The sequence below is a fragment of the Ornithorhynchus anatinus genome, chromosome 2 (assembly GCF_004115215.2).
Source record: "Ornithorhynchus anatinus isolate Pmale09 chromosome 2, mOrnAna1.pri.v4, whole genome shotgun sequence".
Lineage (NCBI taxonomy): Eukaryota > Metazoa > Chordata > Mammalia > Monotremata > Ornithorhynchidae > Ornithorhynchus > Ornithorhynchus anatinus.
The window spans coordinates 62,031,717-62,102,227 of NC_041729.1; the positions used below are offsets into that span (position 1 = coordinate 62,031,717).

Below are 70,511 nucleotides of genomic sequence, written 5' to 3' on the forward strand. Positions count from 1 at the left end.
GCTGAACCCTTCTCTTTCCACTTTTGGACTGCCAGCCTTTCCCTTCCAGACCTTGCTCCCCAGACTTTTCCTTCCAGTCCTGGCCCCGAATCCTTAACTTTTCCCAGTTTTGGATCCCCAGTCTTTCCCTTCTGGGCCTTGCACCAAACCCTTATGTTTCCTATTTTGTGCCCCCAGTCTTTGCCTTCCAGGCCTAGCCCCAAACCCTTCTTGTTTCAGCTTCCCAGCCTTTGCCTTCCAGTCCTGGCCCCCAGCCTTTGCCTTCTAAGCCTCACACCAAACTATTCTCATTCTACTTTCGGGGTTTGCTCTCCGAGTCTTGCCCTGAACTCTTCTCGTTCCTGTTTTGCCCACCACAGCTTATGCCTTCCAGGTCTGGCCCCTAACCATTTCATTCCAGTTTTGGTGCCCCTGCCTTTGCATTCCAGGCCTGGCCCCAAACCCTTCCCGTTCCAGTTTTGTCCCACCTGCCTTTGCCTTCCAAGCCTGGCCCCGAACCCATCTCTTTCCAGTTTTGGCTCCCGAGCCTTTGCCTATTAAACCTGGCCCAGAACACTTCTCGTTCCAGTTTTGGCAAGCCAGCTTTTGCCTTCCAGGCCTGGCCCCCAATCCTTTGCCTTCCAGGCCTGACCCCTGAGCCTCTGCCATCTGGGCCTCGCCCCGAACCCTTTTCGTTCTAGTTTTGGACCTTCGGCCTTTGTCTGACAAGGCTGGCCATGAACCCTTCTCTTTCCAGTTTTGGCCCCCCCAAGTCTTTTCCTTCCAGGCCTGGACCCGAACCTTTCTTATTCCAGTTTTGGCACCCCAGCTTTTGTCTTCCAAGCCTGTCCACGAACCCTTCTCCTTGCAGTTTTGCCCCCTCCCCCAGCCTTTTGCTTCGAGGCCTGGACCCATACCCTTCTCTTTCCAGTTTTGTCCCCCCAGCCTTTGTCTTCCAGGCCTAGCACCGAACCCTTCTCATTTCTGTTTTGTCCCCCCAGGCTTTGCCTTCCATGACCATCCCTGAACCCTTCCCGTTCCACTATTTATCCCCCAGCCTTTGCTTTCCATACCTGCACCTGAACCCTTCTCATTCCAGTTTTGTCCCCCCTGCCTTTGCCTTCAAGGCCTAGCCCTGAAACCTTCTCTTTCCAGTTTTGGTTCCTTTGCCTTTGCCTACCAGCACAGGCCCGAATCCTTATTTTTTCAGTTTTGGCCACCCAGCCTTTGCCTTCCAGACCTTGCCCCCCAGGCTTTGCCTTCCAATCCTGGCCCCAAATCCTAATCTTTCCACTTTTGCCCCCCAAACCTTTGCCTTCCAGGCCTGGCCCTGAACCCTTCTCTTTCCAGTTTTGGTGGCCCAGTCTTTGCCTTCCAGACCCGGCCCTGAACCCTCAGGTTCCAGTTTTGGCGCGCCAGCCTTTGCCTTCCAGGTCTGGCCCTGATCCCTTCTCTTTCCAGTTTTGGCCTCCCAGCCCTTACCTTCCAGACCTGGCACCGAATGTTTCTCGTTCTGGCATTGGACCCCAGCATTTTCCTTCGAAGCCAGGCCCTGTTCCCTTGTCTTTCCAATTTTGCCCCCCCCAACATTCTTTGTCTTCCAGGCATGGCTTCAAACCATTCTCGTCCCAGATCTGGCCCCCAGCCTTTGCCTTCCAGGCCTGACCCCCCAGGCTTTGCCTAACAGTCCTGGCCCCGAACCCTTCTCATTCCAGTTTTGCCCCCTAGTCCTTTGCCTTCTAGGTCTGTCCCCAAACCCTTCTTATTACAGTTTTGGCCTCCCACCCTTTGCCTTCCAAACCTGGTCTGGAATCATTCTCGTTCCAAGTTTTGGTCCCCCAGCCTTTGCCTTCCAGGTCTTGGCCTCTAGCCTTTGCCTTCCGGTCCTGGCCTCGAACCCTTCTCGCTCCAGTTTTGCCCCCCTGCCCATTCTTTGCCTTCCAGGCATGGCCCCGAACACTTCTCTTTCCAATTTTGTCCCCCTATTCTTTGCCTTCCAGGCTTGGCCCAGGAACCATTCTCGTTCCAGATTTGGCCCCCTAGCTTTTTCCTTCTAGGCCTGACACCCTTGTCTTTGCCTTCCAGACCTGCCCCTGAAGTCTTCTCTTTCCAGATTTCACCCCCCTAGTCTTTGCCTAACAGTTCTGGCCCCAAACCCTTCTCAGTACAATTTTGGCACCCCAGCCTTTGCGTTCCAGGCCTGGCCCCAAACCCTTCTCGTTCCAGTTTTGTCCCCACAGCCTTTGCCTAACAGGCCTGGTCTCGAACACTTCTCTTTCCAGTTTTGCTCCCCCAGGCTTTGCCTTCCATGGCTGGCCCCAAGCCCTTCTCGTTCCAGTTTTGTCCCCACAGCCTTTGCATTCCAGTCTTTGCCCCCTCGACTTTGCCTTCCAACCCGGGCCCCGAACCTGTCTCAATACAGTTTTGGTGCCCCACCCTTTGCGTTCCAGGCCTGGCCACAAACCTGTCTCGTTCCAGTTTTGACCCACCAGCCTTTGCTGGACAGGCCTTGCGTCAAACCTTTCTCGCTCTAGTTTTGGCCCCCCAGCCTTTGCCTTCCAGGTCTGGCTCTCCAGCTTTTACCTTTCAGGCCGGGCCCCGAACCCTTCTCTTTCCAGTTTTGCCCCCCCCCCCCCCCCCCCCGTGGCCCATCTTTGAGTTACAGGCCTGGCCCACCAACCTTAATCACCCATGCCTTTTCCTGAACAGTTCTCCTTCCACTTCTGGCCTCTCAGCCTTTGCCTTCTAGGCCAGGCTCCCCAGCCTTTGCCTTCTAGGCCTGGCCCTGACCCCTCATGTTCCAGTTTTGGCCCCCCAGCGTTTGCCTTCCAGGTCTGGCCCCGAACGCTTCTCTTTCCAGTTTTGGCACCACAGCATTTGCCTTCCAGGACTTGCCTCCCAGCCTTTGCCATCCTGGTCTGGACCTGAACTCTGCTCATTCCAGTTTTGAGCCCCCCAGCCCTTACCTTCCAGGACTGGCCCCAAGCACTTCTCGTTCCACTCTTGGCCTCCCAGCATTTGTTCTTCAAAATCTGCTCCTAATCCCTTCTCTTTCCATTTTTGACCCCCCAGCCTTTGCCTTTAATGCCTGGCCCCCCAGCCTTTGCCTATCAGTCCTGGCCCTGAACCCATCTCGCTCTAGTTTTGTCCCCCAAGCCTTTGCCTTCAAGACCTGGGCCTGAACCCTTCTCGTTCCAGTTTTGTCCCCCATCTTTTGCCTTCGAGGCCTGGCCCTCCAGCCAATACCTTCAGGTCTGGGTCTGCATCCTTCTCTTTCCAGTTTTGGTCCCCCAGACTTTGCCTTCCAGGCCTGGCCCCGAACACCTCTATTTCCTGTTTTTGCATCCCAGCCTTTGTCTTCCAGGCCTGGCCCCTGAGCCTTTGCCTTCCAGGCCTGGCCCCAAACCCTTCTCGTTTAAGTTTTGGCCCCCCAGCCTTTGACTTTCAGGCCTGGACCCCCAGTCTTTGACTTCCAGTCCTGGACCAGAACCTGTCTCTTTCCAGTTTTGGTCCCCCAGACGTTGCCTTCCAGGCTTGGCCCCGAACCCTCCATGTTCTAGTTTTCCACCCCCATTCTTTGCCAACCAGGCCTGGCCCCGATGCCTTCTTGTTCCAGTTTTCACCTCCCCCCCACCAAGCTCCCCTCTCCAGCCTTTGCCTTTCAGGGCTTGTCCCCTAGCCATTCCCTTCGAGTCTTGGCCCCAAACCCTTCTTACTCCATGTTTTGCCCCCCAGCCTTTGGCTTCCAGGCCAGGCACCCCAAGCTTTGCCTTCCAGGCCTGGCCCCAAACCCTTCTCATTCCAATTTTGGGCCCCAGGCTTTGGCTTCCAGGCGTGGCCCCGTACCCTTCTCTTTCCAGGCCTGCCCCCCCAGCCTTTGCATTCCAGGCTAGCCCTGAATCCTTCTCTTTCGAGTTTTGGCCCCCCAGCAATTGCTTTCCAGGCCTAGCCCCGAACCCATTTCATTTCCCGTTTGGCTCCCCCAGGCTTTGCCTTCCAGGCCGGGCCCCGAACCCTTCTCTTTCCAGTTTTGGCCACCCAGACTTTGCCTTCCAAGCCTGGCCCCCAAACTCTTCTCGCTCCAGTTTTGTCCCCCGAGCCTTTGTCTTGTGGGCCTAGGCCACCACCCCTTGCTTTCCAGGCATGGCCCCAAACCTTTTTTTTCCAGTTTCTGCCCCTCAGGCTCTCTCTTCCAGGCCTGGCCCCAAACTCTTCTTGTTCAGTTTTGGGCCACGAGAAAATGCCTTGCAAATCTGTCCCCCCAGCCATTGCCTTCCAGGCCTGGTCCCAAACATTTCAAGTTCCATTTTTGGCCCCCCAGCCTTTGCCTTCCATACCTGGCCCCAAACACTTGTCTTTCCAGTTTTGGCCTTCTACCCTTTGGCTTCCAAGCTTGACCCGAAAACTTCTTGTGCCAGTTTTGGCCACCCAGCCTTTGCCTTCTGGGCCTTTTCCCAAACACTACTCGTTCCCGTTTTGCATCCCCAGACTTTGCCTTCCAGGACTGGCCCTGAACCCTTCTCGTTCCAGTTTTGGTCCCCTAGCCTCTACCTTCCAGGCCTGGTCCTAAACCCTTCTCTTTCCAGTTTTGGCCTTCCACTCTTTGCCTTCCAGGCCTGGCCCTAAACCCATCTCGTTCCAGTTCTGGCCCCCCAGCCTTTGCCTTTCGGGCCTTGTGCCAAACCCTTCTCGTTCCTGTTTTGCCCTTCCAGCCTTTGCCTTCCAGGCCTGGCCCTGAGCCCTTCTATGTCCAGTTTTAGCCCCCCAGTCTTTGCTTTCCATAACTTCCCAGGCTTTGCCTTCCAGGCATGGCCCTGAACACTTCTCTTTCCAGTTTTGGCCCCCCAGCCTTTGCCTTCCAGGCCTGGCCCTGAACCCTTCTCTTTCCAGTTTCCACCCACCAGTCTTTACCTTCCTAACCTGGCCGACCAGCCATTAGCTTCCAAGCCTAGCCCCGAACCCTTCTTGTTCCAGTTTTGGTCCCCAAGATTTGCCTTCCAGGCCTGTCCCTGAACCCTTTTCATTCCAGGCCTGCCCCCACAGTCTTTACCTTCCAGGCCAGGCCCTGAACCCTTTTCTTTCCAGTTTGGCCTCCCAGCCTTTTGCTTCCAGGCCTGGCCCCAAACCCTTCTAGTTCCAGTTTTGGCCCCCCAGCCTTTACCTTCCAGGCCTGGCTTCCCAACTTTACCTTTATTGCCTGGCCCCGAACCCTTCTGATTCTAGGTCTGTCCCCCCAGCCTTTGCCTTCCAGGCCTAGCCCCCCAGGCTTTGTCTTCCAGTCATGGCCCCGAACCCTTTTCTTCACAGTTTCAGTCCCCCAGGCTTTGTCTTCCAGGCCTGGCCCCGAACGCTTCTCATTCCAGTTTTGGCCCACCAGGCTTTGCCTTCCAGTCCAGGCCCCCCTGAACACTTCTCTTTCCAGTTTTGGCCTCCCAGTCTTTGCCTTCCAGGCCTAGCCAACCAACCTTTGCATTCCAGGCATGGCCCTGAACCCTTCTCTTTTCAGTTTCAGCTCCCAGGCTTTGCCTTCCAGGCCTGGCCCTGAACGCTTCTCATTCCAATTTTGGTCCACCCGCCTTTGACTTCCAAACCTGACCACCAGCCTTTGCCTTCCAGGCCTGGCCCTGAGCCCTTTTCTTTCCAGTTTTGGCCTCCCAGACTTTGCCTTCCAGGCCTGGCCCCCCAGCAATTGTCTTCCAGGCCTGACCCTTAACCCTTCTCATTCCAGTTTTGGACTCCAGGCTTTGCCTTCCAGCCCTGTCCCTGAACACTTCTCTTTCCAGTTTTGGCCTCCCAGCCCCTTCCTTCTAGGCCTGGCCCTGAACGCTTCTCGTTGCTGTTTTGACCCCCCAGCCTTTGCCTTCCAGTCCTGTCCTCCTAACTCTTTATGCTAGCATTGGGCATGGTGCTCAACTTTATTTTATATTTAGTGTTAGGGTTTGGGTTAAGATTAGGGTTACTGTTAGAGCGATGGTTCCAGTTAAAGTTAAAGCTAAGCCTGTGGTTTGAGCTAAAGTTCGAGTTAGGTCTAAGCCACTGGTTAAAGTTAAAGCTATGCCTGAGTTTAGCTTTAGGGCTATGTATACGTTTTGGGTTAGGATTATGATAAGGGCTAAGGTTAGGTTTAAAGTAGAGTAACTGATGGGTTTAGGTTTGAGTTAAGGTTAAGATTCAGGTTAGGAATAGGGTTATAGTTAGGTTTAAGGATACGGTTAAGTTTAAGATTATGGTTGGGGTTAAAGTAAAGTTTAGATTTAAGGGCTAGAGCTCCTGGTTTAGGCGTAGTGCTAGGAATGGGCTTTGGGTGAGGACTTAGTCCTAGATTTAACAGTGATGCTAAGACTAGTGTTAGCCTGTTAATTTAGAATTAAGGTTTAGGTTAAGTTTAAGAGTAGAAGTGGGTTAGGGTTAGGTCTTGGTTGAGGGTTAGGTTTAGGGTTAGGTATAGATGCATAGCTAAGGTAGAGTAAAGTTAAGTTGAGGTTTAAGACTGGAGCTGTGTTATAAAAGTTAAGGTTAGGTTTGGGATTCGGCTTTAGACTAGATCTTGTTACCTGAGATTGTATTAAAGTGTTTGGGTATTGGAGCAACCGAGGGAATGATCACCACAACTTTGTTAGAAATGAGATATTTTAATATACAACATGCAATCTACAGGAAATCAGAGATTCAGCTAAAAGTGTAGTCCACCTAAATCCAGGGAAGAGTTTCCTGTGTCAACAAAGCAGACTGGCAAGGCTTAGGGTTAAGGTTAAGAGATAAGACTTGATTAGGCCTGGATTTAGAATTAGGTTTAGGGTTAGAGTTGGATTAGGTATAGGGTAAGGCTAACACTAGGGTTAGAGTTGGGGTTAGGGAGAAGGGTTAGGACTAGGTGTAAGTATGGAGTTAAGGTTAGGGTTTGGGGATTAACCCTACCCAGCCTGGTCATGACCCTCCTGCTCCTGGTTCTGGTCTTCCTCATCCTCCTGGTCCTGGCCTTCCTCCTCTGTCTAGTCCCAGCCCTCCTCCTCTGTCAAGTCTAGGCCTTCCTCCTCTTTCCACTGGTCCTTGCCCTCTACTACCTCCTCCTGGTCTTGACCCTCCTGCTCCATCTTGTCCTGGCCATCTACCTACACTTGTTCCTGTTTCCTCTCCTCCACCTGGTCCCGACCCTCCTCATCCACCTAATCTTGGCCCTCCTCCTTTGCCTGATCCTGGCCCTCCTCTTCCCTCTTTTTCTAGCCCTCCTGCTCCACCTTGTCCTGGATCTCCTCTTCTGCCTGTTTTTGGTCATTCACCTCTGCCTGGTCTGGTCCTGGACATATGCCTATTCCGGGTCCTGGTCATCCACCTCTGCCTAGTCCTGGCCATCCTTATCGGTCTGGCCCTGGACATAGGCTTATGCCTGGTCCTGGTTCTCCTCCTCCACCCGGTCCTGTCCCTCCTCCTCCGCATAGTCCTGACTTCCTCTGGCCTGCCTCCCTCTTCTTGTCCTGACCTTCCTTTTTTGCATGGACCTAGCACCTTTCCTCCACCTGGTCATGGCCCTCCCCCTCTCTCTGGTCCTGACTCTCCTTCTCTGCTTGGTCTGGGCACCCTTCTGCCGCTTGGTACTGATCCTTCTCTTACTACCCGTCTTTGCCTTCCTCTGTCTCCACTTGATTCTGGCCTTCTTCCTCCATTTGATCCCAGCCATCCTCCTCCACCTGGTGCTCACCCTCCTTTTCCATCTGGTACTGCTGGTCCTCCTCTGCCTTGTTTTGGCCTTCCTCTTTTTCCTGGTCCTGGCTCATTGCCTTTGCCCAGAGAATCCTAGCCTTCCTTCTCCTCTGTTTGGTCTTTGTCCTTCCTCCTGGGCCTGGGCCTGGCCCTCTGCCTCCGTCTTGTCCTGGACCTCCTCTCCCTCCTGCTCCTGGTCATCCTCCTTTAGCTTGTCCTGGTCCTACTCCTCTGCCTGGATTTGGTACTCCATCTCTGCCTAGTCCTGGTCTTCCTCCTCCTCCTTCTGGTCCTGGCCCTCTTCCATTTGGTCCTCACTCTCCTCCTCCACCCTGTCTTGGCTTTTCTCCTTCACCTGGTCGTGGTCCTCTTTCTCTGCCTTATCCTGACCCTCCTCTCTCTCTTGGTCCCGGCCCTCCTCCTCCGCCTAGTCTGGTTAAGCTTCCTCTGCCTGGTCCTAGCCATCATCCTTGGTCTGGTCCTGGCCCTCCTTTTCCGTCTTGTACTGGTTCTCCTCCTCCAACTTGTTTTGGCCTTCCTCCACTTGGTTCCGACCCTCTTCATCCACCTGGTCTTGGCCTTCTCCACCTGGTCCTGGCCTTCTTTCCCCACCATCTCCTGGCCCTTCACCTCTGCCTGGTCTTGGTAAATCTCTTCCGTCGAGTCCTTGCCCACGTAGTCCCATCTTTCCTCCTCTGCCTTGTCCAGGGCTTCCTCCTCCTCACCCTGGTCCTTGTCCTTCTCTTGCCTCCACCTGGTCCTGGCCCTTCTGCTCGGTCTGATCTTGGCCCTCTTCCTGTGCCTTATCCTGACCCTCCTCCCCCTCTTGGTCCCCATCCTCTTCTGCGTTTTCCCTGCCTTCCTCATCCATCTGGTCTTGGTCACACTCTTCTGCCTGGTCTTGGTCTTCCTCCTCCACCTGGTCTTGGTCCTGCTTTTCCACCTATCCTGGCCTTCTTCTCCCTCCTGGTCCAGACCCTCCTATAGCTGGTCCTAGCTTTTCTCCCCCCACTATGTCCTGGCCCTCTTCTTCCACCTGGTCCTGATAATTTTCTTCCTTTGATTCCTGTCCTCCTCCTCAGCCTGGTCCTGGCCCTTTGTCTAAATCTGGTCTTGGTCCTTTTCCCCAGTTTGGTTCTGGTCCACCTCCTCCACTTTGTCCCGGCCATCCTCATCTACCTGGCCCGACCCTCCTCTACCAAGTTCTTGTTTTCCTCATACTCCCCTGGTCCCGGACCTCCTCTGTCTTTTCCAGGCCTTCCTCTTCTTCACCCTGGTCTTAGCCCTCTTCTGCCTCCACTTGATCTTCGTTCTAGTCCTCCAACTTGTCTCGACTCTCCTCCTCCAGCCGGTTCCAACCCTTTTCATTCAGTTAGTCCTGGTCTTCCTCCTCTACCCTGACTGGACCTGTGTAAATCCCATTCTGTGTCTATGTTGATCTTTGTCCTGCTTATCAGGTATCTAGTTTTCTACATGTACTCTACACGTACTCTTTCCCTTCTATCCTGCTAGTTAACTGAATGTGTGAGTCTGTCCATTTTCTCATTCATTCAATAATATTTATTGAAAACTTTCTTCTTTAGAGCACTATAATAAGCACTTTAGAGTGCAATACAACAATGAATAGACAATAACCTAAATAAATTACAGATTTGTACATAAGTGCTGTGTTGCTAGGCTAGAAGAAGAACAAAGGGAACAAGTCTGAGTGATGTAGAAAGAAGTGGAAGAAGAGGAAGCAGAGGTTTAAGAAATGTGTCTTGGAGAAGAAGTGTCTTCAATAAGGCTTCGGAGAGGAATTAATTTCAGGAAGGAAGGCGTTCCATTCCATCTTTTCTTCATTCATATTTATTAATCGCTTACTGTGTCCAGAGCACTGTATTCATCACTTGGGAAAGTAAAATACAATATACGGTAACCAGAAGCAATAAACTATAGCATTTCCTGCCCACAGCCAGCTCACTGTTTAGAACAGGGGAGACAGACATCCATATGATAAAATAAGTGCTATGGGGCTGGGGGGTGCAGCAAAAAGGAGGAAGTCAGGACAATGCAGAAGGGAGTGGGAGATGAGGAAAGGTAGGGTTTAGTCTGGGAAGGCCTCTTGGAGGAAATGTGTTTTCAATAAGAATGAGGGGGAGAGTAATTGTCGGATTTGAGGACAGAGTGCATTCCAAGCCAGAGGCAGGATGTGAGCCAAGGTCAGTGGCAAGACTGGTGAGACCGAGGCTAAGTGAGGAGGTTAGCAATAGAAAAGGAAATTATGCAGACTGGGTTGTAAGAAGGAGAGTATAGAAGTAAACTACAAGGGGGGACAAGGTGATGCAGTGCTTTACTACCAATGGTGAGAAGCTTCTGTTTGACACGGAGGTGGATGGGCATTACTGGAGTTTCTTGAGGAGTGAGGAAACATGTCCTGAATTTTTTTTTTTTGAAAAACGATCTAGTCAGCAGAATGAAGAATGGCTTGGAGTGGGGAAAGGAACAGATTAAGGATGAAGGGGAGTTTACCCATAATGGAGCGGGAGTTCCATAGGCCACACTTGGCAGCAGTTGTGAGGGAGGGGAGAGAGAGGGGAAGGGCGAGGGGGATGGGGAGGGTTTAGATGGGAATGAGTTGGCGGGCGTCTGGCGAGGAGAGGGGTATGAGGGGTTGCGTTGAGACAGGAGAACAGGGGTGGGATGGGGGAGGGGGTGAAGGTAGGAGAGGGGTTGGAAGGGAGGGGTTTGGCAGTGGGGGAGGCGGATGAGGGTTGGCAATGGTACAGAGGGAATCTAGGGAGGGGGTGGGGAGGAGGGGTAGTGGTGGAGCAAGAGGAGAGAAAGAGCTGGGTGGAAGAGGGGAAGGGGAAGATGAGGACTGGGATAGGCAGATGAGAGCAGGGGAATTGATAGGACATGGTGAGGTCAGTGAGGTAAGCGACAATACTAAGAGCAGTTAACAATTAACATGCAATAGCAACATAATCGGGTGATGCCGAGAGTAGAAGGTTGAGTGGTCCATGGGTCGATTAAATCAAAAAAGCTAATGGCAAGAAGAGTCCAGGGGGTCTTAGCTGATTTGTCTCTGAGGCAGTGGAGGAGGGAGTCCTGTGGATGCCAGTTCTGGAGAAGGGTGAAACTGTTATAGGGGACATGGGAGAGGAAACGCTTGGGAAGAGTAAATAACTAAATAGCATGGGTGGGCTGAGTAAGTGATAATGCAGGTAGTTGCTAAAAGAAACACAGTGAGAACAAGGCCATTGTTACCCGGGGAGGAGGGTGGGTGGGAGTCAGTCACATCCGATCCAAACACAGGGAAGGGGGGAGTGAGGGCTCCCCAAAGATAGTCGCTTTGTGGGGGGAAGTTGGAGAACACAGTGTCCCACTGCCCTAACTGGCGACCTAGACGGACTGGAGGTCCCTTTGAGGGGTGATTCTAGTGATCACGGGAAGGGTTCCCAGCCCAGGGAATGGATGGTCAGCAGAGTGCTCGAGGGTCATCTGGGATGTAGACGAGCTTCTGACCGGCTGTGGGGCCTGCGGAAGGCATGGGGCGGGGGGAGGGGGAGGGGTCGCTGTCGTAGGGAGGGGATATAGGTGTCCGGGAGGAGGACAAACATAAGCCCGGTCAAGGGTCATTGGGGCCCGACCGTGGGCTTCTGAGGAAGGGAGATCTCAGTGCCCCCACGGCAGCATCCGGAGAGGAAAGATCCTTCCGGGAGAAAGGAGGACTCGAGGCCCAATGGCAGACTCCTCAGGAACGGAGATCTCAGCGTCCTTATGGAGGCATCTGGAGGGAAAGATCCTTCTGGGAAAAGGAGGACTCGGGGTCCGTGCTAACTGTGTGCAAAGAACTGTACTAAGCGCTTGGGAGAGCGCTTACAATACAATAACACCTCCCAAATGTTTAATAATGTGCTCTGGTCACAAAGAACCGTTAGCATCTAGAGGTCAGGAATCATGTCCTCTACTCTATTTTACACTCTCAAGTGCTTAGTTCAATGCTCTGCTCACAAGGGAACCCAGCTTCTTGAGGACAGGAATCATGTTTATTGATTCTACTGTACTTTCCCACTGTCTATGCAGTGCTCTGCTCACAAAACAGTGGGTAAGTTCCTTGAGGGCAGGAGTGATGTTTGCTAAGTCTAATCTATTTTCCCTGGCGCCTAGTGCAGTACCCTGCTCACAGAGGACTGTAAGCCTCTTGAGGGTAATAACAATAATAATAATAATAAATTGTAGTATTTGTTAAGCACTTTACTATGTGCCAAGTACTGTACTAAGCGCTGGGGTAGATACAAGCAAATTAGGTTGGACACAGTCCCTGTCCCACAGGAAGCTCACAGTCTCAATCCCCTTTTTACAGACGAGGGAACTGAGGCACAGAGAAGTGAACTGACTTGCCCAAGGTCACACAGCAGACAAGTGGAAGAGCCAGGATTAGAACTCATGACCTTCTGACTCCCAGGCCTGTGCTCTATCGACTATTGGGTGTCAATGTAGGAACTGTGAGGACTTATTGTGTCTACTAATTTTACTCTCCCAAGGGTTTAGTGAAGTGTTCTGCTCCCAGAGAACTGTAAGCTCCTACGGGGAAGAATCAGGTCCACTAGTGTTCTTGTACTCTCCTGGTGTACTGGGTTGAGGCTAATGAGGGAGAGGAGTCACACATGAGGACAAGGGGATGGGGCCAAGGATGCTGAGGGAGTATGTTGATTGATGGGTGGATCTGAGGAAAATGAGAGAGAGGGTTTACAGCTTGGAACTGTTTGGAGGGGCTGAGCCTGATAAGGAACAGTGTCTACACCATGGGACTAGTGGGTGGGGAGAAGGATAATGGGAAAAAGTGCTCCAGCTGGGGACTAGTAGGTGGGGCCAAGGACAATTAGTCAGAGGGGTTAGAGCGGTGGACCAGTAGTGGGGGCCATAGATGTTGAGGGAGAAGGATTTCAGCTGGGAACATGTGGGTAGGGCCAAGGATAATGATGGAATGGGGTTACACCTGAGGACTGATGATTTGGGCCTAGAATAATACGGGAGGAGTGTTACCATTGGGGACCCATTAGTGGGTGGGGTGGGTGATGATGAGGGAGAGGGTTACAGCTTGGTACTGATTCATTCATTCAATCATATTTATTGAGTGCTTACTGTGTGCAGAGCACTGTACTAAGTGTTTGGAAAGTACAATTCAATAATAAAGAGAGACATTTCCTTCCCACACTGGGTTTACGGCCTAGAAGGGGGGAGACAGACATCAAAACAAGTAAACAGGCATCAAAATAAATGAATGGAATTATAGATACATACACATCAAAACAAGTAAACAGGCATTAATATAAATAAATAGAATTATAGATACATATACACAAGTGCTATGGGGTTGGGGGGTAGAACAAAGGGAGTGAGTTGGGGTGACACGGAGGGGAGGGGGAGCTGAGGAAAGGGGTGCTTAATTTGGGATGTATGATGGATGGGGCAGAATGTAATTTAGGCAGAGGCAACAAGCTGGGAAATGGTTACTGAGACCGAGAATTCTGAGGGAGAGGTGTTACACCTGTAGACTGGTGAGTGGGACGAAGGATAATGAGGAAGAGGACATTGTTTAGAGCTGAGGATGCTGAGGCACAGGGGTTGCAGATTGGGACCGGTGGTTAGGGCTGATGATAATGAGGGGAAGGGGTTATACCTAGGGACCAATGGGTGGAACTGAGTATACCTAGAGACAGCAGTTACACTCTGGGACTGCTGGGTGGGGCCGAGGAAATGAGGGAGAGGGTTTACAGTTGAGGACCAGTGGGTAGGACTGAGGATAATGAAAGAGACGGGTTACACCAGGGGACCGGTGGTTGGGGCCAAGGATAATGAAGGAGAGGGGTTATACCTGGGCACCCGTGCTTGGGACCGAGGCTACTAAAAAGGGAGAGGGGTTGCAACCTGGAACCGATGGATGAGACTGAGGATAATGAGGGGGAGGTATTATATCTGGGGACTGGTGGTTGGGGCAGAGGATGCTGAAGGAGAGGTGTTACACTTTGGCTCACTGGGACCGATGATAATGAGGGACTGGGGACAGGTGTGTGGAGATGAGGATAGTGAGGATGAGGGGTTACTATCCTGGACCGAGGATAATGAGGGAGAGGGATGAAAGCTGGGAACCACAGGATGGGGCCTAAAATGATAGAGAAGCAGCATGGCTCAGTGGAAAGAGCCCTGGCTTGGGAGTCAGAGGTCATAGGTTCGAATCCTAGATCTGCCACTTCTCAGATGTGTGACTGTGGGCAAGTCACTTAACTTCTCTGTGCCTCAGTTACCTCATCCATAAAATGGGGATTAAGACTGTGAGCCCCACATAGGACAACCTGATTACCCTGTATTTACCCCAGTGCTTAGAACAGTGCTCTGCACATAGTAAGCACTTAACAAATACCAATATTATTATAAAGGAGAGAGGTTGGATCTGGGGACGGATGACTAGGGCATCTGTTGCTGAGCAAGAGAGGTAACAGCTGGGGACACATGGGTGGGGCCGAGAGCTCCCATCACAGGTCAGAAAAGAGGCACCAGAGTCCCCATCATTGGCCACACCAGAGACACTAGACCTTGCTGTTTTGAGCACAGGCTTCAGAGCTCTGATCAGAGCTTCTACAGAAATGTATGTGATGTCACATGAGCTACACCAGGTCCATAGAATAACACAGTGAAATGACATGTGCCATTTTGCAGAAGTATTTCATGTTGGCCTGAACCTAGAACACTTCTCCAGGGGGACTCATACAGCCCTTCCAAATTTCTCCAGAATATCCTCGCCCTCTTCCAGATTCCTCTGAGCCGGGATGCCATGGCGGAGGGAGGACAGGCTCTGGAAATAATTTCCTGGTCCTCCTACTATCTCTGGTCGCTCATTCTCAGTCTCTTTCACGGCCTCCTCTTCTCTCTACCACACCCTAACTGTGGATGTCCCTCAGAGTCAGTTCTCTGTCCCCTCCTAGTCTCCATCTACATCCACTCCCTTGGAGAACTCATTTGCTCCCGTGGCTTCAACTACCACCTTTATGCTAATGCTACCCAAACCTACATCTCCAGCCCTGATCTCTTTCCATCTCTACAGTCTCACGTTTCCTCCATTTCTACTTGGATGTCCTCCCGCTACCTCAAACTTAGTATGTCTAAAATTTAATTTATCTTCCCACCCAAACCCTGTCCTCCCTGAAAATTTCCCATTACTGTACATGGCACCACCACCCTCCCTTTTTCTCTTGAGAGAATTGGCATTGCTCTGACTCCTCTCTCATAATAATAATAATAATAATGTTGGTATTTGTTAAGCGCTTACTATGTGCCGAGCACTGTTCTAAGCGCTGGGGTAGACACAGGGGAATCGGGTTGTCCCACGTGGGGCTCACAGTCTTAATCCCCATTTTACAGATGAGGGAACTGAGGCACAGAGAAGTTAAGTGACTTGCCCACAGTCACACAGCCGACAAATGGCAGAGCTGGGATTCGAACTCATGAGCCCTGACTCCAAAGCCCGTGCTCTTTCCACTGAGCCACGCTGCTTCTCCAACCCATCCAACCCATCCATCTCTCATCCAACCCATATATTCAATCCATCACTAAATCTTGTCGATTCCATTGTACAACATCTCTAAAATTTGCCCTTTGCTTTCCATCCAAACTGCTCCTACATTAATCTAATCACTTATCTTACCCCACCTTGATTACCGCATCAGCCTCCTTGATGACTTCCCTGCCTCCTATCTCTCCCTACTGCAGCCCATACTTCACTCTGCTGCCTGGATCATTTCTATAGAAACGTTCAAGATATGTCATCCCACTCCTCAAAAAACTCCAGTGTTTGCCCATCCAACTCCACATCAAACAAAAACTCAATAATAATAATCGTAGTTGTTAAGTGCTTACTATGTGCCAAGCACCGTCTTAAGCATACAATCTAATCAGGTTGTCCCATGTGGGGCTTGCAGACTTAATCCCCATTTTACAGGTGAGGTAACTGAGGCACAGAGAAGTTAGATGGCTTGCCCAAGGTCACACAGCAGGTAAGTGGAGGAACCGGGATTAGAACCCACATCTTCTGGCTCTAATCCACTAAGACACGCTGCTTCTCTCCACTGACTTTAAAACATTCAATCACCTTGCCCTCTCCAGCTCATTTCGCTAGTCTCCTACTACAACCCAGCCCACAGATTTCGTTCCTCTATTGCTAACCTCTTCACTGTACCTCGATCTCTTTTATCTTGCGGCCGACCTCTCTCCCGCATCCTACCTCTGATCTGGTATGTCCTTCCTCCTCATACCCAACAGACTATTACTCTCTCCCCCTTCAAATCTTTACTGAAGGCCCAGCTCTTCCAAGAGGCCTTCCCTGACTATGCCCTCATTTCCTCTTCTCCCTCTCCCTTCAGCATCGCACTGACTTGCTCCCTTCATTCATCTCTCCCTCCCAGCCCCAAAGCACTTAGGTACATATCTGCCATTTATTTGTTTATATTAACATCTGTCTCCCCGCCCTCTAGACTGTAAGCATGATGTGGCAGGGAATGTGTCTGCTTATTGTTTCACTGTAGTATACCAAGCGTTTAGTACTGTGCTCTGTGCTCAGTAAGTGTTCAGTAAAAATGATTGAATGAATGGAAAATCAATATTGGACACACAGTTGTGTCGCTCCCTCCTAACCCCTGCTCTTTCTGCCCATCCCATACCTCCACACTCTCCTCACACCCCCTCCCCCAGGAATCGCCCCACCATAAATTTGTCCCCTCCTCATCCCCACTCATTGATCTGGTCCTCCCACCTACTCATGGCATTTACTGAACATTATATCATCTCCAGTGGGTTTTCAATAAATACCTCTTCTAGCGCTACAACCTCTCCTACTGTTGCTATTTAGTCCTGCTGATACTCCTGCTACTTCTGTTGCTGCTACTACTGTTACTACTGCTGCTACTCCTACTGCCATTATTACTGCTACGACTGTTGCTACTACTGCTTCTACTGCTGCTAATACTCCTCCTCTTCCTCCTCCTACTGCGGTAATTTTAAAGCACTTTTTATGGTATTTGTCAAGCACTTACTATGTGCCATGCATTGTATTACATGCTGAGTTAGATATGAGCTGATTGGGCTAGCACTCTTAAACTCCATTTTTTATAGACGAGATCACTGAGGCATAGAAAAAGTTTAAGGTCCCATAGCAGGTATGTGGCAGAGACAAGATTAGAACCAGGCCCTTCTGACACCCAGGCTCATGCTCTTTCCACTAGATTATGCTAGTGCATAGTAGCACATTGCTACTGAGAAGCAGTATGGTGCGAGAAGCAGCATGGCGTAGTGGATGGAGCCCGGGCCTGAGATGCAGAAGGTCATGGGTGCTAATCCTCACTCCTCACTCTAGGCTTCAAGGCTCTACATCACCTTGCCCCTTCCTACCTCTCCTCCCTTCTGTCTTTCTACCACCCACCCCGCACGCTCCGCTCCTCTGCCGCCCACCTCCTCACCGTCCCTCGGTCTCGCCTATCCCGCCGTCGACCCCTGGGCCACGTCCTCCCGCGGTCCTAGAACGCCCTCCCTCCTCACCTCCGCCAAACTGATTCTCTTCCCCTCTTCAAAACCCTACTTAAAACTCACCTCCTCCAAAAGGCCTTCCCAGACTGAGCTCCTCTTCTCCCTCTACTCCCTCTGCCACCCCCCCTTTACCTCTCCGCAGCTAAACCCTCTTTTCCCCCTTTCCCTCTGCTCCTCCACCTCTCCCTTCCCATCCCCACAGCACTGTACTCGTCCGCTCAACTGTATATATTTCCATTACCCTATTTATTTTGTTAATGAATTGTACATTGCCTTGATTCTATTTAGTTGCCATTGTTTTTACGAGATGTTCTTCCCCTCGACTCTATTTATTGCCATTGTTCTTGTCTGTCCGTCTCCCCCGCTTAGACTGTAAGCCCGTCAAACGGCAGGGACCGTCTCTATCTGTTGCCGACTTGTTCATTCCAAGCGCTTAGTACAGTGCTCTGCACATAGTAAGTGCTCAATAAATACTATTGAATGAATGAATGAATAATCCCAGCCCCACCACTTGTCTGCTGTGTGACCTTGGTCAGGTCACTTCATTTCTCTGTGCCTCGGTTACCTCATCAGTAAAATGGGTATTGAGACTGTGAGCCTCACGTGGGACAAGGACTGTGTCCAACCTGATTTTCTTGTATCCGTCCCAGTGCTTAGTAACAATAATAATAATAATGTTGGTATTTGTTAAGCGCTTACTATGTGCCGAGCACTGTTCTAAGCGCTGGTGTAGACACAGGGGAATCAGGTTGTCCCACGTGGGGCTTACAGTCTTAATCCTCATTTTACAGATGAGGGAACTGAGGCACCGGGAAGTTAAGTGACTTGCCCAAAGTCACACAGCTGACAAGCAGCCGAGCCGGGATTCGAACCCATGACCTCTGACTCCAAAGCCCATGCTTTTTCCACTGAGCCACGCTGCTAGTACAGGGTAAGCACTTGACAAATACCATAACAATAATATTACTGCCCCTACTATTATTACTGCTACTACCGGTACTGCTACCAACACTACTGGTACTACTCTGGTACTCTGGTACTCTGGTACTGCCACTACTGCAGGTACTGCTACTATTGTGATGACAGCAACTACTCCCAGTGGCATTGCTACCACTGCTGCTACTATTACCATTACTGTTTCCACTACTACTGCTAATGCTACTACTTGCTGCTGCTACTAATAATAATTATACTGCCGCCACTACTACTGCTACTACTGTTCTAAGCTCTTGGTTAAGTACAACAAAAAAACATTCGCTATCCACAAGCAAGTTACACGCTAGTGATAATAATAATAATAATAACTACGCTACCTGTTAAGTGTTGACTATGTGCCTAGTACTGTGCTAAGCACTGGGTTAGATCGACGATAATCCGGACAGATGCGATCCTGAAAACAGTCCCTATGCCACATGGGGCTCACAGTCTAACTAAGCAGTATTGAATTCCAGTGTGAGCTCTATGAAGGTCAGGGACTATGTCCAACCTGATCAACTAAGATCTATCCCAGCACTTAGAGTAGTGCTTGACAAATTTTGATTAAGACATGACAATAATGTGTCATTGGTTTATTTAATCAATCGATAGTATTTATCATTTGTAGTCCACAGAGCACCGTGCTGAGTGCTTGGGAAGGGAGTTGGTGGACGCAAACAGTCCATAAGGAGAGCATCTCCTCTTGGATGTCCCACTGTCAACTCGAACTTAACATGTCCAAATAAGAACTCCTCATCTTCCCACCCAAATTCTGTTCTCCTACTGTTTTCCTTTCACTGAAGTCAACACCACCATCCATCCACCTTGGGTCTCCAAGCCAATATCCTCGGCCCTGTACTTGACTCATCTCTCTCATTCGACTCACATACTTAATCTGTCACCAAATCCTGTCAGTTCTATCTTTATATTATCATGAAATTCCACCCTTTCCTCCCCATCCAAACTGCTGCCATGTTAATCCACTATTTTACCTTGACTCCTGCATCTGTTTCTTTGATTTACCTCCCTTGCTCCTATCCCTCCCCTCTCCTGTCCATATTTCATTCTCTTACCCGAATCATTTTTCTAAGACTAGTTCGGTTCATGTTTCCCCACTCCTCAAGAATCTCCAGTGGTTTGCCACTCTCCAAGAACATCAGAAATGTTCACCTCCGCATCCAGCAAAAACCCTTTTCCATTGATTTTAACACAATCAATCATCTTCCCGTAATCCTACTTTAACTTGTTACTCTCCTACTACAATCCAGCCTGCACACTTCGCTCTTAATGCTAACCACTGTACCTCGAGATCATCTATCTCACTGCTGACCTCTTGCTCAAGCCCTGCCTCTGGCCTGGAACTCCCTCCCTTTTCATATCCAACAGATGATCACTCTCCCCATCTTCAAAGCCTCCTTCATTCATTCAATCATATTTATTGAGTGCTTACTGTGTGCAAAGTACTGTAGTAAATGCATGGAAGAGTACAGTATAATAATAAACAGACACATCCCTGCCCACAACAAGCTTATAGACTCAAGATGGGTTTACAGTCACTTCTCCAAGATGTCTTCCCCAACTAAGTCCTCATTTCCCCTACTCTTTCTCCCCAGACCTCAGCCCCGCAGCATTTACATCTATATCCATAGTTTATATTAATGTCAGTTTCTCCCTTAGACTGTAAGTTGGTCAGGGACAGGGAACATGTCTTCCAACACTTTCGTCTTCTCCTCCCCCAAGCACTTAGTCCAGTACTTTACACACAGTAAGTGCTCACTAAACCTCATTGTTGGACTGATGCTACCGGACTGATGTGGATCACTGCAGATGAATGGGCAGGCTGACTGACTGGAGAGGGCGGCGTGCTTGGCGGAGAGAGTGGGTGCAGGGTCTCGGAGCCTGCTGAAGGTATCTGTGGGAGGTGTGGGGTCTGGGTTTTCCCACCGGGCCCCCCTTACCCCATGGCCCCAGGGTCCCTGTCCCTCACACGGACTTCAAGGACCCCCTTGGCTAATAATAATAATAATGATAATTTTGATATTTAGGTGCTTACTATGTGCCAGGAACTGTACTAAGCACTGAGGTAGATAGAGGTGTATCAGGTTGGACTAATCCCTATCACAGGTGGGGTTCACAGTCTCAAACTCCATTTTACAGATGAGGTAACTGAGGCCCAGAGAAATGAAGTGACTTACTCAAGGTCATACAGCAGACAAATGACAGAGCCAGTATTAGAACCCATGATCTTCTGACTCCTAGGCCCGTGCTCTATCCACTACCCCATGCTTGAACATCTACATCCCAAAGATTCATTCATTCATTCAATTGTATTTATTGAGTGCTTACTGTGTGCAGAGCACTGTACTAAGCCCTTGGGAGAGTACACTACAACAATAAACAAACACATTCCCTGCCCACAGTGAGCTTAAACCCTAGAAGGAGGAAGAGAGACATCAATACAAATAAATTACAGATGTGGGGCTGGGAGCAGGAAAGAGCAAAGAGAGCAGGTCAGAGTGATGCAGAGAGAGGGGAAGATGAGAAAAGCTGGGAATTATTCTGGGAAGGTCTTTTGGAGGAGATGTGCCTTCAATAAGGCTTTGAAGAGGAGTAGAATAATTGTCTTTCGGATCTGAGGAGGGAAGGTGTTCCAGGCCAGAGGCAGGAGGTGGGCTAGGAGTGGGCCATGAGATAGGTGAAATCGAGGCACAGTGAGAAGGTTAGCACTAGAGTGTGGGCTGGGGTGTAGGAGAGAAGCGAGGTGAGGTGGCGGGTGAGTGAGGTGGTGTCAAGGTGGTAGAGTGCTTTAAAGCCAATGGTGAGAAGTTTTTGTTTGATGCAAAAGTGGAGGGGTAACCATTGGAGTTTTTGAGGAGCGAGGTGACATGTCCAGAACTTTTTCATATTAAAAAAAGCCAGGCAGCAGAGTGAAGTATGGCCTGGAGTGTGGAGAGACAGGAGGCTGGGAGATCAGCAAGGAGGCTGATGCAGTAACCCAGGCGGGATAGGATGAGTGATTGTATTAACGTGGTAGTAGTTCGGATGTGGTGGAAAGGGCAGATTTTAGCGATGTTGTGAAGGTGGGACCAACAGGATTTAGTGATGGGTTCATTCATTCATTCAATCATATTTATTCATTCAATAGAATTTATTGAGCGCTTACTATGTGCAGAGCACTGTACTAAGCGCTTAGAATGTACAATATGGCAACAGAGACAATCCTTGCCCAATGACAGGCTCACAGTCTAATTTACTGAGCGCTTACTGTGTGCAGAGCAACAACGGGCTCACAGTCTAAAAGGGGGAGACAGACAGCAAAACGAAACAAGTAGTCAGGCATCGATACCATCAAAATAGATAAATAGAATTACATATATATATATATACACATCATTAATAAAATAGAGTAATAAATAATCTATACAAATATAAACAAAAGTACACTAGTTGGATGTGGTCACCCTGGGAGGCAGGGAAGGACAGTATCACCATTTCTCCAATAAGGAAACAGGGGTCCAGGGAGTCTCAGGGGTGGGCCCGAGGGCAGAGGTTGGGATGAGAAGCCGAGACTCCCACTTCCACTAGGAGAAGTCAGCCATCCCAGGGGCCACTTCAGAGTTCCGAGAAAAGGAAGGGTCGTCAATTCAATGGATGGTGAGTCGGTTTTGGTGCCAGGTGGGCAAAATAACAGGGAGGTCAGTGTGGTCTAGCGGAGAGAGCTCAGCCTGGGAGTCCAAAGACCTGGGTTCTTGTGCCAGCTTTGCTGCTGGCCCACATGTGACCTTGAGCACGTCACTTCACCTCTCTGGGTCCAAGTTCTCCTCCGGGCTATGGGAACAATCTCATCTCGTCGGGGAGATGGGGATTCAATTTCCCTTCTCTCTCCACCTTAGCTGTGAACCCCATATGAGACAGGGACTGTGTCCAGCCTGCTTATCTCATATCCACTCGGCACTTGGTATGGTGCTTGGCACACAGTAAAGTGCTTAACCAATACCATAATAATTATCCCTGTTCTCCCTCCCTCAGCCTGGGAGCCTGGCATAGGACAGGAACTGCAACCTATCTAATGACCCTGTATTCACCTGGTGCTCAACACAGAGCTTGACACCCAGAAGGTGCTTTATATGGGCCACAATTATTACCTTGAAACAGTGGGGCGTTTTGATTTTCCCGGAGCACTTTCACATGAAAAGTCTCACTTTCCCCTCAACATCTGGGTGACATCCAGGGAGATCTGTCTCCCAATTCCCATTTTACAGCTGGGCAAGTCGATGCTTAGAGGGGTGAGTGACTTCCCCAAAGCCATAGAGCAGATGAGTGGCAGAGATGGGATAAGAACACAGGGCCCCTGGCTATTGAGGTAGTACTTTCCATTAGTGTCCATCTTTCTCTGCTGAACAGGAAGATCTCTGAGGATGGGGTGGTGTCTACCATCACTGAAGTACTCTCCCAAGTGCTCAGTCCAGAGCTCTGCCCACAGTGGGCATTTGGCACATCTCACTGATGGTTAGATGGGAACTCGCCATTTTGGGGCACCTTTGCTGGGTGCCCTTCTGACCACTGGCCCCCACCCTGCACGCTCCCCAGTGATCCGGGAGCCCCAGACTTGGTGGGAAGGGATACTAATGGCGCAAGGACTGCCTGTTGCATGTCTCCAAGCAGCCCATGTGAGATTGGACTTCGTGCACCTGCCTGGCAGACAAAGAAAGAGAGAAGGGAACAGGAATGTGAGGGGACAGAGCCACAGCTGGGTAGGCAGATGTGACCTCCGGGCAGGGCAGCAGCTGTACCTCTCCACCAACCATGCTCAGCACAACTTGCAGCACAGCCTGGCTCGGACCAGTAAGCTGCACTCCGCTTGGGACCCAGGCCAGGCCCTCTGCCCCTGCCGTCATTTCCGCCTTCTTGACCGCAGCCGATGGCAGCCCTTGACTCGGTCCCCTTACCCCTGCCTCTCTCAGACCAGCTCTATGTGCTTTTTTGTGGATCCAAGTCAGACGTCCTGTTCCCCTGCTCCCTACCACCATCAAGGCCTCCTTGACAACAGCCAACTGCAGCCCGGATTCACACCCCTCACCCCAGCTCCTGCTACCACTTCCGGCCCTCGTCAGGCTGCTTCCCAGCAAGGGGAGGACCTGTTTCCTGCCACCGACAGAAGGTGGCTAAGGCCTGGGCCGGGCCGGATAGTCACTTGAAGGTCTGAAAGAGCCTGGGCTTCGGAGTCAGAGGTCATGAGTTCGACTCCCGGCTCTGCCGCTTGTCAGCTGTGTGACTGTGGGCAAGTCACTTAACTTCTCTGTGCCTCAGTTACCTCATCTGTAAAATGGGGATTAACTGTGAGCCTCACGTGCGACAACCTGATTACCCTGTATCTACCCCAGCGCTTAGAACAGTGCTCTGCACATAGTAAGCGCTTAACAAATACCAACATTATTATTATTATTATCTGTCTCACCACACCTGCCACAAAATCTGCTGCAGGCCCACGTCGACAACTGGGGTGGGGCCTCAGAACTGGAGGCCAACCTGGCTGCCCTGGACCACACCCAAAACATCCACCATAGGCAGGATGCTCAGATAAATTTTGCCACAGTCACCATGGTGGAGGGGCCAAAGGGGTAACACAAAAGGGGAGGGGAAGGAGGGCGTCTTCCACTTTCCTACCGACACCAGAGAAGAAGCAAAAGATGACCAAAAACCAAACAACCCAAAGGAGCTGCAACAGCAGAGACCCTCAGGCAACCCCAACACAAACAAGACATCCCAGAATCAAAAGCCAGCGGGGACCTAGGGACCAGCAGCACAGGATCAGCTGCTTCCGGGGCCTCTCCCACAGCCAAGTCTCTGTGCTCTCAGGGCCCCCAGTCCAGGGAGGCAGAGGGGGAGCAAAGGGGCGGAGGCTTCGTCCTTGCTCGCCACTGCCAGAGCGCAGGGCAGGTGGAGACTGATGAGCCGGTTTGGACTACGGGGGCCATCGACTGGGGTGGTGTGGGCACTGGACCATTCCCTCCCAGCGGGGATTTGCAGGTTGTCTCTATCGCTGTGGTATTTATGATGAGCGCCGGGAGTGGTTCGAGACATCCACATCTCCTGCTGCTTCTCAAAAGGCACCTTCTCTTCCTGCTCCTCAGACCCCATCCTTTCACACATCATTGAAATACTTGATCCCTCCTTGACTGCCACCTTCAACCATTTACTCTCCAATGGCTCCTTTCCCACCTCCTCCAAAAAAGCTCGTTCACTCAATCGTATTTACAGAGCATTTACTGTGTGCAAAGCACTGAGCTAAGTGCTTGGAAAGTGCATTTCAGCAAGGAAGAAAGACATGCCCATGTCTCATGTCTCCCTTATCCAAAAATAAAACAAAACAAAACAAAACCCCCTCTATTACCCCTTGGCTCCCTCTAGTTATCACTCATGTCCTTCCCACATGTCCTCTCTAAACTCCTTGAGCAAGTTATGTACACCTGCCACCCCCACTTCTGCTCTTCCAATTCTCTCTTTGACCTCCTTCATTCTGATTTTTGTCCTCTTCACTCCAAGGAAACAGCCTACTCCAAGGTCGCCCAAATAGCACTTAGGAATATAGCCTTTACTTATTTTAATGTTTGTCTCCCTGATTAAATAGTAGGCTCCTCGAGGGCAGGGATGGTGTACTCCCACTGTGTTGCAGCATCCTCTCGACCAATAATCTCTTCCCTGCCAAATCCTCTATTCCATCCTAATCCTCCTCCACCTCTCAGCTGCCTTCGACATTGTGAACCAGCCCCTTCTCCTGGAAATATTACCCAACCTTGGCTTCACTGACACTGTCCTCTCCTGGTTCTCCTATCTCTCTGGCTGCTGCTTCTCAGTCTCCTTTGCAGACTTTTCCTCCACCACCCACCCTCAAACTGTGGGAGTCCATCAAGGGTCAGGTCTGGGTCCTCTTCTAGTTTCCATTTATACCCACTCTCTTGGAGAACTTGGTGCCTCCCCACAACTTCAACTACCTTCTCCATGCAAATGATTTCCCAAATCTACATCTTCAGTCCTTCTCTGCAGTCTTCCATTTCCTCCTGCCTTTGGGACATCTCTACTTGAATGTCCCACTGACACCTCAAACTGAACATGACTCTTTCTTTTCCCGCCCAAACCCTGTCCTACCCTTGACGTTCCCATCACTATAGACAGCACCATCATCCTCCCTGTCTTACAAGCCCACAACTGTGGCATTATCCTGCAAAATCACAAAGGCCTTGGACGAGTCAAATTTAGGACTGCAATTTGCCTACGTCACTCCTGCACAAAGAGACTGCTCCTTTGGCCCCTAACCCCACACTCCACCCAGCCTGCGGCAGAGACCACAAACGGTTCAAGGAGGTTTTGGAAAAGTGAATGGGACAGGAGAAACTGAGGAAGCAACATCCTTAGACCTGAGGATGGACTGATCAAGGACTGTAAAGAGCAATCAATCGTGTGTCTTACATCCCATAGTTCCTCCACGCTTCCTTGAATGAACCGATCAGAGGTATTTGTGGAATGCCTACAGTGTGCACAGCCCTGCACTAAGTGCTTAGGGAGAGTACAGTCAAAAGTTCCTTTTGGGCAGTGATCATGGTCACCAACTCTATTATAGTGTCCTCTCCCAAGCACTCAGTACAGTGCTCTGCACACAGTAAATGTTCACTACATCCTACTGATTGAATGAAATAGAAGACATGTTCCCCACCCTCAGGAATCTTATACTCTAGTGAGTTGGGTGGGGGTGGGGAGGAAGACCCCAAACAATTTCCAGTTGGGAGGTGGAAGGGCCTAAATAGTAGAGCATGAAAAATAAGGATGAGAGCAGCAGTGGGGCGAGGAAGGGGAGGAGAGGGCCATAGTGCCAAAATGGGAGGCCATGACCCAAGGGGAATGAGTGAATCGGGGAAGGCCTCCTGGAGGAGGTGGGGTTCCTGTAGGGCTTTGATGTCAGGGAGAGCAGTGGAATAGTGGACCAGGGTGGAGAGTTCCATGCTGTGGGATCTCTGGTCACTCCCATGGCCCTCCGTCAACACCGGCCACCCTGGAGAGAGCAGGGAAGCAGGGTGGGGTGGCGGCTCCTGCTGCCAGACAACCCTCATCATGAGCAGGGAAAATGTCTTCCAATTCTGTTGTATTGTCCTCCCCCAAGCACTTAGTACAGTGTTCTGCACACAATAAGTGCTAAATAAATACGATTGATTGATTGAAATCTTCACCTCCCAAAGTCGAAGGCAGAGGGGCGGGCATGCTCCCAGTTCAGTCCCACCTTCTATGTCCCCACCAGCGGTGCAGGCCCAGGGCCTCCTACGAAAGGTGGCCTCACCTTCAGTGTTAGCCTCTGAGCTCTCAGTCCCTCCAAGATGCTGTGGCCGCCGCCAATGAGGTCATCCATGCCATGATGGGCTTTCTGCAGGGATGAGTTCAGTTGCAGCGTCTCATCCATGGGGATGGCGGTGGCGGCACAGTCCTGTGGATGGAGAGATCACTGAGCCCCGACACCTCGGACAGTGAGCTCCGACACTTCGGACTGTGAACTCCGACACAGACTGAGAGCCAGGACATCTCAGACCCAAGAAAAGACCCCAGAGCCCCCACACCTCTCAGACACCACAAGCATGTCTCAAGCTCAATGAGCACCCTCGGCCCGTTTTCCACCCCTCCCCCCTCCCCAATTCTGGTTGAAGCTCGAGGGTTCCAGCAGGGACTCCCAGCCCTTTGGGAAGGCTGAGGGATAGAGGACAACTGGGAGTAGGCTGTGGCCAGGAGACACTACCACCATTCTTCCTGTCACACAAGCCCCTGACATTGGCATTTAACCTTGAGTCCTCTCTCTTACAACTCCCATATTCAGCCCATCATCAAATTCCGCCAGTTCACAATGTCTCCAGAAGCAAACCTTTGCATTCCATCCAAACTGCCACCACCCTGATCTAAGCACTTCTATTATCTTGTATATTCTCCAGAGCTTCAAATAGGGCTTGACAGTAAGTAGAGAAGCAACATGGCCTAGTGGAGAGTGGCTTGGGAGTCAGAAGATCATGGGTTCTAATCCTGTTCTGCCACTTGTCTGCTGTGTAACCCTGGGCAAGTCACTTCACTTCTCTGTACCTCAGTTACCTCATCGGAAAAAATGGGAATTGAGACTGTGAGCCCCACGTGAGACAGGGACTGTGTCCAATGTGATTTGCTTAGAACAGTGCCTGCCACACACTAAGCACCCAATGAATTCCATAATTATTATTACTAACAATTGCTTAAGAAATATCACATTTACTATTATCATTATTATTGTATCCAACTCAACTACTCTAACAGCCTTTTCACTGATCACCAGTCTCTCTTGCCTCCGGTCCATACTTCATTCTGCTGCCTGGATCACTTTGTTAAAAAAAAAAAAAAAAACACAACACTGTTCCAGCCACATCTCTACACTGCTCAAGAACCTCCTGTGGTTGCCCACCCACCTCTGCCTCAAACAGAAACTCCTCACCATCTGCTTTAAGACACTCAGTCAATTCTCCCCCTCCTAACTCCCCTCACTCCTCTCCCATTATCACCCAGCCACACCCTTCGCTCCTCTAACACTGTGCCTCATTCCCATTTCTCCCACCACCAACCTCTTGCTCACGCCTTCCCCTTTCTTATCCGACAGATCATGCCTCTAGCCCATCTTCAGAGCCTCCCTGAGATGCATGCCTTCTCCAAGAGGCCTCCCCTGACTAAGATCTCTAAGTCCCAGTTTATATTCCTCTAAGTGCCACTTCAACCCTTCCTGGCCGCCTAAGCCCTTGGGGATTCACAACCTCTGTCCCTCAGCCTATCACTTAGGTACATTTCTTTATACTCTTCCTCCTCTCTGTAATTTAGTCTAGTGTCTGCTCCCCATGCTATATTATAAACTCCTTGGGGGCAGCGCCTGTGCTTACTAACTCTACTGTGCTTCTCGCAAATGCTTAGCAGAGTGCCCTGCACACTGTACAGATTGATGATTGCTTGGAAAGGCAGCATGGAGAAGTAGGATGGCCTTCTGAATAGAGTCCGGGCCTAGAATCAGAAGCATCCTACTGTGTGGCCTTCGACAAGTCATTTCATTCCTCTGTGCCTCAGTTACCTCATCTGTAAAATGGGGATTAAGACTGTGAGCCCTATGTAGGGCAGGGACTTTGTCCAACTTGATTGGCCTGTATCTACCCCAGTGCTTAGTACAGTCCATGGCACATAGAAAGTGCTTAACAATTACCAAGGGAAAAAAAAAAGATAAGGAGCAGGGTGAGGTTGGGGTGGAGAAGTAGCAGTGTGTTTGAAGGGACCTTGTGTCCTCCATTCTGAAGCCCCAGATTCCCCTGGGACCAAAGTCTTCCAAAGATCAGCTGCTTGCAGAGCAGCCCTGGCCCTCCCCATTGCTGTATGAGGCACACCTGCTCTCTGAGGGTTGATAAGGTCGGGAGTAGGCTGTGACCAGGAGACACCAGCACCATTCTTCCAGCCAGCCTTTCGACAACCGTGTGTGCACAAGCGATCACACACATATCTAGACATATTTCTACATAACAGTTGCCCTTCACTGGCAGGTAAGTTTGCCAAGTGCTCCTCTCCTAAGTGTGTGGCACAGTGTTCTGCACGTGGCAAGGCCTTGGTAAATCACATCGGTCGGCTGATTGAGGGACCCTGGTGCCTCCAGACTGTGGCGGTGGGACCACCTGAAGGTGTGGTCCAGGTCTCCCTCGAGGATGTGCTTGAGATCAGCACCTACGGCTATAACCCCACATGCCCTGTCACTTCTGACCGGCCAGACTGCTCAACCTGTGGAAGGCCAGAGAGGGAATCTAATAATAAAAATAATGTTGGCATTTGAAAAGCACTTACTATGTGCAGAGCACTGTTCTAAGCGCTGGGGTAGATGCAGGGAAATCAGGTTGTCCCATGTGGGGCTCACAGTCTTCATCCCCATTTTACAGATGAGGTAACTGAGGCACTAAGAAGTGAAGTGACTTGCCCATAGTCACACAGCTTACAAGTGGCAGGGCTGGGATTCGAACCCATGACCTCTGACTCCCAAGCCCAGGCTCTTTCCACTGAGCCACGCTGCAATCTGCCCGCCCACCCCACTCCCACCTGGCTCACATTAGTCGTGAAGGTCTGGGCCAGGAGCTCCTCCCGCTGCCTCTCCTGCTGCTCCCGGGCATAACGCCGGTGTTGGAAGTTCCGCAGTGCCGTCTGCAGGTGTTGGACATCATACTTCAGCTGGTCTACACGGCTGTAATGAATGAACAGACCGGGGGAGGGGAAGAGGGGAAGAGGAAAGGAGAGAAGGAAGAGAAACCCGAGGGGATAAAGGAGGGAAATAGAGGAGGGGAGAGAGACAAAAGAGGTGAAAGGGAGAGAGAGGAGGCAAGAGAGGAGAGGATAGAGGAGGAGAGGTAGAGAGAGAAAGAAAAATAGATAGAAAGAAAAGCTTGACACAGATTGCAGACTCGCCAGACCTTCCCATTCCAGATCGGAGTATTGGACCCACCACCCATGCTACAGACCACCTGGCAGAGGCTGCGGAGGCACCCACTTGACCCTCCCCCTTGAGCGCAGGGAAGGGAGCCACAAAGACACCTCCTCCCACTCCCCCCAGTGTCAATTCAGTGACAACCCCAGAGCCAGTGGAGGGGGCAGTGTCCCTCGGGGCAGCTGGAAGCAGTGTATGGGCCAGGTAGGGGCACACTCTATGCAATCCAAATTTCTGCCCTTTGGGGTCGGGCCCTGGTCGAAGGAATCTGGAGGTAAGAGGGCCAAGGGTGGAAAAGGAAGATGCCGGCTGGACTTCTCTGGTAGCCTGGGGATACATCAGGAACTGTGAGATCTCGCTTCCTTGTGTTCATTGAAACCCCAGCTTGGAAAGGGCCCAAAGACTGAAGGGGAGAGAAGAATTAGTCAGGATTCCCAGGACCTTGGGGGAGGTGGCTGGGAGGAGGTTGGAAGCTTGCACTTCCGTGTCGCAACTGAATACTGAACCAGAGTTTGGTATGTCCTGATGAGCTCACTAGCCCAAATTCAAAGATGGAAATGACATTTTGGGTGGAGTACGGAACATGGTGGGAACCACTGTGGGGACTAACAAATAAAATTTACTGAGCACCACATTAAACGCTTGGGAGGGAATGACAGAGTTAGTAGACAAGACAAGATTCCGGTCCTCAAGGAGTTTACAGAGAAACAGCATGGCCTAGTGGAAAGAGCCTGGGCCTGGGAGTCAGAGGACCTGGGTTCTCATCCTGGCTCTGCCCCATGCCTGCTATGTGGCCTTGGGCAACTTGCTTCACTTCTCTGGGCCTCTGTTTCCTCAATCTATAGAATGGGGATTCAATACAGTTTTCTCTCCTGCTTAGACTCTGAGCCAGCCCCAGGTAGGACATTGACTGTACCTGGCCAATTACCTCAAATCTACCTCAGTGCTTAGAACAGTGCTTTGGCACATAGTAAGCTCTTATCAAATGCCACAATTATTATTATTAATACAATCTAGCAAGGGAGACAAACACTAAAATCATTTGCAGATATGTAGAAGACGGCAAGTGGCTAGGCGGGGGTGAGACAATACGTCCACAAGTGCCCCAGGAGGTTGTGTAGGCCTGGCTTGGATGTGCTGGAGTGGTCAGTGGGGAGATCCAGCCTGGGGATAAGAGAAATGAACCTGGGAAGTTAACCATGACTGAGTACCATGGCAGCCCTGGGTCTCCTTCACACTACAGCTGCAGAGACTATCAGCTCTTTGAGGGCAGGGATCACATCTCTTATTTCTGTTGGACCCTCCCCAGAATTTAGCACACTGCTGTAGATACAGGATGGTGCTCAATAACTACTACTGATTGATATCTGAGATCATAACCCTTTCTGTTATTGGGTTCTCCCCAGTTCTCGGCCCAGGACTTAGCACACAGCAGATGCACCACAACTATTGATTGATTGAGATCATGTTTCTGACCTCTTCTGGACACTCCCTAAAGCTCAGCCCAGTGCTCTGCACACCGCAGGTGCTCAACAAATACTGACTGATTAGGGGTCCTGGTGGTGTTTCAGAGGGTCAGAAAGAGAGCGGGAGGAAACTCTGCACCCGCAGACACCCGTTAGAGCAGAAGAGCATATACATGCACTGTGCCAAATGGGAGGTTTTCCTCCAAGAATCTCAGGCCACAGGCCATCACATTCCTCTCCAAATGGATCGATTTCCTATTTCGCCTCTAGACTGTAAGCTCTTTGAGGGCAGGGACCAATGCTTTGTACACAGCAAACAATCAACAGTATTTCAGAGGGCCTGTGTGCCTAGCACTGTACTAAGTGCTTGGGAGAGAACAGTACAATACAGTTGGTAGACACGTTCCTTGCCCACAACAAGTTTACAGTCTAGATGGGGAGACAGACATTATTTTAAATAAATTATAGGTATGTACATTAGTGCTGTGGGGCTGAGTTGGGGGTGACTAAAGGGAGCAAATCAGTGATGCCAAAGGGAGTGGGAGAAGAAGAAATGAGGGTTTAGCCAGGGAAGGCCTCTTGGAGGAGCTGTGCCTTCAATACGGCTTTGAAGGGCTGGGGGGGGGGTGGTAATTATCTGTCAGATAGGAAGACAGAGGGCATTCCAGGCCAAAGGCAGGATGTGGGTGAGAGACCAGCAGTTAGATAGATGAGATACAGTGAGAAAGTTAGCATTTGAGGAGTGAAGTGTGTGGGTTGCACTATAGTAGGAGAATAGTGAGGTGAGGTAGGAGGAGGTAGGATGATTGAGTGCTCTACAGCCAATGGTAAGGAGTTTGTTTGATGAGAAGGTTCTTGAGGAGCGGGGAAACTTGGCCTGAGTGTTTTTTTTGGAAAAATGATCCCGGCAGAAGAGTGAAGTTTGGACTGCAGTGGGGAGAGTTGGGGGCCAGTAGGTCAGCAAAGAGGCTGATAATAGCAATCAAGGTGCGATAGGAAAATTGCTTGGATTAATGTGATAGCCATTTGGATGGAGAGGAAAGGGCAAACTCAGTGATGTTGTGAAGGTTGAACCACGAGATTTAGTGACAGATTGAATATGTGGGTTGAATGAGAGAGGAGTTAAGGATACCACTAGGGTTATGGGCTTGTGCGACAGGAAGGATGGTGGTGCCATCTACATGATGGGAAAGTCAGAGGGAGGACACAGTTTGGGTGGTAAGATAAGTAGTTCTGTTTTGGACATGTTAAGCTTGAGGTGACGGGAGGAAATCCAAGTAGAGATGTCTTAAAGGCAGGAGGAAACGCAAGACTGCAGAGAGGGAGAAAGAGGAAATCAGGATTGGAAATATAGATTTGGGAATCATCTGTACAGAGGTGATAGTTGAAGCCATGGGAGCAAATGAGTTCTCCAAGGGAGTGGGTATAGATGTGTTTCGGACCCATTCCCGCTCACCTTATAAAAACTAGCGCCCCTTCCCTCCTCCCCTCCTTAACGTCCATCTTTAACCACTCACTCTCCTATGGCTTCTTCCCCTCCGCCGTCAAACATGCCCATGTCTGCCCCACCCTAAAAAAACCCTCTCGACCCCACTTCCCCTTCCAGTAATCATCCTATCTGCCCCCTACCCTTTCTTGCCAAACTCCTAGAACGAGTTGTCTACACTCGCTGCCTTGAATTCAACTCCAACTCTCTCCTGGACCCCCTCCAATCAGGCCTCCGTCCCCTCCACTTCACCAAAACTGCCCTCTAAAAGGTCACCCTTGATCTCCTTCTTGCCAAATCCAAAGGCTCCTTCTCTATCCTAATCCTCCTCAACCTCTCAGCTGCCTTTGACACTGTCAACCATCCCCTTCTCCTCCACACTTTATCTCACCTTGGCCTCACAGACTCCGTCATCTCCTGGTTCTCCTCTTATCTTTTGGTGCGTTCATTCTCGGTTTCTTTTGTGGGCTCCTCCTCCCCCTCCCATCCTCTAACTGTAGGGGTTCCTTAAGGGTCAGTTCTTGGCCCTCTTCTTGGCCCGTTCTCCATCTATACTCACTCCCTTGGTGAACTCATTCGCTCCCTCGTCTTCAACTATCATCTCTACGCAGATGACACCCAAATCTACATCTCCTCCCCTATTCTTTCCCCCTCCCTCCAGGTTCCTATCTCCTCCTGCCTTCAGGGCATCTCCACCTGGTTGTCCGCCTGCCACCTAAAACTCAACATGTCCAAGACTGAGCTCCTCATCTTCCCTCCCAAACCCTGTCCTCTCCCTGACTTCCCTGTTACTGTGGACGGCACTATCATCCTTCCCGACTCACAGGCCCAGAACCTTGGTGTCATCCTTGACTCTGTTCTCTCATTCACCCCACACATCCAATCCACCACCAAAACCTACTGGTCTCACCTCACAACATTGCCAAAATTCGCCCTTTCCTCTCCATCCAAACTGCTACCTTGGTGGTACAAGCTCTCATAATACCTCGACTGGATTATTGCATCATCCTCCTTTCTGATCTCCCATCCTCCTGTCTCCTCCCGCTCCAGTCTGTACTTCATTCTGCTGCCCAGATTATTTTTTTACAGAAACGCTCTGGGCATGTCACTCCCCTCCTCAAAAACCTCCAGTGGTCACCTAACAACCTTTGCATGAAGCAAAAACTCCTCACTCTTGGCTTCATCACCTGGCCCCCTCCTACCTCACCTTCCTTCTCTCTACTGCCCACCCCGTATACTCCGCTCCTCTGCCGCTCACCTCCTCGAGGTCCCTCCCTCATTTGCACCTGTCCTGCCATCGACCCCTGGCCCACGTCCTACCGCTATCCTAGAATACCCTCCTTCCTCATATCCACCAAACTAACAATCTTCCCCTCTTCAAAGCCCTGAGAGCTCACCTCCTCCAGGAAGCCTTCCCAGATTGAGCCCCCCTTTCCCTCTGCTCCCCCTTCCCCTCCCCTCAGCACTGTGCTCATTTGTATATATTATTTATTACCCTATTTATTTTGTTAATGAGGTATATATCTCCTTGATTCTATTTATCTTGATGATGTTGTCTTGTTTTGTTTTGTTCTGTTTTGCTTTGCTGTCTTCCCCATTTAGACTGTGAGCCCGTCATTGGGCAGGGATTGTCTCTGTTGCCGAACCGTACATTCCAAGTGCTTAGTACAGTGCTCTGCACAAAGTAAGCGCTCAATAAATACTACTGAATGAATGAATGAATGAATGAAAGGGTCACGTCACTATACGGAGTGGGGAGGGGCACACAATGAAGCATCCCAGGGGCCCGCAGAAGTGCTTCATCAGGCCCTGGGTTTAGAGGACAGAAAGGGCAGAGAGATGATGGAACAGCCTCAAGAGGACGGTAGGCTGAGAAAATCAGGACGATTCAGTCCAGAAGGGTGGACTGATAAAGCATCTGACAAAGCCCGGGCGCCGAGACTACAGGGGTGACATAAAACTGTGGTTCATCAGATCCCAAATTCCAGGATCCCAGACTGCCCAGGAGTGCAGCGATGGCAGCACGGACACAAATGGGAGCCATAGTATATTCAAGAACTGCTGCCGCTCCCTGACCATCTTCAACTGTTCACTCTCCAATGGCTTCTCCCCACTGCTTTCAAACATGCCCATGTCTCCACTATCCTAAAAAATCCCTCCCATGACCCCAAGGTTCCCTCCTGTTACCAGCACTCTCTCTCCTACCATTCCTCTTCAAAATCCCTGAGCAAACTGTCTATATCCGCTGCTGCCTCCTCCTCCTCCTCTCTTCCAATTATCTCCTTGACTGCCTCCAATCTGGTTTCTATCCCCTTCACTCCATAAGAAACCGCCCTCTCAAAGGTCACCAATGATCTCATTCTTGCCAAATCCAACAACCTCTGCTTCATACTAATCCTTGACCTCTCAGCTGCCATCACCACTGTTGGACGTCCCCTTCTCCTGGAAACATTATCCAATCTCACCTTCGCTGACTCTGTCCTCTCCTGCCTCTCCTATCTCTCTGCTTGCTCATTCTCGGTCTCTTTTAGAGGCTCCTCCTCTGCCTTCCACCCCCTAACTGTGGGTGTCCCACAAGGTTCAGTTCTGGGTCCCCTTCTATTCTCCATCTACACCCACTCCTTTGGAGAACTTATTCGCTCCCATGACTTCAACTACCACCTCTAGGCAGATGACTTCTCAATCATCTCCAGCCCTGATCTCTCTCCCTCTTTGCAGGCTCACGTTTCCTCCTGACTTCAAGACACCTCTATTTGGGATGTCCTGCCATCACCTCAAACTTAATATGTCCAAAGTAGAACTCCTTATCTTCCCACTCAAACCCTGTCCTCCCTTTGAGTTTCCATCAGCGTAGAAAGCACCACCATCCTTCCTGTCTCACAAGCCTGTAACCTTGGTATTATCCTTAACTCCTCTCTCTTTCAACCCACACATTCAACCTGTCACTAAATCTGTCGGTTCAACCTTCATAATATTGCTAAAATCCACCCTTTCCTCTCCATCTAAATGGCTACCATATCAATCCTAGCATTTATCCTATCTTGCCTTGATTATTTTATCAGCCTCCTTGCTGACCTCCTACCTCTTGTCTCTCCCCATTCCAGTCCATACTTCACTCTAGTGCCTGAATCATTTTTCTACAAAAATAATCAGGCCATGTTTCCCCATTCCTCAAGAAACTCCAGTGGCTTTCCATCCACCTCTGCGTCAAACAAAAACTCTTTACCATCAGCCTTAGAGCACTCAATCACCCTCCTACCTCACCTAACTGCTCTCTACTACAACCCGGCCCGCACACTTCGCTCCTCTGGTGCCAACCTACTCACTCTATCTCAGTCTCATCTATCTTGCTGCCGACCTCTCACCCATGTCCTGCCTCTAGCCTGGAATACCATCCTTCTTCATAGCTGGCAGACATTTACTCTTCCCACCTTCAAGGCCTTGAAGGGACATCTCCTTCAAGAGGCCTTCCTTGAGTAGCCCTCATTTCCTTTTCGCCCACTCCCTTCTGTGTTACTTGGATTTGCTCCCTTTCACCCGGCCCTCAGTCCCATAGCACTTATGCTCATAGCCATAATTTACTTATTTAAATTAATGTCAGTCTTCCCCTCTAGACTGTAAGGCTTTTGTGGACATGAACCGTGCCTATTAGATTGTACTCTCCCAAGTGCTTAGTACAGTGTTCTGCACCTTCTAAGCACTCAATCAATATGATTGAGTGATTGACTGTATGTGCAGGGAACTCACTGCCCCAGAGCTACAGAGGGGAAGATGGCAGGCTGCTCGGCTCCTGGAGGGCTGGACGGGGGGAGGGTTGGGGGTGCCACGGGTCATGGTACATCATAAGCCCTCAGAGCAGGGTCCAGCACCCTCTTCCCCAGGCAGGACCCAGTCAATGTTCTGTTTGGACAACGAGCTCTGTCCTCAGAGCGACTGGCGCCCCGCAACGGGGAGCACTGCTGAAGCAGTAGAGCAGGCCCCCCAACCCTGAGCCGTGGGTGCCAGGGCCAAATCAGATTGGCATCTCCCGCCAGGAATGGAGGGCGGGTTTGGTTCTGTCCCTCCGGGGGGCAAAGGGCCAGCTGCTGGACGGGAAGTGAAAAATGCCGGCCCCAGCTGGACCAGACTCCCACCTGACCCAAGGGAGAAAGAATGACCTCAAGGCCCTCTCCCAAGGCCAGGAGAGATGACAGGGAGTAAGAGCTTCTGGGTCCCAAGAGCAGAAGAGAGGAGTGATCTCTGTGAAGTTGGGAGACTTCCCTATGCCAACCAACTCCCTAGAGCACTAAGGCCTTCTGGGAGGCAGGAGCGTGGGCCCATATCTTGACACATCCCCAGCTGAGCCTCTCAGACCTGCAGGGATTTCCCAGTACTCACAGCTTGGCATTCTGCCGCTTGTTGGGAGGCTCCTTGTTGGACAGAACCTCCAGACGCTCTAGGCTGTTGAATATCTGGTCTATCCTGCCTTGAAGTTCGTTCTCCACCACTGCCCAGGAAGGAAGAGGAAAGTGAAATTGGGGAAGATCTCTATAAATCTATGCCTCTCTACACTCCCCACTCCCCACCCCTCATCCGCCACGGGCTCCCATGTTGGGTCCTGCTGCCCCAACTTATTTCCAACCACTTCTTGGGGCCAGGTAATGTTTCTACCAACTCTGTTGTTATATACTCTCCCATACACTTAGTACAGTGCCCTTCATGCAGTCAACTCTCAATAAATACCATCGCCTAATGCACTGATTCCAGTTTGAGGACTCATTAAATGGGGAAGGATGAAATACAGTCTTCGACCTTGGTCCCAAACCTGACCTCACTGAGCAGCAGGAGGGAAAAGGGAGGGAAATGGACTTGCGCTAGAATTGATTGGCATGGTTCCAATTAAACAGGGTTCCCTGCAGGCTCACTGAGAAGATGTTAGCCATGAGAACAGAGAAGGTTTCACAGCTGGCATCTGGAGCCAGGGAAGTCTGGAGGCTTCATCCCTGGCAGAAGTAACCACATTTACAAATGCCTTTGGGGTGCAGAGCATTGTACTAAATGCTCCCCCCTCCATGCCTCAGAATAATCCAGTTTCTGCTATTGTCCAACTAGGCACCTCATGTAACTGCCACTCAGCCTAGCTTTCAAAAGGGCTGTAATTCCAGCTCTGCCACTTGCCTGCTGTGTGGCCTTGGGAAAATCATGTCACGTCTCTGTGTCTTAGATTCTAAGTGTCTTATCTTAGATCTAATCTGTCTTAGATTATAAAATAGAGCATGGACCCCGGAATCAGAAGGTCATGGGTTCTAATCCCAGCTCTGCCACCTGTCTGCTGTGTTTAACCCAATTTGCTTGTATTCACTGCAGGGCTTAGAAAAGTGTCTGGCACATAGTAAGCGTTTAACAAATACCATAATTATTAAAAGGGAATTTGATACCCGTTGTCCCTCCCTCTTGGATTGTGAGCCCCATGTGGGACAGAGACTATGCTCACCTGATTAACTTGTATCTGCCCCAGTGCTTAGAACAGGGCTTGACACGTAGTGTTTAGCAAATGCCACTAAAAATAGCCTCCCAACTAAAAGAGGGACCTACGATCTATCTGTAATTTGTCAATATATCTGTTATTTATACATTCATAATTATACATCAAACAAAAACTCATCACTGGCTTTAAAGCACTCATGCACCTTGTCCCCTCCTATCTCACCTCAATTCTCACCTACAACGAGCCAGCCTGCACAATTCGCTCCTCTAATGCCAACATACTTACTGTACCTCGATCTCATCTTTCCCGCCTATGGCCTGGAACACCCTCCCTCCTCATCTCCAACTGACAATTACTCTCCTCCCATTCAAACCCTTATTGAAAGTATACCTCCTCCAAGAGGCCTTCCCTAAGCCCTCTTTTCCTCTTCTCCCACTCCCTTATGCGTCACCCTAAATTGCTCCCTTTATTCATCTCCCCTACCGGCCCCAGAGCGCTTGTACATGTCTGTTATTTATTTTATATTAATGTCTGTCTCCCCCACTAGACTGTAAGGTCATTTGGACAGGGAATGTGGCCATTTAATGTTACACTGTACCCTTCCAAGCGCTTAGCACAGTAAGCGCTCAATAAATATGACTGAATGAATAATTTATTTACATAACCACAATTTATTCATTTATTTATATAAACGTCTATCTCCCCCTCTAGAATGTAATCTGGGAAAGTGTCTACCAATTCTGATGTACTGTACTCTCCCAAGTACCTAAGAGAGTGCTCTGAATACAACAAGCACTCAATAAGTACAACTGATTGACTGGAAGCAGTGTGGCCTAACAGAGATAAATCAAGCCTGGGAGCCCAGAGACCTGGGTTCTTGTTTCAGCTTTGCTCCAGGCCCACATGTGACCTTGGGCTCGTCACTTCACCTCTCTGGGCCCGTGTCCTCCTCCAGGCTACGGGGACAATCCCATCTCATCAGGGAGATGGGGATTCAATTTCCCTTCTCCCTCCACCTTAGGCTGTGAACCCCATATGGGACAGGGACTATGTCCGACCTTGCTTATCTCATATCCACTTGGTGCTTGGTGCGGTGCTTGGCACACAAAAAGGGCTTAACCAATATCACAATAATTATCCCTGTTCTCCCTCCCTCAGCCTGGGGGCCTGGCATAGGACAGGGACTGCAACCTATCTAATGACCCTGTATCCACCTGGTGCTCAGCACAGGGTCTTTATATGGGCCACAATTATTACCTTGAAACTGTGCGGCGCTTTGATTTTCCCAGAGTACTTTCACGTGAAATGTCTCACTTTCCCCTCAACATCTGGGTGACATCCAGGGAGATCTGTCTCCTGATTCCCATTTTACAGCTGGGCAAGTCGATGCTTAGAGGGGTGAGTGACTTCCCCAAAGCCATAGAGCAGGTGAGTGGCAGAGATGGGATACGAACAAAGGGCCTCTGGCTAATGCAGTAGTACTTTCCATTAGTGTACGTCTTTCTGTGCTGAACAGGAAGATCTCTGAGGAGACGGATGGTGTCTTCCACAGCTAAGGTACTCTCCTGAGCGCTCAGTCCAAAGCTCTGCCCACAGTGGGCGTTTGGCACATCTCACTGATGGTTGGATGAGAACTTGCCATTTTGGGGCACCTTTGCTGGGTGCCCTTTTGGCCACTGCCCCCCACCCTGCCCACTCCCTAGTGATCCGGGAGCCCCAGACTTGGCGGGAAGGGATACTCACGGTGCAAGGACTGCCTGTCGGATGTCTCCAAGCGGCCCATGTGAGACTGGACTTCGTGCACCTGCCTGGCAGACAAAGAAAGAGAGAAGGGAACAGGAATGTGAGGGGACAGCGCCACAGCTGGGTGACCCCTGGGCAGGGCAGCAGCTCTACCTCTCCACCAACCACGCTCGGCACAACGTGCAGCATAGCCTGGCTCAGACCAGCCAACTGCACTCTGCTTGGGGCCCAGGCCAGGCCCTCCGCCCCTGCCGTCATCTCCACTTTCCCGACCACAGCCGACGGCAGCCTTGGACTCGCTCCCCTCACCCCTGCCTCTCTCAGACCAGCTCTCTGTGCTCTTTTGCGGATCCAAGTCAGAGCTCCTGTTCCCCCACTCCCCACCACCATCACGGCCTCCTTGACAACAGCCAATTGCAATCCCGGATTTGCTCCCCTCACCCCAGCTCCTGCTCCCACTTCCAGCCCTCATCAGGCTTCTTCCCAGCAGGGGGAGGGACCTTTTTCCCGCCACCGACAGAAGGTGGCAAAGACCTGGGCTGGGCTGGATAGCCACCTGATGGTCTCGCTTCTCTGCCTCGCCATACCCTCCACAAAATCTGCTGCCGTTCCAGGTCGACAACTGGGTTGGGGCCCCACAGAGCCGGAGGCCAAACTGGCTGCCCTGGACCACACCGCAAAACATCCACCATAGGCAGATGCTCAGAGAAATTTTGCCACAGTCACCACGGGAGATGGGGCAGTGGGGGGAAAAAAGGGAGAGGGAGGAGGGCATGTCTTCTGCTTTCCTACCGACACCAGGGAAGAAGCTAAAGATGACCAAAAACCAAACAACCAAAAGGAGCAGCAACAGCAGAGACCCTCAGGCGTTCCCAACATAAACAAGACATCCCGGAATCAAAATCCAGCAGGGATCTTGGGACCAGCAGGGCAGGAGCAGCTGCTTCGGGGGCCTCTCCCACAGCCAGGTTTCCCAGTTTCCCTCCTCTCAGGACCCCCAGTCCAGGGAGGCGGGGGGTGGGGCAAAGGGGCGGAGGCTTCAACCTTGCCTGCCACTGCTGGAAGACAGACGGTGCCAGAGCGCAGGGCGGGTGGAACGTGGCAACTGATGAGCTGGTTTGGACCACGGGGGACATCGCCTGGGGTGGTGTGGGCACTGGACCGTTCCCTCCCATTGAGGATTTGCAGGGTTGTCTCTATCACTGTGGTATTTACAATGAGCGCCCGGAGTGGTTCGAGACATCCACATCTCCTGCTGCCTGTCAAAAGACACCTCTCTACCTGCTCCTCAGACCCCATCCTTTCACACATCTCTGAAATACTTGCCCCTCCCTGACCGCCACCTTCAACCATTTACTCTCCAATGGCTCCTCTCCCACCTCTTCCAGAAAAGCTCGTTCATTCAATCGTATTTACTGAGTACTTACTGTGTGCAAAACACTGAATTAAGTGCTTGGAAAGTGCATTTCAGCAAGAAAGACATGTCCATGTCTCATGTCTCCCTTATCCCAAAAAAACCCCTTTATGACCTCATGGCTCCCTCTAGTCATCGCTCACCTCCCTCCTACAAGTCCTCTCCAAACTCCTTGAGCAAGTTATCTACCCCTGCCATCCCCACTTCTGCTCTTCCAATTCTCTCTTTGACCTCCTTCAATCTGGTTTGTTCCCTTCACTCCAAGGAAACTGCCTTCTCCAAGTTCACCCACATAGAACTTGGGAATATAGCCTTTACTTATTTTAATGTCTGTCTCCCTGATTAAATAGTAGGTTTCTCGAGGGCAGGGATGGTGTGCTCTCACTCTGTGGCAGCATCCTCTCGACCAATAATCTCTTCCCTGCCAAATCCTCTACTCCATCCTAATCCTCCTCCACCTCTCAGCTGCCTTCGACATTGTGAACCAGCCCCTTCTCCTGGAAATATTATCCAACCTTGACTTCACTGACACTGTCCTCTCCTGGTTCTCCTATCTCTCTGGCTGCTGCTTCTCAGTCTCCTTTGCAGACTTTTCCTCCACCACCCACCCTCAAACTGTGGGAGTTCATCAAGGGTCAGGTCTGGGTCCCCTTCTAGTTTCCATTTATACCCACTCTCTTGGAGAACTTGGTGCCTCCCCACAACTTCAACTACCATCTCCATGCAAATGATTCCCCAAATCTACATCTTCAGTCCTTCTCTGCAGTCTTCCATTTCCTCCTGCCTTTGGGACATCTCTACTTGAATGTCCCACTGACACCTCAAACTGAACATGACTCTTTCTTTTCCCGCCCAAACCCTGTCCTACCCTTGACGTTCCCATCACTATAGACAGCACCATCATCCTCCCTGTCTTACAAGCCCACAACTGTGGCATTATACTCATCGTCTTTACCATCATCAATGGTATTTATTGAGAACTTACTCTTTGCAGAACACTGTATTAAGAGCTTGGGAGTGTACAATACAACAGCGTTGGTAGTCATGTCCCCTGCCCACAATGAGCTTACAGTCTAAGGAGGAAGAGAGGCATCCATATAAATAATTTGTAGATAGGTACAAAAAGTGCTGTGAGGTTGGGGAGGGTGATTATCAAAGGATCCAAATGGACACAGATCCAAATGCGTAGGCTAGGCAGAAGGGAAAGAAATCCAAGAAAAGAGGGCTTAACCTTGGAGGAAATCTGACCTTAAACTCATCTCCACTTATCTCTCTCATTCAACCTTTCTAATCTATCTGTCACCAAATTCTGGGAGTCAGAGGACCTGGCTTCTAATCCTGGATACACCACTTGTCTGCTGTGTGACCTTGGGCAAGTCTCTGGGCCTCAATTACCTCATCTGTAAAATGGTGATTAAGACTGGGAGCCCCATGTTGGATAGGAACTGTGTCTGACCTGACTGCCTTATATCTACCCCAGTGCTTGAAACAGTACCTGGCCAGTAGGAGGCGCTTAACAAATACCATAAAAAAAAAATACTGGGGTAGATAGATACAAGTTAATCAGGTCCCACATGGGATTCACAGGCTAAGTAGGAGAGAGAACAGGGATCGAATTGACTAGGTATCTGAGGCACAGAGAAGTGAAGTGCCTTGTTCAAGGTCACACAGCAGATGAGTGGCGGAACCAGTCCTCTCACTCCTAGGCCTGGGCTCTTTTCACTAGGTCACGCTGCTTCAAATCCAACAGATGATCACTCTATCTCCAAAGCCTCATTAAGATCACATCTGCTCCAAGAGGCCTTCCCCAACTAAGCCCTCATTTCCTCTCCTCCTTTCTGAATTGCCTTTGCACTTGGATTTGCCCTCTTTATTCACCCCAAGCTTATCGCCACAGAATGTATGCCTATAAGAGTCAATCAATGGTATATACTGAACACTTACTTTGTGGAAAGCATTATACTAAGTGCTTGGGAGAGTACAACGGAATCTGCGTGATTTATTAATACTGTCTCCCCCATTAGACTGTATGTTCCTTGTGCACCCTCAGCCCTACAGCACTTATGTACATGTCCATAAATTATTCGTTTATATTAATGTCTGACTCCTCCTTTAGACTCTAAGCTCGTTGTGAGCAGGGAATGCTTCTACCAACTCTTTTGTACTGTATTCTCCCAAGCACTTAGTAGGCGCTCCTTAAGTACCACTGATTGAACCGGAACGGCACATGGTCCCTCACCCAGGCGAGGCTGACTGTCTGAAGGGTGGGGAGGGCATCAGATGGCACACAATCTGAGGGTACCCAGGGTTCCCAATCTAACAGCGAAAGTTGATCTCTTATCCCCAACTCCCAGAAGAGGAAACAGAGGTCCAGAAGTGGAGTGTCTTGCCCAGGTCACGTGGCAGGCATGGGGTGGGGCCAGGATAAGAACCCAGGCCTCTGGGCACTGTTTTCACCAGGCCGAGCTCTGAAGTCTCTCCCTGCAGGCTTGTCCCCATCCCCGCTCCCCCCCAAGAGCCCTCTATGGGTCCCAAACCGGGCCCCAATCCAGCTCTGCGTGGAGGGCAGCACCTCAAACCCGGTAACGGCTCATTCAATCTGACCTGGGGAATCTCATGTCTAGAGCAACTTGTTACCGGGCGCTGTACAGAGGGGTCAGGGCACCTGCTGGCTTTTCCCAAGTGCTCAGTATGGCGCACAGCACCCAGAAGGCTCTCAATAAAGACTTTTATCTATAATGCACCCCTCTGTACTAAGCATAATGCTAACTGGTATTTGCCGAGCACTGTATCCACCACAGTACTTACTTAGTATAAGATCATCAGGTCAGATACAGTCCCTATCCATCATAGACTCACTGCCCACGTGGAAAGGATAACAAGTAATGAACCTACATTTTACACATAAGGAAACTGAGGTGCAGAGAAATGAAATGACTTGCCTGAGGCAAGTGTCAAATGCTTAGTATGGTGCTTAGCATACGGTATGTGCTCAATAAATATTGCTGAACGAATGAGGTGGCAGTGCCGGGATGAGAACTCAGGTCCTCTGGCTTCCAGGCCCAGACTCTGTCCACTAAGCCATGTTGTTTCTCCTTGATCTTCTGGGATTGGACAGTCCCCTTCTGGCTCTAGACAGCTCAATGCAGAGGCACTGAGCTCTGGCCCATCACCCAGACAAACTGGCAATGACTTCTCTTATCCCATGGGAAAGTCAGTCCATCAGTCAACCATATTGGGTGCTTAATGTGTGCAGAGCCCTGAACTAAGCGCTTGGGAGAGTACAAGTAACACAATAAACAGGCACATTCCCTGCCCACGACAAGCTTACAATCTAGATGGGGATACAGACATTAATAGAAATAAATAAATCATAGACATGTACGTAAGTGCTGTGGGGCTGGGGGCAGGGGTGGGGGGAGGTGAATAAAGGGAGTAAGTCAGGGCAACAGAGCGGGGGGTGGCATAGCCCGGGCACAACCCAATTCCTGGGAAGAGATCCAGGATAAACATTTTCTCCACTGCTTAGATCCCTTAGGCCGTGAGCGTCGTACGGGACAAAGTTCTATGTTCAGCCTGCCGGTCTTGAATCTACTCCTGCACTCAGTTCAGTGCTTGACACCTAGAAAGCACTAAACAATGATCATGATTACTATCACCGTCACTATTATTAGGCATTCCCATTAGAACATATGCTCCTTCTTAGCTAATCTTTACAACCCAGTCTACACACTCCACTCCTCTAACACCAACCCTCTCCTTGTACTTTGATCTCCTCTATCTTGCTGCCAACCCCTCATCCACATCCTCGCTCTGGCCTGGAACTCCCTTCCCCTTCGTATTTGACAGATCCCCATTGTCCCTACTTACAAAGCCTTAAAAATCACATCTCCTCCTAGAGGCCTTCCCCAACAAAACCCTCATTTCCCTTACCCCCTCTCCCTGCTGTGTCGCCCTCGCACTTGGGAATTGTCAAAGTACCTCGGCCTAGTGGATAGACCATGGGCCTAGGAGTCAGAAAGACTTGGGCTCTAATTCCGGCTCTGCCACTTACTGGCTGTGTAAACTTGGGCAAGTCACTTAACTTCTCTGTGCCTCGGTTACCTCATCTGTAAAATGGATATTAATGCTGGGAGCCCCGCAGGGGACATGGACTGTGTGCAGCCTGATTAGCTTGTACCTCTCCCAGCACTTAGAACAGCATAGTAAGCACTTCACATTCACCATCGTTATTAGTGTTATCACCCTATATACACCCCATCCTCAGCTCCACTGCACTTACGTCCATATCCACAATTTATTTTAATGCTTGCCTTGCTCATCTCTCGTTCGCTCCGTCCTGCCGTTGATCCCTGGCCCACGTCCTACCGCTGACCCGGAATGCCCTCCCTCCTCACACCCGCCAACCTAACTCTCTTCCGCTCTTTGAAGCCCTACTGAGACCTTACCTCCTCCAGGAGGTCTTCCCAGACTGAGGCCTCTCTTCCCCTCCCCATTCTCCCTACTCCCTCCCTCTGCTCTATCCCCTTCCGCTCCCCACAGCCCTTGTGTCTGTCTGTATATATTATTTCTTACCTTACTAACTTTATTAATGATGCATCTATATTAGAGAAGCAGCATGGCTCAGTGGAAAGAGCCTGGGCTTTGGAGTCACAGGTCATGTGTTCAAATCCCGCCTCTGCCACTTGTCAGCTGTGTGACTGTGGGCAAGTCACTTAACTTCTCTGTGCCTCAGTTATCTCACCTGTAAAATGGGGAGCCTGTGAGCCTCACGTGGGACAACCTGATTACCTCGTATCTACCCCAGCGCTTAGAACAGTGCTCTGCAGATAGTAAGCGCTTAACAAATACCAACATTATTATTATTATAATTATTATTATTATTCTTGTCTGTTCGTCTCCCCCCATTAGACTGTAAGCCCATCAAAGGGCAGGGACTGTCTCTATTACCTATTTGTACATTCCAAGTGCTTAGTAAAGTGCTCTGCATATAGTAAGCGCTCAATAAATACTATTGAATGAATGATTATTCCAAGCGTTCTGCACATAGTAAGTGCTCAGTGAATACGGTAGAATGAAGGAATGAGTGAATGAGTGAATGAGTGAGTGAGTAAATGAGTGAATGAGTGAGTGAGTAAATGAGTGAATGAATGAGTAAATGAGTGAATGAGTGAGTGAGTAAATGAGTGAAAGAGTGAGTGCGTAAATGAGTGACCCCACTTCCCCTTCCAGTTATCGCCCTATCTCCCTACTACCCTTCCTTTCCAAAATCCTAGAACAAGTCGTCTACACTCGCTGCTTAGAATTCCTTAACTCCCATTCTCTCCCGGACCCCCTCCAATCTGGCTTCCGTCCCCTCCACTCTACCGAGACTGCTCTCTATAAGGTCACCTGTGACCTCCTTCTTGCCAAATCCAATGGCTCCTACTCCATTCTAATCCTCCTTGACCTCTCTGCTGCCTTTGACACTGTCGACCATCCCCTCCTCCTCCATACCTTATCTCACCTTGGCTTCACGGACTCCGTCCTCTCCCGGTTCTCCTCTTATCTCTCTGGCCGGTCATTCTCAGTCTCCTTCGCAGGCGCCTCCTCCCCCTCCCATCCTTTAACTGTTGGAGTTCCTCAGGGGTCAGTTCTCGGCCCTCTTCTGTTCTCCATTTACACTAACTCCCTTGGTGAACTCATTCTCTCTCACGGCTTCGACTACCATCTCTACACAGATGACACGCAGATCTACATCTCTGCCCCTGTCCTCTCCCCCTCCCTTCAGGCTCACATCTCCTCCTGCCTCCAGGACGTCTCCACCTGGATGTCTGCCCGCCACCTAAAACTCCACATGACCAAAACTGAGCTCCTCATCTTCCCTCCCAAGCCCGGTCCTCTCCCAGACTTCCCTATCACCATGGATGGTACGACCATCCTTCCCGTTTCTCAGGCCCGCAACCTCGGTGTCATCTTTGGCTCGTCTCTCTCATTCACCCCACACGTCCGATCTGTTACCGAGGCCTGCCAGTCTCACCTTTACAATATCGCCAAGATCCGCCCTTTCCTCTCCACCCAAACGGCTACCTTACTGCTACGGGCTCTCATTATATCCCGGCTAGACTACTGTGTCAGCCTTCTCTCTGATCTCCCTTCCTTCTCTCTCGCCCCACTCCAGTTTATTCTTCACTCTGCAGAAAAATTCTGGGCATGTCACTCCCCTTCTTAAACACCTCCAGTTGTTGCCTATCAACCTCCGCTCAAAACAAAAACTCCTCACTCTAGGCTTCGAGGCTCTCCATCACCTTGCCCCTTCCTACCTCTCCTCCCTTCTCTCTTTCTACCGCCCAGCCCGCACGCTGTGCTCCTCTGCAGCCCACCTCCTCACCGTCCTTCGGTCTCGCCTATCCTGCCGTCGACCCTTGGGCCACGTCCTCCCGCGGTCCTGGAATGCCCTCCCTCCTCACCTCCACCCAGCTAATTCTCTTCCCCTCTTCAAACCCCTACTTAAAGCTCACCTCCTCCAAGAGGCCTTCCCAGACTGAACTCCCCACTTTTTCCCTCTGCTCTCTCTACCGCCCCCCCTTCACCTCTCCACAGCTAAACCCTCTTCTCCCCCCTTTCCCTCTCCTCCTCCCCCTCTCCTGTCCCATCCCCTCATCACTGTACTCGTCTGCTCAACTGTATATATCTTCATCACCTTATTTATTTTGTTTAATGAGATGTACCTCACCCTGATTCTATTTATTTGCCATTGTTTTCAGGAGATGTTCTTCCCCTTGACTCTATTTATTGCCATTGTTCTTGTCTGCCTGTCTCCCCCGATCAGACTGTAAGCCCGTCAAAGGGCAGGGACTGTCTCTATCTGTTGTCGATTTGTCCATTCCAAGCGCTTAGTACAGAGTTCTGCACATAGTAAGTGCTCAATAAATACTATTGAATGAATGAATGAGTGTGTAAGTGAGTAAATGAGTGAATGAGTGAGTGAGTGAATGAGTGAGTGAGTAAATGAGTGAATGAGGGAGTGAGGGAGTAAATGAGTGAATGAGGGAGTGAGGGAGTAAATGAGTGAGTGAGTAAATGAGTGAGTGAGTGAATGAGTGAGTGAGTAAATGAGTGAGAGAGTGAGTAAATGAGTGATTGAGTGAGTGAGTAAATGAGTAAATGAGTGAATGAGTGAGTGAGTAAATGAGTGAGTGAGTGAATGAGTGAGTGAGTGAGTGAATGAGTGAGTGAGTAAATGAGTGAATGAGTGTGTGAGTGAGTAAATGAGTGAATGAGTGAGTGAGAGAGTAAATGAGTGAATGAGTGAGTGAATGAATGAGTGAGTGAGTAAATGAGTGAGTGAGAGAGTAAGTGAGTGAATGAATGAGTGAGTGAGTGAGTAAATGAGTGAGTGAGTAAATGAGTGAATAAGTGAGTGAGTGAGAGAGTAAATGAGTGAGTAAATGAGTGAATGAGTGAGTGAGAGAGTGAGTGAGTGAATAAATGAGTGATTGAGTGAGTGAGTGAATGAGTGAAGGCAAGGCGCTCCTTATCCCCCCCCCCCGCCCCGCCCCGCCCCGCCCCGCCCCTCAGAGACCTCGCCCCAACCGCCCTCTCGGGCGGAAGTGACGTCGCCCGTCGCCGGAAGCCGGAAGCGTCCGGTTGCGGACGTGTTGGGCGGAGCGGGAGCCTGCGACGTCCGCCATGGAGCCGCTCTACCAGCAAACCCACAAGTGAGGGGCTCGGGGGGCGGGAGGGGCGGGACCGAGCGAGCCGGGCCCCGGAGCGCCCCGAGAAGAGCCCTGGGGACGGGCCTCCGCGGCTCTCCCCTGGCCACCCGGAACGCCCGCCCTCCGCGCTTGCATTCACCGCTATTGCTTGAGCGCTTGCTCGGTGCAGAGCACTGTTTAAGCGCTCCGAACCTCCCCTGGTCCCTTCTGTCCCTCGCCACCCCGTACCCTCCGCTCCCCTGCCGCTGCCTGGGCCCCGTTCCCGTCCGGGATTGCCCTCCCTCCTCGCCTCCGCCCAGCTAACCCTCTGCAAAACGCTCCTGAGAGCTCCCCTCCTCCAGGAAACCCTCCCTTTCCCTCCCCATTCCCCCTACTCCCTCCCTCTACCCCCTTCCCCGCCCCACGGCATTTGTGTCTGTAATAATAATAATGCTGGTCTTTGTTAAGCGCTTACTAGGTGCAGAGCACTGTTCTGAGCGCTGGGGTAGAGACAGGGTCATCAGGTTGTCCCACATGAGGCTCACAATTAATCCCCATTTTCCAGATGACGTAACTGAGGCACAGAGAAGTTGTGACTTGCCCACAGTCACACAGCTGACAAGTGGCAGAGGCATACTTAAACATGTTCTACATGTTTATACCACTGTTAATAATAATAATAATAATGTTGGTATTTGTTAAGCACTTACTATGTGCAGAGCACTGTTCTAAGCGCTGGGGGAGATAGAGGGTCGTCAGGTTGTCCCACGTGAGGCTCACAGTTAATCCCCATTTTCCAAATGAGGTCACTGAGGCACAGAGAAGTGAAGTGACTTGCCCACAGTCACACAGCTGACAAGTGGCAGAGGCATATGTTTTATTGTTCTACGTAAACATGTTCTACATGTTATAAAACTGTTAATAATAATAATGTTGGTATGTGTTAAGCACTTACTAGGTGCAGAGTACTGTTCAAAGCGCTGGGGTAGATACAGGGTCGTCAGATTGTCCCACGTGAGGCTCACAGTTAATCCCCATTTTCCAGGTGACGTAACTGAGGCACAGAGAAGTGAAGTGACTTGCCCACAGTCACACAGCTGACAAGTGGCAGAGGCATATATTTTATTGTTCTACGTAAACATGTTCTACATGTTTATAAAACTGTTAATAATAATAATAATAATAATGATGTTGGTATTTGTTAAGCACTTACTATGTGCAGAGCACTGTTCTAAGCGCTGGGGTAGATACAGGGTCATCAAGTTGTCCCACGTGAGGCTCACAGTCAATTCCCCATTTTACAGATGAGGTAACTGAGGCCCAGAGAAGTGAAGTGACTTGCCCACAGTCACACAGCTGACAAGTGACAGAGCCAGGATTCGAACCCATGCCTCTGACTCCCAAGCCCGGGCTCTTTCCACTGAGCCACGCTGCTTCTCTGTTCTACATACTGTACATATTTATTGTTCTATCTGTTTTATTAGTAATGTGTATACGTCTATAATTCTATTTATTTTGATACTATTCATGTCTGTCTACTTGTTTTTATCTCCCCCTTCTAGACTGTGAGCCCGTTGTTGGGTGGGGATTGTCTCTGTCTGTTGCTGAATCGTACTTTCAGAGAGTTTAGTACAGTGCTCTGCACACAGGAAGCGCTCAATAAATACAGTTGAATTAATGAATGGGCACAGCTTCCCCGTGGGAACTGGCCACGGGCAGCCCCCGGCCCCCCTGCAACTGGCACTGGGCTAGCAGGGCTGACGTGACTCCCAAGCCAACGGCTGGGTCCAGGGCCGTGGGCCACTGGTTTGGACTTTCTTGCCATAATGGCCCCGAGACGGGGCATCACGCCCAGGCCAGTCATAGCATGGAGGGTGGTGCTGACTGAGGGTCCACTGGTGCTGCGTGCTGTTCTGAGCTTGTGGGGCAGTCAGGAGGAGCACCTACGTTCCCCAGTCAACGGTACTTACTGAGCCCTTGCTGTGGGCAGACCACCAAGCTAAGCCCTTGGGAGGGTACAGTATAACAGAGTTGCTAGACACTTTCCCTGTGGAGTATTTTTTATGGTATTTAAACATTTACTGGGTGCCAGGCACTGTATTAGGTTGGGCACAGGCCCACTCCCACATAGGTTCTCACGGTCTTAATCTCCATTTTACAGATGAGGTAACTGAGGTACAGAGAAGTGAAGTGAGTTGCCCAAGATCAAAAAGCAGACAAGTGGCAGAGCTGGGCTTAGAACCCGGTTACTCTGAGTCCCAGGCCAGGGCTCTGTCCACTGGGCCACAGTGCTTCTCTTTCTATAAACTCCTAAAAGGAGCTAGAGAGGAAGGCAAGAATTAAAACCCATTGTGGATATGGACATAAGTGATGTGGGGCAGAGGATGGGATGTATACAGGGTGATAACACTAATAAGGATGGTGTTTAAGTGCTTACTGTGCTTTTCTAACTGCTGGGGGAGGTACAAGCTAATCAGGTTGCACACAGTCCATGTCCCTCGTGGGGCTCACAGCATTAATCCCCATTTTACAGATGAGGTAACCGAGGCACACAGAAGTTAAGTGACTTGCCCAAGTTCACACAGCCAACAAGTGGCAGAGCCGGAATTAGAGCCCAAGTCTTTCTATCCACTAGGCCAAGGTGCTTCGACGATTCCCAGGTGCAAGGACGACACAGAAGGGAGAGGGGGCAAGGGAAATGAGGGTTTTGTTGGGGAAGTCCTCTTGAAGGAGATGTGATTTTTAAGGCTTTGTAAGTAGGGAAAACTGTAATCTGTCAAATACAAAGGGGAAGGGAGTTCCAGGCCAGAGCGAGGATGTGGATGAGGGGTTGGCAGCAAGATAAAGGAGGTCAGAGTACAGGGAGAGGGTTGGCGTTAGAGCAGTGGCGTGTGTGGACTGAGTTGTATAGATCAGCTCAGAAGGAATGCCTATTTATAGTGATGGGAATAATAATAATGATGACATTTGTTAAGCACTTACTATGTGCTGAGCACTGTTCTAAGCACTGCGGGGGGAGGGGGGATACAAGGTGATCAGGTTGTCCCATGTGGGGCTCACAGTCTTAAATCCCCATTTTACAGATGAGGTAACTGAGGCCCGGAGAAGTGAAGTCACTTGCCTAGAGTCACACAGCTGACAAGTGGCAGAGGGGAGATTAGAACCCACGACTTCTGACTCCCAAGCCTGGGCTCTTTCCACTGAGCCATGCTGCTTCTTTCATGATCATTGTTTAGTGCTTTCTATGTGTCAAACACTGTGCAGGAGTAGATTCAAGATCGTACGGCTGAACATAGACCTTTTCCCACACGAGGCTCACAGTATAGGGATCTAAGCAGTGGAGAAAATGGTTATCCTGGATCTCATCCCAGGAATTGGGTTGTGCCCGGGCTATGCCACCCCCCGCTCTGTTGCCCTGACTTGCTCCCTTTTTTCATCGCCCCTCCACTGCCGCCAGCCCCACGGCACTTATGTACATGTCTGTGATTTATTTATTTCTATTAATGTCTGTTTCCCCGTCTAGATTGTAAACTCGTTGTGGGCAGGGAATGTGCCTATTTATTGTGTTGCTTGTACCTCTCCCAAGCGCTTAGTTCAGGGCTCTGCACACATTAAGCACCCTAATGTAATTGACTGATGCACTGACTTTCCCATGGGACAAAAGAAGTCATTGTCAGTTTGTCTGGGTGATTGACCAGAGCTCAGGGCCTCTGCATCGAGCTGTCTAGGGCCAGAAGGGGACTGTCCAATCCCAGAAGATCAAGGAGAAACAACGTGGCTTAGTGGACAGAGTCTGGGCCTGGAAGCCAGAGGACCTGAGTTCCCATCCCGGCACTGCCGCCTCATTTGTTCAGGCATATTTATTGAGCACATAACATATGCTAAGCACCGTACTAAGCATTTGACACTTGCCTCAGGCAAGTCACTTCATTTCTCTGCACCTCAGTTTCCTTATGTGTAAAATGTAGGTTCAATACCTGTTATCCTTTCCACGTGGGCAGTGAGTCTATGATGGATAGGGACTGTATCTGACCTGATGATCTTATACTAAGTAAGTACTGTGGTGGATACAGTGCTCGGCAAATACCAGTTAGCGTTATGCTTAGTACAGAGGGGTGCATTATAGATAAAAGTCTTTATTGAGAGCCTTCTGGGTGCTGTGCGCCATACTGAGCACTTGGGAAAAGCCAGCAGGTGCCCCGACCCCTCTGTACAGCGCCCGGTAACCAGTTGCTCTAGACATGAGATTCCCCAGGTCAGATTGAATGAGCCGTTACCGGGTTCGAGGTGCTGCCCTTCACGCAGAGCTGGATTGGGGCCCGGTTTGGGACCCACACAGGGCTCCCGGGTGGGAGCGGGGATGGGGACAGGCCTGCAGGGAGAGACTTAAGAGCTCGGCCTGGTGGAAACAGTGCCCAGAGGCCTGGGTTCTTATCCCGGCCCCACCCCATGCCTGCCACGTGACCTGGGACAAGACACTTCATTTCTGGATCTCTGTTTCCTCTTCTGTGAGTTGGGGATAAGAGAGCAACTCTCCCTGTGGGAACCCTAGGTGGGCCTCAGGTTGTGTGCCACCTGATGCCCTCCCCTCCCTTCAGACGGTCAGCCTCGCATGGGTCAGGGACCTTGTGCTGTTCCAGTTCAATCAGAGATACTTAGGGAGCTCGATGTGAGCAGGGAATGCTTCTACCAACTCTTTTTTACTGTATTCTCCCAAGCACTCAGTATAATGCTCTGCACATAGTAAGTGTTCAATAAATACCACTGATTGACTCTTATGGGCATAAATTCTGTGGGTATAAGGGTGGGGTGAATAAAGGGGGCAAATCCAAGTACAAGGGCAACACAGAAAGAAGGAGGAGAGGAAATTAGGGCTTAGCTGGGGAAAGCCTCTTGGAGCAGATGTGATCTTAGTGAGGCTTTGGAGATAGAGTGATCGTCTGTTGGATTTGAAGCAGTGTGACCTCGTGGAAAGAGCCCAGGCCTGGGAGCCAGAGGACTGGGCTCTGAGTCTGGTTCCCCCACTCATCTGCTGTGTGACCTTGAACAAGGCACTCCACTTCTCTGTGTCTCAGATACCTCATCTATAAAATGGGGATTAAAAGTGTGAGCCCCTCATGGGACAACCTGATTACCCTGTATCTACCCAGCGCTTAGAACAGTGCTTAGCACATAGTAAGCACTTAACAAATACCAACATTATTATAATTATTAAATCAGGGATTCGATCCCTGTTCTCCCTCCAACTTAGATTGTGAACCCCATATGGGACCTGATTAACTTGTATCTATCTACCCCAGTACTTTTTATTTTTTTATGGTATTTGTTAAGCGCCTTCTATTGGCCAGGTACTGTTTCAAGCACTGGGGTAGATATAAGGCAGTCAGGTCAGACACAGTTCCTATCCAACATGGGGCTCCCAGTCTTAATCACCATTTTACAGATGAGGTAATTGAGGCCCAGAGACTTGCCCAAGGTCACACAGCAGACAAGTGGTGTATCCAGGATTAGAAGCCAGGTCCTCTGACTCCCAGAATTTGGTGACAGATAGATTAGAAAGGTTGAATGAGAGAGATAAGTGGAGATGAGTTTAAGGTCAGATTTCCTCCAAGGTTAAGCCCTCTTTTCTTGGATTTCTTTCCCTTCTGCCTAGCCTACGCATTTGGATCTGTGTCCATTTGGATCCTTTGATAATCACCCTCCCCAACCTCACAGCACTTTTTGTACCTATCTACAAATTATTTATATGGATGCCTCTCTTCCTCCTTAGACTGTAAGCTCATTGTGGGCAGGGGACATGACTACCAACGCTGTTGTATTGTACACTCCCAAGCTCTTAATACAGTGTTCTGCAAAGAGTAAGTTCTCAATAAATACCATTGATGATGGTAAAGACGATGAGGATAATGCCACAGTTGTGGGCTTGTAAGACAGGGAGGATGATGGTGCTGTCTATAGTGATGGGAACGTCAAGGGTAGGACAGGGTTTGGGCGGGAAAAGAAAGAGTCATGTTCAGTTTGAGGTGTCAGTGGGACATTCAAGTAGAGATGTCCCAAAGGCAGGAGGAAATGGAAGACTGCAGAGAAGGACTGAAGATGTAGATTTGGGGAATCATTTGCATGGAGATGGTAGTTGAAGTTGTGGGGAGGCACCAAGTTCTCCAAGAGAGTGGGTATAAATGGAAACTAGAAGGGGACCCAGACCTGACCCTTGATGGACTCCCACAGTTTGAGGGTGGGTGGAGGAGGAAAAGTCTGCAAAGGAGACTGAGAAGCAGCAGCCAGAGAGATAGGAGAACCAGGAGAGGACAGTGTCAGTGAAGTCAAGGTTGGATAATATTTCCAGGAGAAGGGACTGGTTCACAATGTCGAAGGCAGCTGAGAGGTGGAGGAGGATTAGGATGGAGTAGAGGATTTGGCAGGGAAGAGATTATTGGTCGAGAGGATGTGAGAGTACACCATCCCTGCCCTCGAGAAACCTACTATTTAATCAGGGAGACAGACATTAAAATAAGTAAAGGCTATATTCCCAAGTTCTATGTGGGTGAACTTGGAGAAGGCAGTTTCCTTGGAGTGAAGGGAACAAACCAGATTGAAGGAGGTCAAAGAGAGAATTGGAAGAGCAGAAGTGGGGATGGCAGGGGTAGATAACTTGCTCAAGGAGTTTGGAGAGGACTTGTAGGAGGGAGGTGAGCGATGACTAGAGGGAGCCATGAGGTCATAAAGGGGTTTTTTGGGATAAGGGAGACATGAGACATGGACATGTCTTTCTTGCTGAAATGCACTTTCCAAGCACTTAATTCAGTGTTTTGCACACAGTAAGTACTCAGTAAATACGATTGAATGAACGAGCTTTTCTGGAAGAGGTGGGAAAGGAGCCATTGGAGAGTAAATGGTTGAAGGTGGCGGTCAGGGAGGGGCAAGTATTTCAGAGATGTGTGAAAGGATGGGGTCTGAGGAGCAGGTAGAGAGGTGTCTTTTGACAGGCAGCAGGAGATGTGGATGTCTCGAACCACTCCGGGCGCTCATTGTAAATACCACAGTGATAGAGACAACCCTGCAAATCCTCAATGGGAGGGAACGGTCCAGTGCCCACACCACCCCAGGCGATGTCCCCCGTGGTCCAAACCAGCTCATCAGTTGCCACGTTCCACCCGCCCTGCGCTCTGGCACCGTCTGTCTTCCAGCAGTGGCAGGCAAGGTTGAAGCCTCCGCCCCTTTGCCCCCCCCCCCCCCCGCCTCCCTGGACTGGGGTTCCTGAGAGCAGGGAAACTGGGAAACTTGGCTGTGGGAGAGGCCCCCGAAGCAGCTGCTCCTGCCCTGCTGGTCCCAAGATCCCTGCTGGATTTTGATTCCGGGATGTCTTGTTTATGTTGGGAACGCCTGAGGGTCTCTGCTGTTGCTGCTCCTTTTGGTTGTTTGGTTTTTGGTCATCTTTAGCTTCTTCCCTGGTGTCGGTAGGAAAGCAGAAGACATGCCCTCCTCCCTCTCCCTTTTTTCCCCCCACTGCCCCATCTCCCGTGGTGACTGTGGCAAAATTTCTCTGAGCATCTGCCTATGGTGGATGTTTTGCGGTGTGGTCCAGGGCAGCCAGTTTGGCCTCCGGCTCTGTGGGGCCCCAACCCAGTTGTCGACCTGGAACGGCAGCAGATTTTGTGGAGGGTATGGCGAGGCAGAGAAGCGAGACCATCAGGTGGCTATCCAGCCCGGCCCAGGTCTTTGCCACCTTCTGTCGGTGGCGGGAAAAAGGTCCCTCCCCCTGCTGGGAAGAAGCCTGATGAGGGCTGGAAGTGGGAGCAGGAGCTGGGGTGAGGGGAGCAAATCCGGGACTGCAATTGGCTGTTGTCAAGGAGGCCGTGATGGTGGTGGGGAGTGGGGGAACAGGAGCTCTGACTTGGATCCGCAAAAGAGCACAGAGAGCTGGTCTGAGAGAGGCAGGGGTGAGGGGAGCGAGTCCAAGGCTGCCGTCGGCTGTGGTCGGAAAAGTGGAGATGACGGCAGGGGCGGAGGGCCTGGCCTGGGCCCCAAGCAGAGTGCAGTTGGCTGGTCTGAGCCAGGCTATGCTGCACGTTGTGCCGAGCGTGGTTGGTGGAGAGGTACAGCTGCTGCCCTGCCCAGGGGTCACCCAGCTGTGGCGCTGTCCCCTCACATTCCTGTTCCTTTCTCTCTTTCTTTGTCTGCCAGGCAGGTGCACGAAGTCCAGTCTCACATGGGCCGCTTGGAGACATCCGACAGGCAGTCCTTGCACTGTGAGTATCCCTTCCCGCCAAGTCTGGGGCTCCCGGATCACTAGGGAGTGGGCAGGGTGGGGGGCAGTGGCCAAAAGGGCACCCAGCAAAGGTGCCCCAAAATGGCAAGTTCTCATCCAACCATCAGTGAGATGTGCCAAACGCCCACTGTGGGCAGAGCTTTGGACTGAGCGCTCAGGAGAGTACCTTAGCTGTGGAAGACACCATCCGTCTCCTCAGAGATCTTCCTGTTCAGCACAGAAAGACGTACACTAATGGAAAGTACTACTGCATTAGCCAGAGGCCCTTTGTTCGTATCCCATCTCTGCCACTCACCTGCTCTATGGCTTTGGGGAAGTCACTCACCCCTCTAAGCATCGACTTGCCCAGCTGTAAAATAGGAATCAGGAGACAGATCTCCCTGGATATCACCCAGATGTTGAGGGGAAAGTGAGACATTTCACGTGAAAGTACTCTGGGAAAATCAAAGCGCCGCACAGTTTCAAGGTAATAATTGTGGCCCATATAAAGACCCTGTGCTGAGCACCAGGTGGATACAGGGTCATTAGATAGGTTGCAGTCCCTGTCCTATGCCAGGCCCCCCAGGCTGAGGGAGGGAGAACAGGGATAATTATTGTGATATTGGTTAAGCCTTTTTTTGTGTGCCAAGCACCGCACCAAGCACCAAGTGGATATGAGATAAGCAAGGTCGGACATAGTCCCTGTCCCATATGGGGTTCACAGCCTAAGGTGGAGGGAGAAGGGAAATTGAATCCCCATCTCCCTGATGAGATGGGATTGTCCCCGTAGCCTGGAGGAGGACACGGGCCCAGAGAGGTGAAGTGACGAGCCCAAGGTCACATGTGGGCCTGGAGCAAAGCTGAAACAAGAACCCAGGTCTCTGGGCTCCCAGGCTTGATTTATCTCTGTTAGGCCACACTGCTTCCAGTCAATCAGTTGTACTTATTGAGTGCTTGTTGTATTCAGAGCACTCTCTTAGGTACTTGGGAGAGTACAGTACATCAGAATTGGTAGACACTTTCCCAGATTACATTCTAGAGGGGGAGATAGACGTTTATATAAATAAATGAATAAATTGTGGTTATGTAAATAAATTATTCATTCAGTCATATTTATTGAGCGCTTACTGTGCTAAGCGCTTGGAAGGGTACAGTGTAACATTAAATGGCCACATTCCCTGTCCAAATGACCTTACAGTCTAGTGGGGGAGACAGACATTAATATAAAATAAATACAGACATGTACAAGCGCTCTGGGGCCGGGAGGGGAGATGAATAAAGGGAGCAATTTAGGGTGACGCATAAGGGAGTGGGAGAAGAGGAAAAGAGGGCTTAGGGAAGGCCTCTTGGAGGAGGTATACTTTCAATAAGGGTTTGAATGGGAGGAGAGTAATTGTCAGTTGGAGATGAGGAGGGAGGGTGTTCCAGGCCATAGGCGGGAAAGATGAGATCGAGGTACAGTAAGTATGTTGGCATTAGAGGAGCGAATTGTGCAGGCTGGCTCGTTGTAGGTGAGAATTGAGGTGAGATAGGAGGGGACAAGGTGCATGAGTGCTTTAAAGCCAGTGATGAGTTTTTGTTTGATGTATAATTATGAATGTATAAATAACAGATATATTGACAAATTACAGATAGATCATAGGTCCCTCTTTTAGTTGGGAGGCTATTTTTAGTGGCATTTGCTAAACACTACGTGTCAAGCCCTGTTCTAAGCACTGGGGCAGATACAAGTTAATCACGTGAGCATAGTCTCTGTCCCACATGGGGCTCACAATCCAAGAGGGAGGGACAACGGGTATCAAATTCCCTTTTAATAATTATGGTATTTGTTAAACGCTTACTATGTGCCAGACACTTTTCTAAGCCCTGCAGTGAATACAAGCAAATTGGGTTAAACACAGCAGACAGGTGGCAGAGCTGGGATTAGAACCCATGACCTTCTGATTCCGGGGTCCATGCTCTATTTTATAATCTAAGATAGATTAGATCTAAGATAAGACACTTAGAATCTAAGACACAGAGACGTGACATGATTTTCCCAAGGCCACACAGCAGGCAAGTGGCAGAGCTGGAATTACAGCCCTTTTGAAAGCTAGGCTGAGTGGCAGTTACATGAGGTGCCTAGTTGGACAATAGCAGAAACTGGATTATTCTGAGGCATGGAGGGGGGAGCATTTAGTACAATGCTCTGCACCCCAAAGGCATTTGTAAATGTGGTTACTTCTGCCAGGGATGAAGCCTCCAGACTTCCCTGGCTCCAGATGCCAGCTGTGAAACCTTCTCTGTTCTCATGGCTAACATCTTCTCAGTGAGCCTGCAGGGAACCCTGTTTAATTGGAACCATGCCAATCAATTCTAGCGCAAGTCCATTTCCCTCCCTTTTCCCTCCTGCTGCTCAGTGAGGTCAGGTTTGGGACCAAGGTCGAAGACTGTATTTCATCCTTCCCCATTTAATGAGTCCTCAAACTGGAATCAGTGCATTAGGCGATGGTATTTATTGAGAGTTGACTGCATGAAGGGCACTGTACTAAGTGTATGGGAGAGTATATAACAACAGAGTTGGTAGAAACATTACCTGGCCCCAAGAAGTGGTTGGAAATAAGTTGGGGCAGCAGGACCCAACATGGGAGCCCGTGGCGGATGAGGGGTGGGGAGTGGGGAGTGTAGAGAGGCATAGATTTATAGAGATCTTCCCCAATTTCACTTTCCTCTTCCTTCCTGGGCAGTGGTGGAGAACGAACTTCAAGGCAGGATAGACCAGATATTCAACAGCCTAGAGCGTCTGGAGGTTCTGTCCAACAAGGAGCCTCCCAACAAGCGGCAGAATGCCAAGCTGTGAGTACTGGGAAATCCCTGCAGGTCTGAGAGGCTCAGCTGGGGATGTGTCAAGATATGGGCCCACGCTCCTGCCTCCCAGAAGGCCTTAGTGCTCTAGGGAGTTGGTTGGCATAGGGAAGTCTCCCAACTTCACAGAGATCACTCCTCTCTTCTGCTCTTGGGACCCAGAAGCTCTTACTCCCTGTCATCTCTCCTGGCCTTGGGAGAGGGCCTTGAGGTCATTCTTTCTCCCTTGGGTCAGGTGGGAGTCTGGTCCAGCTGGGGCCGGCATTTTTCACTGCCCGTCCAGCAGCTGGCCCTTTGCCCCCCGGAGGGACAGAACCAAACCCGCCCTCCATTCCTGGCGGGAGATGCCAATCTGATTTGGCCCTGGCACCCACGGCTCAGGGTTGGGGGGCCTGCTCTACTGCTTCAGCAGTGCTCCCCGTTGCGGGGCGCCAGTCGCTCTGAGGACAGAGCTCGTTGTCCAAACAGAACATTGACTGGGTCCTGCCTGGGGAAGAGGGTGCCGGACCCTGCTCTGAGGGCTTATGATGTACCATGACCCGTGGCACCCCCAACCCTCCCCCCGTCCAGCCCTCCAGGAGCCGAGCAGCCTGCCATCTTCCCCTCTGTAGCTCTGGGGCAGTGAGTTCCCTGCACATACAGTCAATCACTCAATCATATTGATTGAGTGCTTAGAAGGTGCAGAACACTGTACTAAGCACTTGGGAGAGTACAATCTAATAGGCACGGTTCCTGTCCACAAAAGCCTTACAGTCTAGAGGGGAAGACTGACATTAATTTAAATAAGTAAATTATGGCTATGAGCATAAGTGCTATGGGACTGAGGGCCGGGTGAAAGGGAGCAAATCCAAGTAACACAGAAGGGAGTGGGCGAAAAGGAAATGAGGGCTACTCAAGGAAGGCCTCTTGAAGGAGATGTCCCTTCAAGGCCTTGAAGGTGGGAAGAGTAAATGTCTGCCAGCTATGAAGAAGGATGGTATTCCAGGCTAGAGGCAGGACATGGGTGAGAGGTCGGCAGCAAGATAGATGAGACTGAGATAGAGTGAGTAGGTTGGCACCAGAGGAGCGAAGTGTGCGGGCCGGGTTGTAGTAGAGAGCAGTTAGGTGAGGTAGGAGGGTGATTGAGTGCTCTAAGGCTGATGGTAAAGAGTTTTTGTTTGACGCAGAGGTGGATGGAAAGCCACTGGAGTTTCTTGAGGAATGGGGAAACATGGCCTGATTATTTTTGTAGAAAAATGATTCAGGCACTAGAGTGAAGTATGGACTGGAATGGGGAGAGACAAGAGGTAGGAGGTCAGCAAGGAGGCTGATAAAATAATCAAGGCAAGATAGGATAAATGCTAGGATTGATATGGTAGCCATTTAGATGGAGAGGAAAGGGTGGATTTTAGCAATATTATGAAGGTTGAACCGACAGATTTAGTGACAGGTTGAATGTGTGGGTTGAAAGAGAGAGGAGTTAAGGATAATACCAAGGTTACAGGCTTGTGAGACAGGAAGGATGGTGGTGCTTTCTACGCTGATGGAAACTCAAAGGGAGGACAGGGTTTGAGTGGGAAGATAAGGAGTTCTACTTTGGACATATTAAGTTTGAGGTGATGGCAGGACATCCCAAATAGAGGTGTCTTGAAGTCAGGAGGAAACGTGAGCCTGCAAAGAGGGAGAGAGATCAGGGCTGGAGATGATTGAGAAATCATCTGCCTAGAGGTGGTAGTTGAAGTCATGGGAGCGAATAAGTTCTCCAAAGGAGTGGGTGTAGATGGAGAATAGAAGGGGACCCAGAACTGAACCTTGTGGGACACCCACAGTTAGGGGGTGGAAGGCAGAGGAGGAGCCTCTAAAAGGGACTGAGAATGAGCAAGCAGAGAGATAGGAGAGGCAGGAGAGGACAGAGTCAGCGAAGGTGAGATTGGATAATGTTTCCAGGAGAAGGGGACGTCCAACAGTGGTGATGGCAGCTGAGAGGTCAAGGATTAGTATGAAGCAGAGGTTGTTGGATTTGGCAAGAATGAGATCATTGGTGACCTTTGAGAGGGCGGTTTCTTATGGAGTGAAGGGGATAGAAACCAGATTGGAGGCAGTCAAGGAGATAATTGGAGGAGAGGAGGAGGAGGAGGCAGCAGCGGATATAGACAGTTTGCTCAGGGATTTTGAAGAGGAATGGTAGGAGAGAGAGTGCTGGTAACAGGAGGGAACCTTGGGGTCATGGGAGGGATTTTTTAGGATAGTGGAGACATGGGCATGTTTGAAAGCAGTGGGGAGAAGCCATTGGAGAGTGAACAGTTGAAGATGGTCAGGGAGCGGCAGCAGTTCTTGAATATACTATGGCTCCCATTTGTGTCCGTGCTGCCATCGCTGCACTCCTGGGCAGTCTGGGGTCCTGGAATTTGGGATCTGATGAACCACAGTTTTATGTCACCCCTGTAGTCTCGGCGCCCGGGCTTTGTCAGATGCTTTATCAGCCCACCCTTCTGGACTGAATCGTCCTGATTTTCTCAGCCTACCGTCCTCTTGAGGCTGTTCCATCATCTCTCTGCCCTTTCTGTCCTCTAAACCCAGGGTCTGATGAAGCACTTCTGCGGGCCCCTGGGATGCTTCATTGTGTGCCCCTCCCCACTCCGTGTAGTGACGTGACCCTTTCATTCATTCATTCATTCATTCAGTAGTATTTATTGAGCGCTTACTTTGTGCAGAGCACTGTACTAAGCACTTGGAATGTACAGTTCGGCAACAGAGACAATCCCTGCCCAATGACGGGCTCACAGTCTAAATGGGGAAGACAGCAAAGCAAAACAGAACAAAACAAAACAAGACAACATCATCAAGATAAATAGAATCAAGGAGATATATACCTCATTAACAAAATAAATAGGGTAATAAATAATATATACAAATGAGCACAGTGCTGAGGGGAGGGGAAGGGGGAGCAGAGGGAAAGGGGGGCTCAATCTGGGAAGGCTTCCTGGAGGAGGTGAGCTCTCAGGGCTTTGAAGAGGGGAAGATTGTTAGTTTGGTGGATGTGAGGAAGGAGGGTATTCTAGGACAGCGGTAGGACGTGGGCCAGGGGTCGATGGCAGGACAGGTGCAAATGAGGGAGGGACCTCGAGGAGGTGAGCGGCAGAGGAGCGGAGTATACGGGGTGGGCAGTAGAGAGAAGGAAGGTGAGGTAGGAGGGGGCCAGGTGATGAAGCCAAGAGTGAGGAGTTTTTGCTTCATGCAAAGGTTGTTAGGTGACCACTGGAGGTTTTTGAGGAGGGGAGTGACATGCCCAGAGCGTTTCTGTAAAAAAATAATCTGGGCAGCAGAATGAAGTACAGACTGGAGCGGGAGGAGACAGGAGGATGGGAGATCAGAAAGGAGGATGATGCAATAATCCAGTCGAGGTATTATGAGAGCTTGTACCACCAAGGTAGCAGTTTGGATGGAGAGGAAAGGGCGAATTTTGGCAATGTTGTGAGGTGAGACCAGTAGGTTTTGGTGGTGGATTGGATGTGTGGGGTGAATGAGAGAACAGAGTCAAGGATGACACCAAGGTTCTGGGCCTGTGAGTCGGGAAGGATGATAGTGCCGTCCACAGTAACAGGGAAGTCAGGGAGAGGACAGGGTTTGGGAGGGAAGATGAGGAGCTCAGTCTTGGACATGTTGAGTTTTAGGTGGCAGGCGGACAACCAGGTGGAGATGCCCTGAAGGCAGGAGGAGATAGGAACCTGGAGGGAGGGGGAAAGAATAGGGGAGGAGATGTAGATTTGGGTGTCATCTGCGTAGAGATGATAGTTGAAGACGAGGGAGCGAATGAGTTCACCAAGGGAGTGAGTATAGATGGAGAACGGGCCAAGAAGAGGGCCAAGAACTGACCCTTAAGGAACCCCTACAGTTAGAGGATGGGAGGGGGAGGAGGAGCCCACAAAAGAAACCGAGAATGAACGCACCAAAAGATAAGAGGAGAACCAGGAGATGACGGAGTCTGTGAGGCCAAGGTGAGATAAAGTGTGGAGGAGAAGGGGATGGTTGACAGTGTCAAAGGCAGCTGAGAGGTTGAGGAGGATTAGGATAGAGAAGGAGCCTTTGGATTTGGCAAGAAGGAGATCAAGGGTGACCTTTTAGAGGGCAGTTTTGGTGAAGTGGAGGGGACGGAGGCCTGATTGGAGGGGGTCCAGGAGAGAGTTGGAGTTGAATTCAAGGCAGCGAGTGTAGACAACTCGTTCTAGGAGTTTGGCAAGAAAGGGTAGGGGGCAGATAGGATGATTACTGGAAGGGGAAGTGGGGTCGAGAGGGTTTTTTTAGGGTGGGGCAGACATGGGCATGTTTGACGGCGGAGGGGAAGAAGCCATAGGAGAGTGAGTGGTTAAAGATGGACGTTAAGGAGGGGAGGAGGGAAGGGGCGCTAGTTTTTATAAGGTGAGCGGGAATGGGTCCGAAACACATCTATACCCACTCCCTTGGAGAACTCATTTGCTCCCATGGCTTCAACTATCACCTCTGTACAGATGATTCCCAAATCTATATTTCCAATCCTGATTTCCTCTTTCTCCCTCTCTGCAGTCTTGCGTTTCCTCCTGCCTTTAAGACATCTCTACTTGGATTTCCTCCCGTCACCTCAAGCTTAACATGTCCAAAACAGAACTACTTATCTTACCACCCAAACTGTGTCCTCCCTCTGACTTTCCCATCATGTAGATGGCACCACCATCCTTCCTGTCGCACAAGCCCATAACCCTAGTGGTATCCTTAACTCCTCTCTCATTCAACCCACATATTCAATCTGTCACTAAATCTCGTGGTTCAACCTTCACAACATCACTGAGTTTGCCCTTTCCTCTCCATCCAAATGGCTATCACATTAATCCAAGCAATTTTCCTATCGCACCTTGATTGCTATTATCAGCCTCTTTGCTGACCTACTGGCCCCCAACTCTCCCCACTGCAGTCCAAACTTCACTCTTCTGCCGGGATCATTTTTCCAAAAAAAACACTCAGGCCAAGTTTCCCCGCTCCTCAAGAACCTTCTCATCAAACAAACTCCTTACCATTGGCTGTAGAGCACTCAATCATCCTACCTCCTCCTACCTCACCTCACTATTCTCCTACTATAGTGCAACCCACACACTTCACTCCTCAAATGCTAACTTTCTCACTGTATCTCATCTATCTAACTGCTGGTCTCTCACCCACATCCTGCCTTTGGCCTGGAATGCCCTCTGTCTTCCTATCTGACAGATAATTACCACCACCCCCCCCCAGCCCTTCAAAGCCGTATTGAAGGCACAGCTCCTCCAAGAGGCCTTCCCTGGCTAAACCCTCATTTCTTCTTCTCCCACTCCCTTTGGCATCACTGATTTGCTCCCTTTAGTCACCCCCAACTCAGCCCCACAGCACTAATGTACATACCTATAATTTATTTAAAATAATGTCTGTCTCCCCATCTAGACTGTAAACTTGTTGTGGGCAAGGAACGTGTCTACCAACTGTATTGTACTGTTCTCTCCCAAGCACTTAGTACAGTGCTAGGCACACAGGCCCTCTGAAATACTGTTGATTGTTTGCTGTGTACAAAGCATTGGTCCCTGCCCTCAAAGAGCTTACAGTCTAGAGGCGAAATAGGAAATCGATCCATTTGGAGAGGAATGTGATGGCCTGTGGCCTGAGATTCTTGGAGGAAAACCTCCCATTTGGCACAGTGCATGTATATGCTCTTCTGCTCTAACGGGTGTCTGCGGGTGCAGAGTTTCCTCCCGCTCTCTTTCTGACCCTCTGAAACACCACCAGGACCCCTAATCAGTCAGTATTTGTTGAGCACCTGCGGTGTGCAGAGCACTGGGCTGAGCATTAGGGAGTGTCCAGAAGAGGTCAGAAACATGATCTCAATCAATCAATAGTTGTGGTGCATCTGCTGTGTGCTAAGTCCTGGGCCGAGAACTGGGGAGAACCCAATAACAGAAAGGGTTATGATCTCAGATATCAATCAGTAGTAGTTATTGAGCACCATCCTGTATGTACAGCATTGTGCTAAATTCTGGGGAGGGTCCAACAGAAATAAGAGATGTGATCCCTGCCCTCAAAGAGCTGATAGTCTCTGCAGCTGTAGTGTGAAGGAGACCCAGGGCTGCCATGGTACTCAGTCATGGTTAACTTCCCAGGTTTATTTCTCTTATCCCCAGGCTGGATCTCCCCACTGACCACTCCAGCACATCCAAGCCAGGCCTACACAACCTCCTGGGGCACTTGTGGACGTATTGTCTCACCCCCGCCTAGCCACTTGCCATCTTCTGCATATCTGCAAATGATTTTAGTGTTTGTCTCCCTTGCTAGATTGTATTAATAATAATAATTGTGGCATTTGATAAGAGCTTACTATGTGCCAAAGCACTGTTCTAAGCACTGAGGTAGATTTGAGGTAATTGGCCAGGTACAGTCAATGTCCTACCTGGGGCTGGCTCAGAGTCTTAGCAGGAGAGAAAAACTGTATTGAATCCCCATTCTATAGATTGAGGAAACAGAGGCCCAGAGAAGTGAAGCAAGTTGCCCAAGGCCACATAGCAGGCATGGGGCAGAGCCAGGATGAGAACCCAGGTCCTCTGACTCCCAGGCCCAGGCTCTTTCCACTAGGCCATGCTGTTTCTCTGTAAACTCCTTGAGGACCGGAATCTTGTCTACTAACTCTGTCATTCCCTCCCAAGCGTTTAATGTGGTGCTCAGTAAATTTTATTTGTTAGTCCCCACAGTGGTTCCCACCATGTTCCGTACTCCACCCAAAATGTCATTTCCATCTTTGAATTTGGGCTAGTGAGCTCATCAGGACATACCAAACTCTGGTTCAGTATTCAGTTGCGACACGGAAGTGCAAGCTTCCAACCTCCTCCCAGCCACCTCCCCCAAGGTCCTGGGAATCCTGACTAATTCTTCTCTTCCCTTCAGTCTTTGGGCCCTTTCCAAGCTGGGGTTTCAATGAACACAAGGAAGCGAGATCTCACAGTTCCTGATGTATCCCCAGGCTACCAGAGAAGTCCAGCCGGCATCTTCCTTTTCCACCCTTGGCCCTCTTACCTCCAGATTCCTTCGACCAGGGCCCGACCCCAAAGGGCAGAAATTTGGATTGCATAGAGTGTGCCCCTACCTGGCCCATACACTGCTTCCAGCTGCCCCGAGGGACACTGCCCCCTCCACTGGCTCTGGGGTTGTCACTGAATTGACACTGGGGGGAGTGGGAGGAGGTGTCTTTGTGGCTCCCTTCCCTGCGCTCAAGGGGGAGGGTCAAGTGGGTGCCTCCGCAGCCTCTGCCAGGTGGTCTGTAGCATGGGTGGTGGGTCCAAGACTCCGATCTGGAATGGGAAGGTCTGGCGAGTCTGCAATCTGTGTCAAGCTTTTCTTTCTATCTATTTTTCTTTCTCTCTCTACCTCTCCTCCTCTATCCTCTCCTCTCTTGCCTCCTCTCTCTCCCTTTCACCTCTTTTGTCTCTCTCCCCTCCTCTATTTCCCTCCTTTATCCCCTCGGGTTTCTCTTCCTTCTCTCCTTTCCTCTTCCCCTCTTCCCCTCCCCCCGGTCTGTTCATTCATTACAGCCGTGTAGACCAGCTGAAGTATGATGTCCAACACCTGCAGACGGCACTGCGGAACTTCCAACACCGGCGTTATGCCCGGGAGCAGCAGGAGAGGCAGCGGGAGGAGCTCCTGGCCCAGACCTTCACGACTAATGTGAGCCAGGTGGGAGTGGGGTGGGTGGGCAGATTGCAGCGTGGCTCAGTGGAAAGAGCCTGGGCTTGGGAGTCAGAGGTCATGGGTTCGAATCCCAGCTCTGCCACTTGTAAGCTGTGTGACTATGGGCAAGTCACTTCACTTCTTAGTGCCTCAGTTACCTCATCTGTAAAATGGGGATGAAGACTGTGAGCCCCACATGGGACAACCTGATTTCCCTGCATCTACCCCAGCGCTTAGAACAGTGCTCTGCACATAGTAAGTGCTTTTCAAATGCCAACATTATTGTTATTATTAGATTCCCTCTCTGGCCTTCCACAGGTTGAGCAGTCTGGCCGGTCAGAAGTGACAGGGCATGTGGGGTTATAGCCGTAGGTGCTGATCTCAAGCACATCCTCGAGGGAGACCTGGACCACACCTTCAGGTGGTCCCACCACCACAGTCTGGAGGCACCAGGGTCCCTCAATCAGCCGACCGATGTGATTTACCAAGGCCTTGCCACGTGCAGAACACTGTGCCACACACTTAGGAGAGGAGCACTTGGCAAACTTACCTGCCAGTGAAGGGCAACTGTAATGTAGAAATATGTCTAGATATGTGTGTGATCGCTTGTGCAACACACGGTTGTCGAAAGGCTGGCTGGAAGAATGGTGCTGGTGTCTCCTGGTCACAGCCTACTCCTGACCTTATCAACCCTCAGAGAGCAGGTGTGCCTCATACAGCAACGGGGAGGGCCAGGGCTGCTCTGCAAGCAGCTGATCTTTGGAAGACTTTGGTCCCAGGGGAATCTGGGGCTTCAGAATGGAGGACACAAGGTCCCTTCAAACACACTGCTACTTCTCCACCCCAACCTCACCCTGCTCCTTATCTTTTTTTTTTCCCTTGGTAATTGTTAAGCACTTTCTATGTGCCATGGACTGTACTAAGCACTGGGGTAGATACAGGCCAATCAAGTTGGACAAAGTCCCTGCCCTACATAGGGCTCACAGTCTTAATCCCCATTTTACAGATGAGGTAACTGAGGCACAGAGGAATGAAATGACTTGTCGAAGGCCACACAGTAGGATGTTTCTGATTCTAGGCCCGGACTCTATTCAGAAGGCCATCCTACTTCTCCATGCTGCCTTTCCAAGCAATCATCAATCTGTACAGTGTGCAGGGCACTCTGCTAAGCATTTGCGAGAAGCACAGTAGAGTTAGTAAGCACAGGCGCTGCCCCCAAGGAGTTTATAATATAGCATGGGGAGCAGACACTAGACGAAATTACAGAGAGGAGGAAGAGTATAAAGAAATGTTCCTAAGTGATAGGCTGAGGGACAGAGGTTGTGAATCCCCAAGGGCTTAGGCGGCCAGGAAGGGTTGAAGTGGCACTTAGAGGAATATAAACTGGGACTTAGAGATCTTAGTCAGGGGAGGCCTCTTGGAGAAGGCATGCATCTCAGGGAGGCTCTGAAGATGGACTAGAGGCATGATCTGTCGGATAAGAAGGGGGAAGGCGTGAGCAAGAGGTTGGTGGTGGGAGAAATGGGAATGAGGCACAGTGTTAGAGGAGCGAAGGGTGTGGCTGGGTGATAATGGGAGAGGAGTGAGGGGAGTTAGGAGGGGGAGAATTGACTGAGTGTCTTAAAGCAGATGGTGAGGAGTTTCTGTTTGAGGCAGAGGTGGGTGGGCAACCACAGGAGGTTCTTGAGCAGTGTAGAGATGTGGCTGGAACAGTGTTGTGTTTTTTTTTTTTTTTTAACAAAGTGATCCAGGCAGCAGAATGAAGTATGGACCGGAGGCAAGAGAGACTGGTGATCAGTGAAAAGGCTGTTAGAGTAGTTGAGTTGAATACAATAATAATGATAATAGTAAATGTGATATTTCTTAAGCAATTGTTAGTAATAATAATTATGGAATTCATTGGGTGCTTAGTGTGTGGCAGGCACTGTTCTAAGCAAATCACATTGGACACAGTCCCTGTCTCACGTGGGGCTCACAGTCTCAATTCCCATTTTTTCCGATGAGGTAACTGAGGTACAGAGAAGTGAAGTGACTTGCCCAGGGTTACACAGCAGACAAGTGGCAGAACAGGATTAGAACCCATGATCTTCTGACTCCCAAGCCACTCTCCACTAGGCCATGTTGCTTCTCTACTTACTGTCAAGCCCTATTTGAAGCTCTGGAGAATATACAAGATAATAGAAGTGCTTAGATCAGGGTGGTGGCAGTTTGGATGGAATGCAAAGGTTTGCTTCTGGAGACATTGTGAACTGGCGGAATTTGATGATGGGCTGAATATGGGAGTTGTAAGAGAGAGGACTCAAGGTTAAATGCCAATGTCAGGGGCTTGTGTGACAGGAAGAATGGTGGTAGTGTCTCCTGGCCACAGCCTACTCCCAGTTGTCCTCTATCCCTCAGCCTTCCCAAAGGGCTGGGAGTCCCTGCTGGAACCCTCGAGCTTCAACCAGAATTGGGGAGGGGGGAGGGGTGGAAAACGGGCCGAGGGTGCTCATTGAGCTTGAGACATGCTTGTGGTGTCTGAGAGGTGTGGGGGCTCTGGGGTCTTTTCTTGGGTCTGAGATGTCCTGGCTCTCAGTCTGTGTCGGAGTTCACAGTCCGAAGTGTCGGAGCTCACTGTCCGAGGTGTCGGGGCTCAGTGATCTCTCCATCCACAGGACTGTGCCGCCACCGCCATCCCCATGGATGAGACGCTGCAACTGAACTCATCCCTGCAGAAAGCCCATCATGGCATGGATGACCTCATTGGC

The 70,511-nt window shown here is 50.3% G+C and overlaps 2 protein-coding genes across 4 annotated transcripts in view; one reads left to right on the forward strand and one right to left on the reverse strand.

The window, feature by feature from the left end:
* Positions 1–26,410: 26,410 nt before the first annotated feature.
* On the reverse strand, positions 26,411–39,963 carry LOC114806158 (Golgi SNAP receptor complex member 2-like). 2 transcript variants are annotated; one of them, XM_039911131.1, is made up of 4 exons: positions 39,888–39,950; positions 37,055–37,163; positions 29,344–29,485; positions 26,411–26,695 (listed from the first exon to the last, which is right to left on the reverse strand). In XM_039911131.1, exons 1-4 carry the CDS (start codon positions 39,925–39,927, stop codon positions 26,498–26,500), a joined length of 489 nt encoding a protein of 162 aa, XP_039767065.1. In that variant the 5' UTR covers positions 39,928–39,950; the 3' UTR covers positions 26,411–26,497. The 2 variants fall into 2 exon arrangements, with proteins under 2 accessions (XP_039767065.1, XP_028905349.2); XM_029049516.2 differs by having other exon boundaries at positions 26,427–26,695; positions 29,353–29,485; positions 39,888–39,963.
* An 8,946-nt stretch (positions 39,964–48,909) lies between these two features.
* The window catches only part of GOSR2 (golgi SNAP receptor complex member 2), a 26,464-nt gene continuing 4,862 nt past the window's right edge, over positions 48,910–70,511 (forward strand). Inside the window, exons 1-5 of one of the 2 annotated variants that reach the window (XM_029058272.2) lie at positions 48,910–49,001; positions 57,162–57,226; positions 59,952–60,060; positions 67,629–67,770; positions 70,419–70,511. The exon at positions 70,419–70,511 is cut by the window's right edge and continues 51 nt beyond it. In XM_029058272.2, the coding sequence (XP_028914105.1) occupies positions 48,973–49,001; positions 57,162–57,226; positions 59,952–60,060; positions 67,629–67,770; positions 70,419–70,511 (438 nt within the window). In that variant the 5' untranslated portion in view covers positions 48,910–48,972. The remainder of the gene's footprint in view (positions 49,002–57,161; positions 57,227–59,951; positions 60,061–67,628; positions 67,771–70,418) is intronic. The other variant, XM_029058273.2, reaches the window with a different exon arrangement.

What these genes read in the sequence shown, in the direction of transcription:
- LOC114806158 (XM_039911131.1), bottom strand. Translation starts at nt 39,927, where the DNA reads ATGGGCCGCTTGGAGACATCCGACAGGCAGTCCTTGCACC. An exon ending in AAGCGGCAGAATGCCAAGCT is followed by an intron (nt 29,486 to 37,054) that starts GTGAGTACTGGG and finishes CATTCATTACAG; the next exon opens with CCGTGTAGACCAGCTGAAGT. An exon ending in TCACGACTAATGTGAGCCAG is followed by an intron (nt 26,696 to 29,343) that starts GTGGGAGTGGGG and finishes CTCCATCCACAG; the next exon opens with GACTGTGCCGCCACCGCCAT.